Genomic DNA, 72,089 nt, shown 5'->3' with positions numbered 1-72,089 from the left:
ATAGAATGAATTATACCTCCTGAATCTTACTGTCAGGTGATGTACTAAAATCTTTACAGCAAGCTAGAAACATAAGGCGTCTGCTGTTATTACTATTTTTCAGTCAAGATGTTGAGAGTTTGAAAAATCTGTTCAGCTTCATAGTGATCATGGTAGAGTTCAGGGTTAGCTTGTAGTGATAATTTTTGAGGTCCTGAGAGCTGTCTGGGGTCTGAAAAAATCATCTTTGTCTCTTTACAGTCTAGTTTTTCAGTCTGGCTTTTAGGGAGTTGCAATGGGAGCCATCTATCACTCCCAGAAACAAGAGACCCTTCCAAATCAGTGGCAACTTACGTAAAGATGGATAGGGCTCTAGGAGTGGTCCAGAAACTTCCACCTGCCTTGAAGCAGTAGTCACCAAGTGGGCCTTGGTAGAACCTTGCTGACAATCAAGAGGTCTTGCTTCACAGCCTTCTCCTGGATCTTCTCTTGAATAGCTTCTCCCACCTCATTCTCATTCTGTTCCACATAGGCACAGTCAATGTGCAATATCCAGCATCAATGGCCACCTTCACAACTTCCCTGACTTGACCTGGGGGACTCTGAGAAGAGAAAGAACCATCACATGTATTTAAGGCCCCCATAAAGGTTCCATATGGATCAGAGAAACAAATAACTTATTACTAGAATGGGACATGAGATGATGATCATGACAATGACATATGTATTAAGACACCATAGTGAAGCCCATCACTTTTGTATGATAACCTAAAAAATTTAGTAAAACAAACAAACAAACAAACAAACAAAGACATAATTCACCTTTTCTTTTCCTGTGAAGAGTTTTCTAGTGTATGTTTTTCCAGGAAGTGGGAGCAAGACCATGTCTAACTACAAGGGCAACTGTAGCTGTGGGCTTTGGGCTGCAGAAGAGAGGATGGGGATGAAGCTGGTTAGGGAGCTGCAGCCTGGGTCAGCCAGCCTGGACTCAGGGACTCTCAAGGATGGTAAGACTTAGAGAAGCCAAGTATCTCTATCTTCAATATCACAGTCTTGCTAGTGGCTCCAACACTGCTGGCGACCAGGAACTCATCCCCACAGCAGGATGTCATGCTGTGTCAAGAAAGGTCTTCTGTGCTTTTCTTTACGTGCCCCTCTGCATCTCAATTCTGTATGCAGTGAGAGTACAGCACTGTCCTACTCCCCAGGAAATCTCTCCAGACCTCCAAATACTGCGTATCACTTGGTGCACAGATAAACTGTGTCCTCTGTGAACTTGTAGGGAGATTGCCTTTTTACTGTCATATGCCCAAGTCTTGCTTGGCAGGCATACAATGAAAACTGAAAATCAGGTGAGTCATGGGAAAGGAGTCTGCAGTAACCCAAGCCTGTTGATCAAAACAAAAGCCCAATAGTTCGAGCCCTCCTTGACAACCAAACTCCTTTTCCTGTATATGTTACACTTAAAAAATATATCATTAACTAGCCAGGTATGGTAGTGTATACATATGATTTTAGGACTCAGAAGACTGATGCAGGCTGATTTTGAGTTTGAGCCCAACTTGGCTACATAGCAACTTCCAGGATAGTGTCAATTATGTAAATAAACTGTAATCAATGGGTACAGTTGGAATTCATCTAAATAAATCAACTTATTGATTTACTAATGAACTTTATTTTAGCTAATTTATTATATAAATATAAATAGATTATATATATATAAATAAATAGATAATTGACATCAATGAAAAAACAATCCATATAATTGGAAATGAATGTGTCTTTAAGTGAGTGCCGACCAGTGTAGCAGGTTGGTACATGCCTGGTGACCAATGAATAACTGCTTTCTTAAAAGTGCGGGAGACTTCATTCCTCCTTAGAATAGGGAACAAAATACCCATGAAAGGAGTTACAGAGACAAAGTTTGGAGCTAAGACTAAAGGATGGACTATCCAGAGACTACCCCACCCAGGGATCCATCCCATAATCAGCCACCAAACCCAGACACTATTGCATATGCCAGCAAGATTTTGCTGAAGGGACCCTGATATAGCTGTCTCATATGAGGCTATGCCAGTGCCTGGCAAATACAGAAGTAGATGCTCACAGTCATCTATAAGATGGAACACAGAGCCCCCAATGGAGGAGCTAGAGAAAGCATCCAAGGAGCTGAAGTGGTCTGCAACCCTATAGGTGGAACAACAATATGAACTAACCAATACCCCCAGAGCTCGTGTCTCTAGCTGCATATGTAGCAGAAGATGGCCTAGTCGGCCATCACTGGGAAGAGAGACCCCTTAGTATTGCAAACTTTATATGCCCCAGTACAGGGGAATGCCAGGGCCAAGAAGTGGGAGTGGGTGGGTAGGGAAGCAGGGTAGGGGGAGGGTATAGGGAACTTTTGGGATAAACACCCCCCCAAAAATCTAATAAATAAAATAAAATCTCTGAAAAAAAAGTGCAGGAGAGAATTCTGGTAAATTCTGGTTCATGATTGTTTTTGATATTTGTTACAAGTCATAAGAACAATATCCCTCTTGACTCATTTCTGAACTTAGCGATGTATGTAGTTGATGTAGGTAAGCATAGGGTATACATACCAGCCTAGGACACCGCTTATACAAACACCTCTTCTAACCATGCACTTGGAGCAAGACTCTCACCTGCAGGTCCTATGCATACACACTGTCTTAGCTGAGGTTTTATTGCTGTGAAGAGACACCACAGGCTACTCCCCTAAAGGAAAACATTTAATTGAGGCTGGCTTACAGTTCAGAGGTCTAGTCCATTATTGTCATGGAGACAAGCATGATGGCACGAAGGCAGACATGGTGCTAGTGAGGTAGCAGAGAGTTCTACATCCAGATCGGAAGGCAGCAGGAAGAACAAATGGGCCACTGGGCCTGGTTTGAGCTTCTGAGATCTCAAAGCCCATCCCCAGTGACACACTTCCTCCAACAAAGCCACACCTACTCCAACGAGGCCACACCTCCTAATAACGCAGCTCCCTATGGGTCTGTGGGGGCCATTTTCTTTGAAACTACCAAACAGGTCTCTCTCTCTCTCTCTTATCAATGCACTCAGCAGCCTGAACTCCCATCTACACATGCATCCAGTTCCAAACAATGGAGTGAGTGTCTTCTCCCTTAAATGGCCATCATGGACATAGGGATTTCAGCCATACTCTAAGTATATTGTAGTATGGAAGGTAGGGAGCCCACTGCTCTTGAACGAGTTTTGTGTGCATGCATAGTAATACAAATTATATCTTTGGAGTGAACATTTAGGAAGAATCCTCTATTCTATTATGCATCTCTATTGGATGCATTGTCTTCATTAGGGTTTTATTACTGCAAAGAGACACCATGACCAAGGTAACTATTATAAAGAAAACATTTATTTAATTGGGCTGGCTTACAGTTTCAGAGGTTCAGTCCATTATCATCATGGTGGGAGGCATGGCAGCATGCAGGTAGACATGGTGCTGAAGAAGGAGTTGAGCATTCTACATCTTAATCTGCAGGCAGCAAAAGTGGCTGTGAGTCACATTGGGCATAGTTTGAGTATATGAGACCTCAAAGCCTGCCCTCCACAGTGACACACATCCTTCAACGAGGCCACACCCACTCTACCAAGGCCACACCTCCTAATAGTGCCACTTCCTGTGAGCCAAGCATTCAAACACACAAGTTTACAGGGCCCATTCCTGTTCAAACCACCACAACCATCTGATGATTGTGAATAGTTAGTCATGTGTACAAGTAAAATTGGATGCATCGTAGAAGGGACGTGCTCAGTGAGTGAAGCCTGACATAATACAAGCTTGTCAACCAAAACAGAGCACCACAACAGTCTTCCCCTTAGCAACAAACTCCCTTTCTATTGAATCTCATAAAAGGAAGCACAAACCATGAGGCCATCAGCACTTTCACACGCTTGTTACTTTTGACAGCACAATTCCTCATAAGCACTATACTTTCCCAATCACTAAAGTTATCTTACTACTTTTCCAATATGTGAGTACTTCTGTTTCATTCTTGTGTATGACACCAAGAGCATGGAAACAACTAGTTTGGACCACATAGTGTTTGGATAACATAGTAACACAGTGGCTATGAATCTTAGTTCTAAAGGCTGTAAGCACTTTTTTTTTTTGGTTTGTTTTTGTTTTTCGAGGCAGGGTTTCTCTGTGTAGCCCTGGCTATCCTGGAACTCACTTTGTAGACCAGGCTGGCCTCGAACTCAGAAATCCGTCTGCCTCTGCCTCCCGAGTGCTGGGATTAAAGGCGTGCGCCACCATGCCCAGCTGGCTGTAAGCACTTATTAGATGACTGACTGTATGAATCATGTAGGAATGTGAAAGACTGGCACATACTTTATGTTTATAGATTGTTTTGTGAATAGTTAAAAAGCACCATTTTTCCAGATGAGCTTTGAAGTTCATCTCTTTCTGAGATTTAGGAAAACCTCTGGCAATCAGTATTTATAATTTACCTATCAGAGGGGTAAATCAATTCAGAGAATCAGACATTTTTCTCATTTCCCATTGAAGAGGCTCTCAAGGGTGTTAGCAGCTCCTATGCTATTTGAAAAAGAGGGGTTTCAGAAGAGGGCAGGACAGGTGACTCTATTCTTGTCGAGAGGGCAGAATGTCACTTGCTCTGGATGCTCTGATGTTGGTAAAGAGTTTTTAGAGAGCAGGGAACAAGCCAAACTGTTGCTATGAGTAACATCCAAGGAGTTACCAAGCAAAGGACAATCGTGCAATCTTGACATCACTCATGAGGATAGGTTAATACACAGGCTTTTGTAACTTCCTACAGGGCACCCGGCTGTCTAGGACAGAGATACTGTTGACTTGAAGCCCTGAGGATTAGCCACACCACTGAGAGCAAAGGGCTCTTGGATGCTTGCTGGCATCCAAAAAAAAAAAAAAAAAGTGGTTCTTAAGTAGAAGATCCTTCAGGATGGCTGTGCAGAAAATGTATCAAAGCAGAGATAAGACCACTTTCATGGATAGGTGTGATTGATTGGTTACAAACAACCAACTGAGAACACCTGTCTTCTGCCATCCCTTGGGTGTAGCTACTGGTTCATGCTTGTATGGAAACCAAGTTCTTCTTGTCCTTAGCCAATTGATCTATCTCCTCGTAGTGTCGAGCCTTTGAGAGTTTTTGGTTTGGTTGGCTTGGTTTCTGTTTTGGTTGGTGGTCTTTCTGCCTTTTCAAACCTTTGCTGCTTGTGTTTTGGTTTTGTTTCTATGGGGTTTCCCTAGGCAAACCAGGCTAATCTCAAATTCTTGGGTGTCTATGATCCTCCTGCCTCAACTTCTGGAATGTTAGGACTAAAAGTATGCCAGGTTTTCAAGTCCTTGTTTAATTAAACCTTTGTTTAATTATCATTCCTTTAAACTTTAGGCTCTCTTACAAATACTGATTTCTTTACCAAACTAGAGTCCCAGGGACTTGAATAGCTCAGGGTTCTGCTGCCACCTAGTGGTCCTTGGCCAACTCTCTTATCATCCATAGTCTCAGGCTAGGAAGTCATGGGAACCAAGACAGAGTTGGAAGATTTGGATATTAGCACTCAAAATATCTGGAGTTCACCATAAGGAAAAGAAGAAAATTTTTAGGTACAATAAATACAAAATAGTGAGATTTTAGGGGCTAAAAGAAAATTTGAGTTAGAACTCTTGACAACAGAAGAGGTGATATCACATACGAGGTGATATCAAAGTAGCAACTATGATGGCACATAGACGAAAAAGATGGAAGAAAGTTTAAAGGTGAAAGTCTAAGAAGTTATAATGGCCACTCACACTCCTCACTCAGATGTGTTTGTTTTCTATGACCCATGTTTCAATGCTACTTTTTAAATCTACACTGTCCAATTCATTGTCTCTGAAGTGTTGGTCCAATTGACTTGAATGTCTGAAGGGTTTTATTTTTGTTTGTTTTTTAATATCTGGATTTTTGCAATTTCTTGTTTTCTTCCTTGTATCTTTATCCAGTGAATTTCTACTTAACTTTAAGCCATAGCCTAGATACCATTTTCTCTGGTGGTTGGTCATTTACCCATCTGTTTCTTCTTCATGCCAGAAAAAAAAACTCATTTAGAAGGTTCTGAGGTCTCCATGTCTTCTTGGAAGTAGAAGTTTCCATAATATCTTGTACAGATGTTTTGACGTCATGGTTTGGTCTGGCCCTTGTGGTGATGGTGAAATGCTGCCAAGTGTTAGAACTGCTGAGAAAGCTTGCAGATGGGGTTGAAGGTGCCCACATCAGGTCAAATGAACAAGGGAGCAAGTTAACCTTGCATCATAGTCTCAGACAAAATATTTCAAACTGATACACACAGTAGATTTCACACAAGGATTCATATAGAAAAGGGATAGGAAATTTGAAGGTAGAACTGTTAAACTTTTTATTCCTTTTTATTCACGTATTCAATGTCTGTAGGTCAAGTGAGGATTTGAAATTTTTAGGGAAAGTGGTCTTCAAGTTCTAGAATAACAACTGAGTCAAATGCTATACTCCCCATGTCAGAGGCGTCCTCTCCAATAAATCTAATGAGCAGCTACTAACATATTTCATAACTGTGTGAACTCCAAAATTGGTAAATTTTAAGTCAAATGGGAAAATGCTATGCTTTGGTAGATTTTTCTGACATGTGGGCTGATTCTAGGGTCTCACTCAAGGTGTTTTCCACATCTGTCATTGTATAGTCATCTTAAACCTGACTATTCTAAGTGCTGCTTTCTCTTCTCTCTCACTGTAGTCTGCTTAGGATTAGTAAATAGCAGTCTTGTTGGAGTCTGGATGCTATGCTATAATTCTCTGCCATGATCTGTGTAACCCCCTTGAGTGTCTGAAGTTAATGGTGACTGTTAGGATGCATGCAGTCAAGAGAACAACTTGAACTGAGTGGCTTAACTTTTAAACTAGACAGTTTCAAATACTTGGCTTTCTCAAGTCAGGCAGCTATTTTCAAGCTTACAAAGACGGTTCCTGAGCATCTTCACTGAGCAATTTCCTGCACCTGGTACTTCAGTGGCCTGTATATGCTTGTAGGCCAGGAAAACACTTGGATGTTGCTACCTACTTGTTGCTTAAAATTGACACATCGAAGCAATGTCCTTCTCAGCTTCCTAACTGTTTAGAGTCCCTGAGAACTTTTTCCAAGCGAGATTTCCACTTCAAGAATTCTGAATCTGCAGTTCATGCAGTCCACACCACAGAGGATCCCCTGAAATCATTGGGAGAAATTTGCTGTCTTTTTTTCACCCACCTTTAAAAAGCAACATCTTAAAAGGGACATGTCCTATGAATATAGAGCCCTTGTTCTGGGCAAGGGACTTCCTTTGCTTCTAGGCCTGTACCTTCAGGAGTCCTCCCTCCTCTCTGAGCTCTTAAGTCACTGTGAGCTGCTCTTCCTCAGACTTCTCTCAGGAAATTTGGACTCGATAAACATTTGCTTCCTGGCTACTTTGTCCTTGACCTCATAAGTCTTTGGCCAGCTAGGAGGAATTCCCTTCTTTACTTCCCAAAAGCAAGACGATTTCTCGAGACTTCTTTCAATCCTTGGACTATATTTCTGCCAGCCATGGGTGTCAGTGGGCGTGAGAAACTCAGCACCACAGGGTTGCCAGCAGCCCAAGGAGTCTTTCCAGAGCTTTCTATTCAGACAAGGCTACAGAACTTTAAAGTTATTCCTTTGATACTATTCCCACTTAATACTCCTCCATTGTTGAGATTTCTAAGTGAAAATTTCTTTCAGCTCCTCAGATCTGTTTTTCTTGTACCAAATAATTTTCCTCCTTTCCTGTTGACTTTGCTGCAGAAAAGAATTTCAGGGTGAGTCTGTGCAAAACAGAATGGAACTTGCCTGATAAATTGGGGCTGGGCATGTGGTTAGGTTGGCAGGTTGTTTGTCTAGTGCCATGGCCTTACATGGCTCCAGGGACAGACCTAATTGGGGGCATCGAGGGAACAAAGAAAGACAACACAAAATCCGGGTCTCAGGTGGACTAGGCTCTCTGCTGGAGACACAGCAACATCCCAGAAGTTCAGAGTGTGTATTCTATACAGCTGAGCCAGGAGGCAGTTTATATCACATTCGGATTGACAAGCAGGCAGAGGTTATAGTGTACACCTGGATCAAGGAGACAGGTTTAGTTAATCTCAGTAAGAGCAGGCTCTGTCTGGAGCAGAATTCAGGGTGTAACGATCTGGGAGGGGTGGGAGGATAAAGCTGTGGTGGACATTTTCTGAGCACACTGTCAGCATTCACACCTGGACCAGAAAGGACGGCTTTTCTTCTTCCCATGAGCCTCCTGTGGCTGTGCCCAGGTCAACAGCACATATTCACTAAGGACTTCACACACTCGGGGCTCCCTCCACTCCGAACAGCCTAGAAAGCATGCAAGAAGTCCTGGATTTGATCCCCGGGTGCTGCATGAACTGGGTGTGTGGTTCGTGCCTGCATTCCCAGTGCTCAGAGAGTAGAGGTAGTAATATCAGAAGTTCAAGGCCATCTTTAGGTACACTACCTGTGTTTGTGCCAGCCAGCTTCAAAAGGGGGGAAAGAAGGAGTTCTAACATAGATTTAAGCATATGAGAGGCGCTTTGGGAAAGGGTGGTACACACTGTAAATGTGGGTGTGGATATCTCACATATGATGGCTATGTGTCTTTACAGTAAGACATATTATCTATGTATATATATATATACACACATATATATGATTTTGTGGCTTCTGAAATTAAGTTTCAAATGGTTGTTAAGAAACTTGTTCTTTTTCAATAAGTCATCTCCTAGGGTGACGGTCCCAAGGTCAATGGAATCGCTACTATATGAAGCTTTTCCAAAGGGAGCTGCAACATATGATTTTCCTGTTAACAAGGAAACACTCTTGTTTGTGAGAATTTCAGAGAATTGCAGGCTTTCAGCCGGGAAAGCAGTACAGCTTTGTTCACTAAGGCTTTAGTCATGGATCACTGATATTTTAGTATTCTTATATCTCTCTAAAAAAAGAATAGTGTCTTCTTGTAGTGAGCTTTCAGAGCAGTTTAATCTGGTGCCAGAACAGCTAGCATGAGACACCTCTAGCTTTGTACAATCCTGGGGATTGAACCCAGGGCCTTGTGCGTCTAGACAAGCCCTCTAAAAACAAGCTCCATACCCAGACCGACAGTTCTGCTCTTTCAGGCTACATTTCTTTGGGGTTTTGTTTGCTTTGCTTGGTCTGCTTTGGGTTAGCGGCCACAGCTTGCTGTTAACTTGTTTTAATCTTCAAGCCAAAGGAAATTCTGAGTGGGTTTTTTTCCATTTTTTAAAAACAGACCAAGTAAAGGACTTTTCATAATCAGTAAAATCCATCTTGTTGGATTCATTGTCTCCATGATAGACTTTAGCTCATTACTATCCTGCTCCATGATTGCAGTACCCCTATCTTCTTTAAGGAAGTTCTAATTTCCAATTATGGTCTTTATTGAACATACTGCTAAAATGTTTAAATAGAACAGATAGTAACACAGAGGCTTGTGATTTGCCACAAGTAGAGTGAAAGAAATTAGTTTATTATTACTTCTTGGGAATGGTCATTCAGTTGGTACAAAGTTACCTAATCTATAGTCTAGGGCTTATTATTAGATATTTTTATCATAAAAAAGAAAGATCTTTCCAAATGCCTGTTCAAGTCCACATACTAAGTTTATGCTACCTCTACTCCATTTTCCAGGCCAGAAACCCTATCTACTATAGGATGGCTTATTCACAAAGGTGAATACTGTGGTCATCAGCACCTGACATACAGGGCCCCTCCACACATTAGGAGAACAAAGACACATGCTAGAGTTTTCAAGGATTCTCTTCTGAGGTGTTACGGATGATAGCTGGTAATGGGGAGGATGGACTTCTGGAAGACTGAGGACACAGAAGGAGACAACCATCCAAGACTGGGACAAAGGGAACATGAAGAACAATGATCAAGAAGCACCAAGGGCTCATTGGAGCTCAGTGGTTCTAAGTTTAAAGTAAGATCAGTCCTTATGGGTATTTCTTTCTCCATCTCTGACTTAGAATAAAGGTGAATTCAGTTTATCCGACATTGTATATACTTTAGCACATTACTACCTAACAGCTTCCAGCATGTAATTTTTCCCCAGGAAGACATATAGGAATCTGGTAAGAAGCATTTTTCCAAAGATCACAATCTCAAATTTCAAGTCTTAAGAACAGGTGTGCAAGTAAAGTTATTTGGGAATAAGGTCATTGCAGATTGACTAAGTTAACAATTGGGATATTAGATAATCCTAGATTGAGGGTAGGTCCAAACCCCACTAACTGGACTCTTTATAAAAGGAGATTTACAGCCACCAAAAGGCAACTTGAGGATAGAGGTAGAGGTTAGAGTTGTGTTTCTGCAAGGACCAAGTTTGCTAGTCACTTCCAGAGGCTAGGAGGCTGGCACTCCCCAAATCAACAACCCTGTTGACTACTTGATTTCAGATTGTGTCTTATTCAACCGAGAATAAACTTCTGTTGTTGTGAGCCGTAAGTTTGTGGTAATTTACTATGGTAGCCCTGGAAGCTGAGACGGGGGGGGGGGGAGGGGGGGATCTCATACTTCGAGAGTTAAGTGTAAAGAAAGTGGTTGGGCAAATGCACTAGGAAGTTTTCTTAAGGTTAGAAAAAAGAGACTTGCACCATCTGAAGTTCCTGAGACCTTATGACATTTCCCGTAGGATCCCCCTAGAACCCCATGACTCCTCCAGAAGCCACACACAGCGACAGCCTGGGAACCCTGCAGTTATTTTGAGTCCATTGTCCAATTTCCATGAAAGTATTTACAAATATTTTGTTCTCCAGGAAGTCGTATCCCTATGGCTTCCTCAGCCAGTCTGGCTCTGCAGCCCTGACACCTAGCTTACAGTAAGTCGGGGCTAATTCTGTCCTGGAGGAAGGCAACCTCCCACACATCTGAATGTCTCTGGGCTCTTGACTCGTCTCATCTGGAATGAGAAGAGTCAGCAGCCAACACCACACTGTCATGCTTCTAGTCACGGATGCTTTGCTTGATTCTAGTGTCTGCCTTGGTGCCCTCAGCCTCCTGAGGGAGCCCCTGCTTGTCCTTCAAGACATGTCCCAAGATCTGCTGCTTTGTTCATGCAAGCAAGGCATTAATTATAGTGTCTTTTGTTTTTCTTACAGAACTGTGAATTTCTATTAAAGAATTTCCTAAATTCTATCATGGCTTATTTCTACCTGAAACATTGGAGGAGCCACCCCGACTTGTGAATCACTAGCCCTTAGCTTAGAATCCAGCTCCACACCTTTCAAATAAACCAAGGAAAGTTATAGCAAGAATCTACAGCAAGCACCCTTGAATTTTTTTTTAATAAAACATGAAACTGCAGTGATTGAATTTCTTCTATTTGAGATTCCAGGTTATTCATATTTGACAAACAAAATGGCATAGAAATTAGTGCAGCTTACGTCACCTGAGTCGGGAGTTTAATGCTTTGCCATTGTGATACGAAGAGCCTCTTCCCTGCAGAAAGAAATGGCAATGACATCCCTTGGATCACCAGCTCCTTGAACACATGACAGGGGACACGTGGGTACTCCCTATTTGAAATCAGCTTAGCCAAAGCTTCCCAGAATTCATCACCAGAGAATCACACTGAGCCACACTGCCCCTCTCCAGTCAATGCAGGGAGTGAAGCTTCCACAGCAGATGGTGTTCCCTCGGGTGCTCTCGTTCTGCACTTTATCCAAAGGCCCCTTTTCACCGTGTTTCACTGGGGTTATATCACGCGTATTTTGTATTTAGAAATATTCAGCATGAATCCTTAGCGGTATTCAAACAAAATTAGATTTCTGTTCCAAACAGCTAGGCTTCTATGTAAGCATGTTCTGTGGGAGATGTAAAAGATCCAGTAAACAGGAGCTGTGGGCAGAAACATTGAGAGAAGTTTGGGGGAGGTAGACTCGTGTGTTCCCATGGGGCTAAAACCATGGGGACGAGCTGGAGACCCCCTCTTTTGTGATTCAGGCTAAACTCAGACTTATAAAGGAGTAAGAAACCCATGACTCATCCTCTCCCTGGCCATTGTCACCGTCTCTACATCAAAATCTGCCGGAGACTCACAATGCAAACCAGACTGCTGCACAGCTACGGATGTTTGCACTAAAGGATCTTCCCAGCAAGGTGTTCCAAGAGCATCACGTGATTTCACATAACACCCATCACACAAGATTCCCATCTTCCCATTTTGTTGACCAAGAGCTTCTGTCATGTCACATAGGCAGAAGCTTGTGACATGCCCCCCTTTAACTCCTGACATACAAACCTCCTAGAATGGACCCTTCCAGAGAGCAAAGCCTAGAAACAGACCAACAGGCACTAGTAGTGAGTATTGTCACATTGCAGACTAACAGGCCCCATGAAGTAATACTTATAACAGTTTAATATATATTTTAAAAGAAATGTTTTAGTTTAGTTAAGCTATTTGGTTTAGAGGAGCTAACTTTGGACCCAGTTCCAGTGGCAAAAGATTCTCCCTTCCCTGTACCATCATTAGGGACCTTAAATAGCATATTTTATTTTTCCCTGAACCTCAGAGTCTTGCTCTGTTTTAATAAACTCTTTGCCTGGAGGAGGATTTGAACCTGAGCTTCTGCTGAGCATTGTTCCTCCCTAACAGGACTTTCTAAACACCTGAGACCATTCCAAACTCTGAAGTTTTCTCATTTGATCTCACAACCCCAGGGCATTTTCTGTCCTCTTCCTCTGTTTACACTGATTTATGCTGAAATGTAAGGGCTGGTGCCATCTGGTCTTCAGAGTTCGTCGCCGCCGTTTCTCCTTTCCAATCCCGTAACTCTGAGGAACAGAACAGGGAGGAAAACAGTTGCCAGAGCCTGGGTAAGCAGAGCCAGGAAGGAAGCAGCAATAGATAACGCTGCTGTCAGAATCACAGTGAGACGGCGTAGGTTGGAGTGACTATCCAGACAATTCTCTTGTCCTACAAGCCAGAGTAGAAAGAAACTTAAGCAACCCACTCCACAGAGGTCAAGATCCCAAGACAAAGGAGGCAGCAGAGGATCTGTGTGGAATAAGAACATTCAGCACACACGTCTTAACCCTTGCTGGAAAAGGGGGAGAGAAAAAGCAGAGTTGAGTTTAAAAGGAAATTGGCTACAGAGAAATCACTGAAGTCTTTGAACTGAGTTCCTCCCAAATAGATATTCACAAAATCTGTGCCTCAACCAGCTGTTATCCACGTGGGATACATGGGTAACCTCAGAATTGTCTCTGGAAAGACCCTGAGACAGCTGCGTGGCACTAGAAGACATTGATGCAATTTAAGTTAAAAGCACTGGAAGATGTTTATTGCAAGGGAGGCTATTAAACAATATCAAGCCGAGTCTTCTGGATCTTGACCTGGGGGGGGGAGGGGGTGTTAGTGCGAGCAGATTCCGAGCCACACAACCCTGACACTGCTTCAGTTCTGCAATACTCTTCTTGACTTAAACAATTATTATGTGGAAAGCATCACCAAGCTACTCAGCCTAAGTTTATAATCTCAAATCTTCCAGAGTACTTTAGTTGTTAATGTTTGGGGGTGGGGTGAGGTGGGGTGGGAGTAGATGATGGGACTCTAATAACTTATCAGTTCACACCTGTGACCTGGTATCAGCCATTCTTCATCAGCAAAGTTAACCCTTTCACTCCAAATGAGGGAAATCAAAATATCAACATCTTAAAGATTTCTTTTAACACACGAGTCAGTACAGTGGGAAACAACGGTTTTCTTTGAGAAGTCAATTAGCTGACTACCATCTCAATACAATTATATGAGACACGTTTCTTTAGTCTGGGGATTATTTCTTAAAACAGGCCTCTACCTGAAGAAAATGCTCTACAAATAATATCTCAGGAGCAGGGAAGGGTGGTTCATGCCCTGTGATCGCAACACTCTGGAGGCTGAGGTAGGAGGGCTGTTGTATGCTAGACATCAACCTGAGCCACAGAGTTTCAGGCCAAGCATCATTGTGTGAAGCATGTCACCAAACGAACAAAACGAAACAAAACACTCCAAGGACAATTCCATGCACACTAAGTGGATTGTAGATCTTTAGAAGTATTCAATGTCGGGTGGGACATCCAAACATAAGAATATTTCCGTATGTCCACCCACATTATTTTAGTAGTGATTCTGCTTGATACAGAATTAGCCCTGGTGTATTTCTTCAGAGCAGCCCCAAGACTTAGATTGAAAGCCGGTAGTTTATTTAGATGTGTGATTCCAGAGTTTGAAGGGGGGTGGGGTGGGGGTGGGACAATGAATCTGAGAAGAGCAGGAAGCCAGCAGAGAATACAATAATGAGGAGGCTACTGCTGTAGGGAGAGCTCATTGCTACTGGGTGACTTTGGAAGGGAAGAGTATAGCAAGCCTTGAGTTGTTCTAGCCAAAGGATGAGAAAGCTAGAGAAGCATCATCTGCCATTAATTGGAGAACAATTTCCTCGGAGTCTCACATCTGGATACTTCCTGCTTGTCTGGTACTCAGGAGCATCTCGTGGTCAAAGAGAAGACTGATTAATGCTAAAAGATAGAGGCATTTACTTTAGTGTATGAGCTCATAGAGGAATGTCGAGTATGGAGGAGACATGTAACAGAGTAACGTTACCTTCAGAGATAGATGGGACTGATTATAAGCCCATCATTAACACCAAAAGGTTGGCAACCGGAGGTGTCAGATGTGAAAGTATAAGTTACATCCTTTCTTTCCATACTGGGTCCTTGCAAACTCTTCCTCAACCTCCAGCTTCTAACTCAAAATCAGGCTATATGGATGGCCTGAGAAAACAAGCTTCTGTCGGAAGACGATAGGGAGAAGCCAGAGAAACTCTATAGAGCATACTCAGCAAGAGACTGCAGTGCTGTCTCTGCAGGTGGAGAGCCACAAGATTGTCCTTTCAAAAGGAAATGCTGAAGCCAATGTACTGTGCTTCCAGTCCTCCAGGAACTAGGTCTGCACGGTACTTCTTTTTAGATTCTGCTGGTGCACTAGCCTCCACTCAAGTGCCAGTCACTTTAAATTATGATATGTTATTATATGCTTACTATAATTATTATTATTAAAGGACAGGACTAGCAAATAACCTTCTGATCTTGGTTCTCTTTCCACTGTGGGTTCCGAGGATGAAACTCAGGTCACCAGACCTGTGCAGGAAGTGTCTTTACACATCTCTCCATCCCCCAAATGCCACTCTTATTGGCATTAACACTTTGCTTCAAATTAGGTACAGGGATAAAGAGATGGCTCCGCAGCTAAGAGTACCTGCTACTCTTGCACAGGACTTGTTTGGCTCCCCACACCCATGTTGGGCATCTCAAACTACCTGTAAATTCAGTTCCAGAATTGACATGTTCTAGTCTTTACAGGTACCCATACATACAAGGTCATACACAAATACATAAATAAAAAATATCTTGTGTGGCTGCTATCATTGATTATTAATGGATGTAATCACTTAGTTAAATTATGAAAATGTAATAGAGCTGTTGGTGGAGGAGTAACAATGGTTGAAAGCTTCTGTAACCCTGATTAGATAGCATCCTTGAAGATATTGATGTCTCCTCAAGTGGACAAGAGATGTGCATTCACACATTCCTGAGGAATGTGCAGCTATGAACATCTCATGCGTATCTTCTCATTTATTGCAAATCTGAGAAACAAATACAAAAAGTGATTAAAGTCTTAATTAGTGCAGTGCCAGTTGGTTAACTCTCTGGATCTACATTTTTGTACTAACTTACAAGAAGGATCGGTAATATCCCAAAAGGAAAGGGCTTTAAAAGCAATGTGGTTTATTTCTCAGCTTGACCTGGTTAATTCTATCTTGATGTCCTATGCTGCACTGAGCATCTTGCACTCAGCTTCTGTCAATTTGGGAAATAGCTTGCACTGATTCTGGAGTTGCGCTTTACAAAACCCCTCAAACACACATTTCCTTTAAGTCTTAAGTTTTCTTTTATTGTTTTGTGTATGGAAAAATTGAGTCTAAAGGGAGGATAAGTTGTGTCTGAAATGCCAATTTCCCTTCTATATTACTCCATGCCCATTTGAACAGCTAAAATTTAAGAGTGGTAATCTCAAATGTTGATAGGATGTGGAACAAGTAGAGCTCCATTATGTCGCTGACAGGAATATAAAATGATATAAACACCTTGACAAGACTGGTGGCTTCTTGACAGTTAAAGGCATAGCTACCTTCAGATTGGCAAGTACAGTCTTAGGTCTTTATTCAAGATAACTTATGCTCACAAAAGGATCTATTCAAGAAATTCACTGCAGCTTTCTTTGCAAGGGTACAAAATAGAGAAGCACCTAAGTGCATCAAGAGGAGAAGGGATAAACATGTATGGTACAGTATCACTTAGCAATACAAAGAATGAATGCCTCTACCAATACACAGAATAATGTGAGTGAATGCCGAAGACAGAAGCCAAATATTAAAGAATATCCACTTCAAATGTCTCTGTATTAAGTTATATAATAGGTAAAAAATACTGTAAGATGAAAACAAGCAGTGGCTTGCCTTTGGAGGTCCAGGAGTAAGTCCTCTTTCTCTCGAGATAGAAATGTGATAAGCATATAAATACACACTTATATCCATTTGCCAAAATAATTAAGACTTGTATTTAAGACTTGTATATTTCAATGTATGTAAACTTTAGCCTACAAATCATAAAGTTAATAGTTGGAGTACTTGAGGGCTGAGTGACACAGCTGAAACAAGAATGGCAGGACACCCGCCACAACTGAAGCTGAATAATCAGTGACTAAGGTTCATTGTATCATCTTATTTATGACTGAAAATTTTCGCACACACACACATACACACACACACACAGACACACAGACACTCATATACAGACACACACAGAGATACACACACAGATATACACACGCACATACACAGACACACACAGAGACACAGACACACACACAAACACAAAGACACACACAGACAAGCAAGAATGATCAAAAGGCTTTCAGAGATCTGAAAATAGGTCCACATGGCTGGAGCAGAGTCTCTTGCACTCTTTGATCTCATAGGAATTTTCCAAGATTACAGTGAGCTGAAAACACCAAATCTCTTAGTCACATCTCATTCTGGAGCATGGATGGTTACAATGACTAACTAACAGAAATAAATAATTGTGGTTGGAAAAACAGATTTCTTTCAAATGTTCAAATGTGAACATAAACCAAGCATTGTTTCTTGAGTTACCTGGCTGCAGCATGGGCCATGTAGCTACCATGGAATATGGACACATCTCAGGGTACAGGTTCAAACCAGTATAATCCCCTTTTCTTCCCTTGGGAAAGCTCTTGAAGTTGCAGTAACTAAACTACACTATTCCCAATCAACAATTAATGAAAAAATGATAAGTGACTTATAGTTATTTTTCTGGAAAATTGTAAGAAGCATGCTTGATGAATCACCTTATTCATCACTAATGTCAATACTGTAGATCATTAGATGAGACTATAATAAATTCCCTTCATCTTAACACAATGAATGAAGGAGAGAGAGAGAGAGAGAGAGAGAGAGAGAGAGAGAGAACAATTGAAACTCCCTGTAGACTGAAAAAGAACTAAAGATTTTTTTCCAGGAAAGAACTTAAAAATCTCTGTAGTTTTTCAAATGAGAAGACTAACTCCAAGAGAAATGAAATGTTTTCTTCAGGGTAACAGTGGGTTAGACCACGGGTCATATTTTCTGATTTCTTCAGCCTGAAGTAGACTAGACTACAATGTGTATGAATCTGAAATGCATCTATCTTGAGTAACTCCATGAAACTTTTTTTTTTAAGGAAACTTTAACTTGGGTAATTTACAGTAACTGTACAAATATGCCACTATCCAGAGGGTTTCCGCACACTACTAGAAATACTCTTTTGGGTCCATAGATCTTACAATTTAGGAGCTAAATAACATTTTCAAAATATTTTTAAAAATAGGAAATAGAGCACACACGCCATTTGCTTATGTAGGATTACATTTTGAGCTAAATCCCTTTGTTTTTCTTCCAGTTTCTCTGTTTGCTCTCCTATTTGTGTACTAAGACATGCTTTACATCTCGGCTCTTCAAGCTGTCAGTTATACTCTCTCCGTGAATCTGAAGTCAGTTTCATAACAGCTACAATCAGCACATTGAAGAATGAAGCTTTACATTAGAGAATACTAGGGATGCTGAGAAAGGAGGGAACAGAAAGTAACATATCACTTGGTTTCAAGGGCTCTCCTTCCACCACCTGGGTTCTTGGGATCAAGGTCTTCAGGAAACGACAAGCTTATTAAGAGTAAAGGACTTCATTGGGTGAGGTCCCACTTGCCAAACGATGGCATTGATTCCCAGGTAAATGAAGTCCTAAGTCCTGTTCAGAAAGTCCTTTCCTACACCTCTATCTCGTAGGGAACAGCCTGTTATCTTCTGATGGCTTTAGCATTTCAGGCGTCAAATTGAGGTCTTTGTTTCACTTGCAGTTAGCTTTTGTGCAGGATGGCAAATTTGGGTCTACTTTCACCCTTCTGTAGGGAAACATCCTGCTATGTAGTACCATTGATAGAAGATTCTGTCTTTCCAGCCCTTTGTGCATTTGGCTCATTTGTTAAATATCTGGATGTTATGCTAATGTTTTGTACATGTGTTTGGTCTTCTATTTTGTTCCACTGATCTACATTTCTGGCTTTGCACCAATAATATACTGTTCTATAATTAAAGCTCTATAATATACCTGGAAATCTGGAATGAAAGTTTCTCCAATAGTGTTCTTTTTTTTTTTTTTTTTTTTTGCTCAGGATTGCTTTGGCTACCCCGAGTCTTTACTGGTTCCATATGACTAGTTTTGTTGTTTTTTGTTTTCTATTTTTTTGGTGAAGACTGTTGTGAGTGTTTTGGTTGGGGTTACATTGTCTCTGTAAACTTGCTTTTGGTAAGACGGAAATCTTCACAATATTAATTTTACCAATTCATGAACAGTGGGAGATCTTTCCATCACTGTCATTTCTAGGAGACAATCTCACAGCAGACTTCCTGGTTCTCTGGCTCTTACGCTAACTTAGCCCACTCTCCTCTGAAGTTCCTTGAGTCCTAGGTGCAGAAGTTATGCTATAGATGTATCTGCTGGAGCTGTGATCCCTGTGGCCAGGTGATCTCTGCATTTTGATTGGTTGTGGTTTACTGTAATGATCTCTGATTGCTACAAGTTTCCTTGATGTGGGGTGAGAACCACACTTACCTGTGGGCATAAGGATAAGTTTTACAATGTGGTTAGGAATTATTCTGTTCTAGTAAAGTGACAGTAGTAACTTCTTCTCTATGATCCATGATCTCACTAGACCCAGGGAGTTGCTAGTAGTAGATATGACGTCCCTCTTGTTGCAAAATATTGTTAAGGGTCATGCAATTTGACAACTTTTAGAAAAAAAAATTAAAACAACGCACCTCCAAACCTTGGACTGCAGTTTTAAATTTACTATTCTGATGTCACACAGTGAAAATAATAGAATGTTGGGTATTCCAAAGTCTCCTGTCTCCAGGTCACATTGTGTTTACTCCATATAGATCACTGAGTTAAGCCAATAAAAATTGTTCAAGTATGTGACACTGCATGCCAAACAAAGGAAGATGCTCTATGAATTTTCTTCTTTTCCTTCCACAAAACTGATGACAACATAGTTGTGATGGTTTGTATATGCTTGGCCCAGGGATGACACTATTAGGAGGTGTGGCCTTGTTGGAGTAGGTGTGTCACTGTAGGCATGGTCTTAAGTCACCCTAGGGTCTTACCTCACCCTAGCTGCCTGGAAGCCAGTATCTGCTAGCAGCCTTCAGATAAAGATGTAGAATTCTCAGCTCTTCCTGCACCATGCCTGCCTGGATGCTGCCATGCTCTTTGATGATAATGGACTGAACCTCTGAACCTGTAAGTCAGCCCCAACTCAATGTTGTCTTTATAAGAGTTGCCTTGGTCATGGTGTCTGTTCACAGCAGTAAAACCCTAACTAAGACAATAACCTTGTTTGTTGAAAGTAGCATATATCATAATCATTTTGTGTGTGTCTATATTATGGCTCAACCTAACCTCGGTTCCCAAGAAAACATATTATCCAAAAGTAAACAAGAAACACAGTTTAAGCTCGAGATCTAGAAAGCTGATTTATATATCACAATCAGGGCATCGAAGGCAGCGATATAAGTATTGAAGATGTGACACAAAAGGAATACTTTCCCCCATGACCACTTGAGAGCAGACCAGCCTTGTCCTTCCAAGGCAAGGAAAGCCCTTGGATTCTCCAACCTGAGACTTTAGAATACCCTAGCTAAGTCATTCTTCTCCCACAGTGTGTTGAAATGCACCTCCCTGAGCGGGCTCAGCAGAGTAGCGTCTGCTTTGCTTGTTCACAGAGGAAAAAGTGAGCTAGTCATAAACTTGAAAGCATACACAGAGACTGAAATACATGGAGTCCAGCATTAGGAAGCAAATTAAGAACTTGGGGTATTAATTTTATTTTCTTTATACATTTTAAAACATGAGCTAGGGATATAGCACAGAGCTTGCCTAGTGTGAATGATCCCCAGTACCACATAAAGCCAGGCATGGTGCTTCCTGTAACCCTGACCCTCAGGAGGTAAAAGTTAGAAGGATCAGAAGTTCAAGGTCATCTTCAGTTGCCTAACTTTGAGGCCAGCTAGTCAAAAGCAAAACTAATTATTCCCCTTTTAAAGATGTGTGTGTGTGTGTGTGTGTGTGTGTGTGTGTGTGTGTGTGTGTGTTTGCAGACCCCAGAAGAGAGTGTCTGAACCTCTAGAACTGAAGTCACAGGCAGTTGTGAGCTGCCTAACATGGGGACTGGGAACTGGAGTCAGGTCCTCTAGAAGAGCAGCCAGCATGCTAACTGCTGAGCCATCTCACTCCCCCCAACTGTGACTAAGGTTCTAGCACATAGTTATAAATATCTCCCTTATTCTCAGGGTAGCAGCATGAGTGGACAGTACGGAGTACATCACTTCTGTCTCGTTGCTGTGATGCCAAGATGCCGAGACAATCAGTAAGTAACTCAGTGAGAACTACGCAGGTACTTGTATTGCAGGTACTTGTATCAGGATCTAAATCACCACCCAGATCTCAAGACATCATGTACAGGAAAGACCTTTTGTCTTGGGTTCTTTCTTTCCTCTGTCCTTTGTTTCCTTTCCTTCCCTTCCCCCTTAGCTCCCCTCTTTCATCTGCTCCTTCCCAATGATGCAATATTTTGCCCATATTTGCAAGTAAAATGATCTGGCATTAACTCAGCATTCAGCTAAGAAACACGATACTGTCAATACCTCTAAAGCCCAGAGACTGTATTTTATGGCCAACCTGTAACCACTCTCCTTGGACTTAATAGTCACCGGTCTTTCTTTCTTGTCACCGACACATCTGTATGAATAGATAGTGCTTTAGAGCTGGAGTTCATGTTAGTGGAACCTCTGCATTCTTTTTTTTAATTAAAAATTATTTATCTGGCAATTATCCACGTGGATGCGCAGATAGGTAGCCCGTCCCCTGAATCAGAGCACTCCGTCTCAGGACCTGCCATGCTTTCTTCACGTTTCTTACTGATGAGTATCTGCATTGTCTTCAGTTTTTGTGCTGCTAAAGCTGTATATGACTCCACCTGCACATAAGCAAAGAGTTTCTCCAAGATGTTCACATCACATGGCGTGAAATGGCTAACTCACAGAATGTATATACCTACAGCTTTACTAACACAAATTCGAGTCCAGATCTCCTTTCATATCTTGGTTTCTAAGCAGTCTGATTAGCAAAGGAATAAGCATTCTTTGAAGAAACATTTGATTATAGGGCCAGAAAAAAGAACACATATTGTGATGCCAAAAAAAAAAAAAGATCCAAGAAGGAAAAAACAAACAAAAGCACATGCCAATTTGGAGGAGCATGGCAAATGAAAAATGAGAATGTCAAAACATTCGGTCATAAACCATAAAATATAATAAATACCCAAACCTAGAAAAACCAGCAATGAAATATTGAATTATAATCAATAAAATAGAGTAATTTTCTATGGGTTATCTGATAAAAAAAAATTGATTAAAAAAAGTAATGGGCGTGGCCCGGGATGAAGCCAGTGAAGTGTTTGCTGTGATGCTGGATGACAAGGGAGGAGGAGAAACAAAGCTCACATTGTGTTAATGTAATTGTGACTATGTTTGCCAATTATGAAGAGAAAAACACTGCTTTCAAAGGAAAGAAACTGGGCAAAACCACTGCATCCTACTGACTAGAGAGGAGTACAATGACATCAGCATCACAAGCTGTGCTGTGACAGAGCGACAGAGCATGGACAAAATACCACTCCATAGCACTCGCAGCGAACATGCCTAGCTCCACTGACAAAAACATCAGACTTAAACCTGAGAGACAGCTGTCTGACAAATAGTGTACACAGTTCATGTATATCAAGATTGTGTGTGTGTGTGTGTGTGTGTGTGTGTGTGGGGTGACAAGAGGAACCAGTACAGACTGTAGGGGACCAAGAACAACAAACCAACGAAATGCCAATGAGATGCCTGATAAGGTCATGGAACACAAAGGAGCCTCAGTGGGAAGTCAGCAGGAAAACTTAGGTAAGGTCTCAGTGGGTGCTGAGTTCCTGGCTCTGGTATGGTTCTGTAAGATGTTAAGTTAGGAGAAGTTAGATGAGGAACACATGTAAGTTCTCTCATATTATGGCTATTTTCTGAGCAAATAAATTAAGTTCAAACCCCCCCATTGTTGTTGTTTTGTTTTTTTTTTCCTACTCCAAAGCTATAAAATGACTTCAAAGTCATGAGGGTAGTGATCAGAACACCAGCTTTACTCCTGATAGGACTGTCGGATTACGTAGCTCAAGGATGAGCACCGATAAGCAGCAGCTGCTTCTGCTTCTCCTCCTCCTCCTCCTCTTCTTCCTCCTCCTCCTCCTCCTCCTTCCCTTCCTCCTCTTCTCTGTCTTCTCCATATTATTTTTCTTATCCTTCTTTCTCCTTCTCCTTTTTCTTCTTTTCTTTCCTTTGTGGGATTGTTTGTTTGTTTGTTTGCGTTTGTTTTTTGAGACAAGATTTCTCTATATAGCCTTGGCTATCCTGGAACTAGCTCTGTAAACCAGGCTGGCCTTGAACTCACAGAGATCTGTCTGCCTCTGCCTCCTGACCAGCTTCCAAATACCACCCGGATCTTAGTGCACACAGCAGAGGAGGTGCACACCTGCAGGGGAGGAGCAGTACTGATAACACCCTTCATGAACACTCATTTCCAAAGGAGAGGCTAGACCGGATACACTTCGGCTTGCTCTTACTTTCCTAGGCATAGAGACAGAATGTGTTTAATTAAGTTACACTAATAGACTTCTTTCTATACAAAAGGAACCAGCAAGCACTGACCCTTACTTATAAAATCATTTGAGCCGGAGGAGTTTTCTCTCTTTATATTATTATGTTTTTAGGGACGATTTTATGCTATGGACTTGATTCCTTTATTGACGATAGAACTATTTATATCTCCTTCTTGAGTCAGTTTCAGTAAATCACTGTCAATTTGGCTCTCATTTAAGAAGAAAAAAAGGAAGAGAAAGAAGAAAAAGATGAACAGCAGGAACTGGTGAATGTTTGAGGCTCCAAGAGAAAGGGCACAGAAGGAGATACAGAAAGGAAGCCCAGATGGCGGCGACTTTTAATTCTAAAATAAATGCTGGCGAGGAGATACAAAGATTGATGCAAAGAAAAGGAGGTGGGGGAGAATTGCAGGTCAAGAAATACAACAAAAAGAAGTCTTGCCAGGAAAGAGAGTAGCCATCATTCTAAAAGCCTTTAACCAGTATCTGAAGGATCCTTGAGGGGTTCAATGAAGCCTGAGACCCCTGAGATTTAACACAGAACTGCAGACATGTCTGTTGTCTGGCAAAAATATGGCTGCCGCTAAATAATAAAATTCTGGAAAAGGCATCCTACAAGGAAGCAAACAATGCATAAGAAAGGACGCGTATCATTTAAATCGTTACATTGTACAGTGACTGCTGTAGCTGGGTGGAGAGTACATGGCTCTGAGGAGACTAGAAGACAGGCAGGGATGAAACAAAGAGAGTATAATCCCAGCACATAGGAGTCTGAGGCAGGAAGATTGCCATGAGGTCCAGGCAGCCTGGCCTACACTGAGACCTCGTAATCAAAGGAAAGGGAAAAGTAGGCAGACAAAAGAGAAAGAATAAAATGATAAAGGGGAGGATGACAAAGACTTCTGATTGTCCTGTACATGTTTGTGTTGCAGGTGTGGTGTATGTATGTGTTTGTTCATTTGTGAGCATGCTGATGGAGGCCAGAAATCTGGTGTTTCACTTGGTTTCTCTCTCTCATCATCCTCATCACCACCATCACCATCACCACCATCACCACCACCATCATCACCACCACCATCACCAGGTCTCTCACCATACCTGGAGCTCATTGGCTCAGCAAGGCTCTCTACTGTTGGATTCCAGAGATCTGTCTCACATAGTTCCCTAGCCCCGAGCTTACAGACACACATCACCACCCTTGGCCTTTGCATGGGTGTTGGAAATCCAAATTCTGGTTCTCAGCATGTACAGGAAGCACTTTACTGAGCTAGCCACCTTCCAAGGCCTTATATTTTATTTTAATGACAAAATCCCCAACCAATGCACACTGATGATATAAAAGGGACTTACTGTGTACCTAGATCCTCTGTTTGGCTTTGCCCATCATTTTAGGAGAAAATACTGATGGGTGTATCTTAAGCACCAGAAGGACTGACCAGGGTAGCTTTACATTTCAAAAATTGAAACCATGAATGAATACCCACTGCACTGGGGGGTAGGAATGTTATTTCTATTAATGGTAGAAAAGGTGTCCCTAAAATCAAGCTCTTCAATCTCAGGTCATGAGACAATGACATCACTTCTACCCAATGCCTACAACATGTCTTGCCAATGAAAATGGCCAGTTACTGTGTTTGTTATGAATGCAAGGAAGACCGAATCTAGTCTCCACCATACCTTACTGTCAAAAAAAGGTAACCTAACTCACAGACTTTCTAATTGAAAAGTTATGAAGCATAACAGAATATTAGGATGTGATAAATTTGAGTTTTGCATAATATTCTCTAGTCTTAGAAATATTACATAACTTTAAGATAATCAAAATGATAATTACGGATTACTCCAGCAAGTGGGTGAAGATACACATTTCAGTGGTTGGGGAGACAGCCCCATAGGTAAAGCAGCCGCCACAGCATAAGCTTGGGGATCTGAATTCAGTTCCCAGCAACCACACAGAGCTGGGTGTGGTGACAGACATCTGTAACCCTAGTACTCAGGCCTGGAACCAGGCGGCACCTGAGAGCAGGCCAATTCACCAGGGTAGCAGAAATAGTGAGCTCCGGGTTCTGTGAGAGACCCTGGCTGAAAAGATAAATTAAAAGATGGAGAAGTAATCGAGGAAGACATCTAGATGTCAACCTCTGCCTTATGCATGCATGCCTACACAGCAAGTGCAATCCCCACTATCACACACACACACACACACACACGCGCGCACACACACATGCACACATGCCCAAGTGTGTGACATCTTCCCAATAGAGGAAAAAAAAAACGGTATGTGCAAAGTACAGAGATATGATTATGTATCTAGGTAAGAAAAAGGGTGCTTGGCAGGGAAGGGAAGATAGCGGGATAACAGTTGCATTCTAAGGCAAGGACACCAGAAGTGACAGCTGCATTTGCTGCATTTTATGACACAGCAAATAGAACTCTGGTGGGCAGTGGATACAATTACTCTTCGGGCATCCCCAGGAGAGAGAGGGAATTAGCAAACATTTGATACCTATTATGTAGCAAATTCTGTAGATTTTTCTATTTTAACTTACCAACACACCAACGCTAGATATTATTCCTGCTTCACAAAAGAATCCTGAAGATTAGAGAGGTTAACCTAACTTGTTCTCAATCAGGCAAAGGCAAATATTTGTCCACATCTGCCTGTTCCTCCAAAGCCAGAGGTCACTAAAAGTTTTTGAAGATGTAAATTAGCCGTTTTCAGTACACAGTGGTAAAGTTTAACACAACATGAAGCCATCACAATAAGCCAACTTAGGAAGACTTCTGTTACCTATACTGTTCCTTAATGCCTGCGTGTGTGTTTTATCTCTGCATCTCTGCCTTTTGCTAGTTTTATATAAATGGAATGATAACATATATTGCCTCAAAGGCTCTTTATGGCACACAAGTAGTTTGAGGCCAGCCTGGTCTACAAAGTGAGTTCCAGGACAGCCGCCGGGGCTATACAGAGAAACCCTGTCTCGAAAAAACCAACACCCCCCTCAGTCCCCCCCCAAAGGAAATGCAAGCAGCAGTAAACATGATGTCCTATTTGTTTTTAAGAGGACTCAGAAACTCCGTATCTTATTTTATAAGCAACCAAAGGAACGAGTGTCTCTACTCATTTAATGTGCACATCTTAAACAGAAAACATGGTTCTCAAGAGCACGACAAGAGCATTTCTAGTCCCGCCAGGTCTGTTAAACCTTTAAAAACAGAAAGATGACAGATAACAAATTAAATGAAAGATTTCCCTTTGGTTAACTGATTGTAAGTTATAAGGAGGATTCGTAGAATGTCGGGGGCACTTCCTTGTGCATTAGCTGAGAGTGATTTACGTAGAGACGAGTAGGTAGTGACTTAATTTCTTCAAAACTTCAGAGACACTTGGTGCAGTTGACTAGTGATTTGCTGTGCTGACTGAATTCAGTAGGGTCCTCTACATTTCTGAAGGAGAAAGGTGAATTTAGAACGCATGCACATGGGAAGCATTTGCTGCAGTAGTTTGTTAGAATGCTCTATTCTTGCTGTGCTTAATACAATGAGTTTGGGGTAGAAAGCACAGGGCCTTTCCTACAAGCCCTGAACAGATTTCTCCATAGGAAAAAAATCCTCCAGATATTGCTACACTGGCCTTTGTATACTTGCTCAGTGTTCCAACACTCTTTTTAAGCAAACAAGTTAGGCCAGTGGCACCGTGGTTCCTTGCTTCAGCTGTCAGAGTGAACGTGGATCCCAACAGCCTGAGGTTTAGAACACTACCACCTTTCCTAGGGCCTTCTGGCTTTGGAGAGCTTTCCTTTGTTCCCACTTCAGAAGCAGCACGGGTCTCAAAGTAACTTTCTCCTTGCATTTACATGCTGTGGTTGCCAACACGTGTATCTTGTATCTGACACTTTACAGAGTGGGAGAATGGTAGGCATGCTCACCCAGAATAAAGAGATCAAACCTGGGATGTCAGTTTTGCTTGAGGTGACAAGCCTGGTGTTATGTACTCTTACTTTCTCTCCCTTAGCAACTTACTAACAAAACCTACTTCCCAGATTGATTTTGTAAGGACCTGGTGAGGGTGCAGCTGGAAGCTTGTGTTTTGACTGCCTCATGCTGGAATCACTGATCTGTAGGTAAAACAGGTTCTCCTCAGAATACAGTGACAGCACCTGGGGGTGGGGGTGGGGGTGGGGGTGGGGGTGGGGGTGGGGGTGGGGGTGGGGGTGGGGGTGGGGGTGGGGTGGGGGTGGGGGTGGGGGTGGGGGTGGGGGTGGGGGCGTAAAACAGAAATAGCTCTCTGATCCAGTAGAGAAACTGTTTTAGAATAGTGCGACCTGGTACTGCAAATAACCTCCCAAATGCTTACACCCAAAGAAACAATATTTTATGTTAAAGTTATTTTTTTAATTAAAAAATTTTAAAACTTATTTCATGCATCTAAGTGTTCTGCCTGCATGCATGTCTGTGTCTGGTGCCCATGGAGGCCAAAAAAGCACATCAGATCCCCTGGAGTTAGAATTATGAAAAGCCTCTGTTTGGCTTTGCCCATCATTTCAGGAGAAAATACTGATGGGTGTATCTTAAGCACCAGAGGGACTGACCACAGTAGCTTTACATTTCAAAAACTGAAACCATGAAAAGCCGTGAGTTCCTATGTGGGGGCCGGGAATTGATCCCGGGTCCCTTTTGAGAACATGTGTTCTTAAATGCTCAGCCATCTCTCCAGCCCCTAAAAGAACTCGTTTAAGTTCAAGATGACTTTATCATAGACATTTGTTGCCCCTTGTGATTTTTTTTAAATGATATTCTACATGTGTCTTTAAAATGTTTATCTCACTGGGAAAATTTCAAGCCTCCAAGGCTTACATTTTCTTACCTGACTGACATCTACTGGCACGGCCCTTATTTTGACTCCATAATCACGTGCCTTCCTCTCCGAACATAGCCCCAAAACCTTATCTTCCAGGACCAGGCATTTACTGTCCTGGAAGGCCTCCAAGTGACACACTGCACTTATTTTTCTTAGAAGAAGGTGAGAAAATCAACCTTGTTGATTTGGCAATATATGTAAGAAATTGTACTGGGTCATTTACACTGGGACACTTTTAAAAAAACATTGATTTCTATTTTATGAATGTTTGCCTGCATGTTTGTGTACTGGGTAGCTGGTGCCTTCAGAGGTTCAAAGGGTGTCAGATTCCCCCTGGAACTGGAACTACAGCTGGTTGTGAGCTGCCTCGTGGTGCAGGGAACTCTACCAGAGTCTTCTTCGAGAGCCTTAACCACCGAGCCATCTCTCCAGTCCCCACATTGAGAATTTTTAAAGCTAGAATTTATTGAGTTTTTGCCATGCAGAGAAGATATTCTTTAAATAACATAATTTTGTGAGGTGGTTACAATTAATATGCCTCATTATATAATGAAATGAGAGATGTTAGACAGGCTGTCTCAGACAATAGAATAACAGTCCTAACGGGAAACCAGGCAGACTGGTTCTAGTGGAGTGCACACCAGGCAGAGTACACACACTACACGGCTGTACACCTTTGAATCTGCCGTCACTGCTCTTCTCTAGTGATCACTACCCGTTCCGGGTAACATACCTGCATTTGCCACTCATCCGGAGACAGGACTCTCTTATTCTAGGCTCTAAGCTTTTCTACGCAAATGGTCCCTTCGCTCACACATGCTTCTCTTTTTCTCAGCTGCAAAAGGAGGGAGCTGAAGGGGCAGAACTGGAGGTCAGGATGTATACAAAGCAAACCACCACCTCGATGAGAAACACACACACACACACACATGTTTCCATTCATACATGTGAGCTAAAGAAGTGACTGTCCTAGAAGTACGAGAGAAACTGGTCACCAAAGGCTTGTGAGGAGACGTAGGGGGTGGAAGGATTAAGAAACTGCTACCAAAATAGTTAAGACAGGATTAGTTCTCGTGTTTTACAGCATGGTAAGGTGACTGTACATGTTATACATTTAATAATGGAGCAGACTGAAGGAGTCCAAAAGACCCTAGTACAAAGAAATGACGTTTAGAAGGGCAGAAACGTTAATTACCGTTCTATCATGATACACTATATATATATATATATATATATATGTGTGTGTGTGTGTGTATATATATATATACATACATACATATACACATATATACATATATATCAAATTATTACCTGCTCATTATACATATACAATTAAGTAAATGGGAAAAGGTAAATATTAAAAAATAAATACAAAAGCTGGGTGTAATGCTTGCCAGTAATCCTGTAACTTTGGAGGCTAAGACAGAAGGATTTTGAGTTCAAGATCAGTTTGGGTTATATAGCAAATATTGACTCAAATAAAAAAAAACAAATAGAAATAAACAGAATTATTTCCTTTTTTCAGTTTTCTTTGCAGGTAACATTATGAGCACACATATACCACTTAGATGCAAATACATGGGCAATGGGTAACCACAGGAGAAAGGAAGGTCTATATGTGGAACAATGGGAAGTCACTCCTCTAAGCTGGTGGAAGGCAAGGAGGATAACTTGTGCCATATTCACAAAGGTTTCCTACTAGTACCAGCCTGGTTCCCTGGAAGAGTTAAAGGAAGTTCAGGGGGACTTCCCAGGAGGCTGCTGAGAAACTGGAGGCAGCATGTGATGGCAGACTAGGCTTGGGTACCGACTGTATATAGGAATGTACACACTCTTTAGTTTCAGGAAAGAGGAATCCTCACTCAGGTCAGTGGTGAAGGACAGACGTGGGCTTATTGCACTAGGTTAACTTGACTTTGAAAATGAAAGGAACTGGGGGAGACTACCAGCAGCAAACAGCCAGCTCATGATGCTGTGCCCTGATACTAAGATAAACAGACAGTCCTGTACATGGGATATGGACTAACTCTGTAATTTACTGGAGAAAGACAATGGTTCTGCTAAACTAGGTAAAGGTAGAACCATCTAAGTCAGTGGTAATGTTTTTATGCTTTGTGGACCAACTCAGCCCTGTTTGGAAAAGGCCATGGCCTCTGTACACATCGATGTGAAATTATTTTCACCAGTTAAGTATGCTACCATTAGATGTATTTTATTCAGGTTATTAATGGAACAATTCTCAAGGAACAACATGGGCAGATACTGACTTTTCAATATATGCAGACAATAAAGACAAAGACAATAAGGTTAAAATAATTTATTGTTTCATTTATTTGACTGAAAATGGGACTACATCAAAATTTGAAGTAATGAACCCAAAGAAACTTGTTTTCATAATACCTATATTATACCAGAATGGAATTCCTCATTTAAAAAATTTTAAATATTCATTCTTGTTATCTTTCCCTTTTTCTTTTCTTTTTGAGACAGGTGTCACTATATAGTCCTAGCATTCCTGGAAATCCTTATGAAGACCAGGCTGGCCTTGAACTCACAGAAATCTGCCTGCCTCTGCCTCCTGAGTGCTGGGATTAAAGGCATGGATCACCGTGTCTGGGTTTCTTATTGTTTTTTTAGTTATGTGTACAGATGTGTACATACAAGTGCAGGTGGCATGGAGTCCAGGAGAGGGCGCTTGACCTCCTGGAGCTGGAGCTATAGACATTGTGAGACATCAAATGTGGGTGCTAGGAACTGAACTCAGATCCTCTGCTAGGGGTACCATAGTATCATAACTGCTGGGTCATCTCTTCAGCCTTAGAATTAAATTCCTCATAGCTGGAATACATTGCTTGTGGGAGGTGGAGGCAGTTGGAAGAAGAGACGCTTTCCCCAGAACTATAAATTAGCAGCCTTGGGTTTTTGTCTCAACCCCCTATTGTTTGTGCAAGGAACCAGGTAGGGTTCTTTCTAAGGCCCAGTGAAGTAAGGCAGCAGCCTAATGTTTTTGAAGGTCATCTTTGCCTCAAATGGGTTTATGATAATCTTTGTGAGCACAAGTTCACTCTTTCAACCTTCTCAAGGCAAACAGCTCACAGACAGATCGGAACATGGGGTCCAGGATATGATATTGCTATCTAGATAAACATAAGAACAATCTTGCCATGCAACAGTGACTCCTGCCTTTGCTAACTTCGGTGAATACCTGTGTCGTAAAGACCAGGCTTGCTCCCAACACTCGCTTTCAAGTCCTACCTAAGAGCATCGCAGGTAAAGATGGTTTTGTTTGTTTGTTTGTTTGTTTGTTTTTCCGAGACAGGGTTTCTCTGTATAGTCCTGGCTGTCCTGGAACTCACTTTGTAGACCAGGCTGGCCTCGAACTCAGAAATCTGCCTGCCTCTGCCTCCCGAGTGCTGGGATTAAAGGCGTGCGCCACCACGCCCGGCTGATGTTTTTTTTTTAAATAACAATATACACACTAATGATCCTGGTGAATAATTCTAAAAGACAAGTATTGTTAAAGTTGTATATGCCAAGCTAGTTTTATTGAGTATTCCTAACAAGGTCAAACAAAGTAAATCAAGTGAGCAGGCACCCTCAGGTTCAGAGTACCCCCAAATGTCAAATGCTGTATGACTGTTAGGACTGGTTTTGAATGGCTGCCGTTACCCTTCCTGAGGAGAAAGCTTTGATACTACAGGGCAGCAGAAATGTTTTCTGGTCCATCTGCCCTCATGAAGAAAAGGAAGAACAGGTTGGCAGGTGTGTAAGATTAGGCAGATTCCTTCTCCAGCTGTTCTGACCTGAACTCTAGTGAAACCTTGTGCAACTTACTACGATCACTAGAGGTGGCCAATCACCTACTGGGAGTTGCCAGGCTTGGTATGTGTTCTCCTAAAAATGAATGTCTGTCGACATCACACTTTTTGGCCACGGTGGTGGTGGTGGTGGTGTGTGATGTGGTGTGTGGTGTGTGGTGGTGGTGGTGTGTGGTGTGGTGGTGGTGTGTGGTGGTGGTGTGTGGTGTGTGGTGTGTGGTGTGTGGTGTGTGGTGTGTGGTGGTGGTGTGTGATGTGTGGTGTGTGGTGGGGGTGTTTCCCTGAACCTGTAATATGGTTCTGGAGATTCCCAACTATGCAACCTCTTTGCTTCCATGACATTCCCTCCCTTCCCCTTAGTAACTTACACTTTTAGGATCAAGGTCTGCCTTCACCCTACACCTGCTTCCTTTCAGGGACTCCACTGGCTAAGACAAGTAGCCACACCTGAGCCATCCAGGAGGTAGAGTTCAACTCTGCTAAGCCACCATCACTACAGCCGACAGAACTCACTGTCCCTGAGAGATGCTCTCTGAGAAAGGGGCAGCTGCAACTATCATGAGCTAAAATGGATAAATGGGACATACAGCTTGCTACAAGCAGGCCATCGTGACACCAGTTCATGGTGCGTCAAGATTTTCATCGTAAATAACTGATCTGAGCACCCATTAGCTGGTTACAAACTTACTGGACTTGTTTATAGGATTAACTAGGTGAGTTCAGAAGACACTAAGTGGAACAGCTTTCAGAAATCAAGAAGGGGGATTTTCCCGTCTGCTCAGGCACACATAACATTTCTTATCTTTCTCATTCACGTTTTGACACACGTTTCAGACCTTGTGTGGTAGTTCAAGCCTGCTTAGTAGCTTCCAGCTCTGGTACCAGACCCGAGTGACAAGCTGGCATTTTCATAGGTTTAATTTCAGAAACTGGTTTCCCAAGTGGACCATTTTCTCCTTTTCTAACCTCATTCGCCAGATCTTGTACTTTTAGGATATCCTATTATTCGTTTCTCTTCTCTTCATAATGTTAGGAGAAAGTAAGAATGAGCGACTATCTGTAAATAGGACACTTTAAAGGTTTTCATTTTAATCTCTGTTTTCGACGCACAGGCGTGCCAAACAAGCTTCCGTGAGGATCTACGGGGTTCAGCCTAGGTAGGACCTGAAAATTTTCGTTAACTAGAAGAAATATCCCTTCGTCTGCCGGCCCGCTTTTCACAGCAGGTGTGTTTCAATTTCGAGAACTTCAAACAGTTCTCTGGACTGCAAAACTAGCAGCCCCCAAATATTGCCCTGGCGACGCTCAGGGGTTTGGGTCTCTACGGCTAAAGCCCGCCTGCCTATGTCCGAAACTACCATCTTATTGGTCTTTCCGTGCGTCTGTTTCCTCATTAAACCAATCATAGCTTCCCTTCTTACCCCAGGGAGTTGAGAAACCGGAAAGAACCTCCGGCTGGTCGCTGGCCAGAGGGCGGGGCCGTGAATGAGTGACAACTCTGTCTTCCAATACCCAGCGCCATCGGTTCTGACCATTTTGGCTTCTAGGCTACAAAAGAGCGTTGATGCCGGCTGTAGCAATGAATCCTCACTGGCGTTTGCAGCACGGTGTTACTGAGGACTGGCTGCTACTGGTGGTTTCCTTGCAGGTGAGTGGCTTCGTTGTAATTGTTACAGTTGTGAGGATTTCTTTTCTTTCATGAGTGGCTTGCTGTTCTATTGTGAGAAGGCCGGTTGCTATCCTGCCCGGCTTTAGTATCTGGTGGGAACCTGATAACCTGATGCCCGTTTTAAGCTAGATCCTCGCGGGTACCCTAGGTCTCAGCTGCCCCTTGCTCAGAGAGCATCTCTCAGGGACAGTGAGTTCTGTCGGCTGGAGTGATGGTGTGTGAACCCAGAGCTGTAGTGATGGTGGCTTAGCAAAGTTGAACTCTACCGCCTGGATGGCTCAGGTGTGGCTACTTGTCTTAGCCAGTGGATTCCCTGGAAGGAAGCAGGTGTAGGGCGAAGGCAGACCTTGATCCTAAAAGTGTAAGTTAAGGGGGAAAATATCATGGAAGGCAAAGAGGTTGTTGCATATTCAGGAATCTCAGGAACCATATTCCGGGTTCAGGGGAACACTACCCCCTCCCCAGCACAGACGCGTGCACGCGCACGCGCGACCACCACTATCATGGCCAAAAAGTGTCATTTCTTTTTGTGCTAAGGGGTAGGAGCAAGTATTTCACTACAGTAAGTCAAAAGAAATGCAAAATTGTAATGAAGTTTATTAGACTTTGCAGGATGGAACCCTCTCCCCCCCCCCCCCCCCAAATTAGGAAGGGTTTAAAGCCTGTGAATGGGGGAAATGGTTCTAGAATATTAACTAACAGAATTCCGACGCCTTCGGGAGGAAATAAAAAGTAAATGGTTACATTTCAGCAGCAGGTACAAAAGTTTCTATAATAAAAGAAGTCGTGTTAGTTCGTCTGTAAAACTTAATTTTCACATTATTTAAAAAGAGTTGTTTATTTTATGTATATAAGTACATTGTAGCTGTATTCAGGCACACCAGAAGAGGGCATCTGATCACTTTACAGATGGTTGTGAGCCACAGTGTGGTTGCTGGGGATTGAACTCAGGACCGTCAGTGTTTCTAACCTCTGAGCCATCTCTCCAGCCCAATTTTCACATTTTTTTCAAGACTGTTTTATGTGTATGAATTTTTTGCCTGAATGTATGTATGTGTACTCTGTGTACGCCTAGTGTCCATGCCCCCCCCCCCCGGAACTGGAGCAGATGTCTATGAGCCCCCCTGCAGGTGCTAGGAAGGGAGCCCAGTTCCTCTGTAAGAGTAGCCAGCGCTCCTAACCACTGAGCCATCTCTCCAGCCCAGTTTCCACATCGTTTAAAAAGGCAGAAGTTACATTTCCAAGGTCCATACCTTTATTAAAGGCTACGTAAAATTAAAGATAATTAGACAATTTTTCACTATCATGTCTACAAGGAAAATCTCACTGTATTGACCTCTGTATGAAGTCTATAGCAAAAGTGTCTGGCTTCAAGGACATATTCTTTTGTGCCCATATTTAAACTGAACCAAACTAACCAGATCGTTGTAAAAAAATATTTTTTTAAAGGAGAGTATAGAAATCTAATATAGCCCCCCAAAATTGTCATCTTTAATCTCATTACTCAGAGGCAACTGTTAGTGTTTGGCTATTTTGTGTTCTCTTCCTCTTCACCTTTTATGGTTTGTGAGATTAATAGGGTTGTTTCACTTTATGAAGTGGTTGGTACATCTAACTTCATAATCCATGCATCTAACTCTGCATGCCTAGAGAACAGAGGACAACATGCTTGCACTGGTGGCTTCTCGGTTGTTCTTGGAATTGAAGCCAAGCGTGAGGCGATGTTTGGAGAAAGAGAGCGAAGGGATTGACATCTGGGCGTGGTGCCATGCTCCTGTAATCCCAGGATTTAGGAGATTGAGGCTAGAGGATTGCTGCAAGACCGTGGCCAGCCTGGGCCACATGGCAAGAGCCTGGATCCAAAGATATCAATAGCAAAACCCTTCCATTTAGAAAGACATGGCAATAAACTACTTTATAGAATGTGAATGTAACATCGACCTCTTTACTAATGCGTTTGGACTGCACACTCTAATAGTACTTGGTGTACTTCTAGGACTGCATAATTCATTCCGCCTTCCCCTTCTCGCACATTTGATTGCTGTTTGCTCTCTTCTGCTTAAGTCTCCTGTTTAACCTTTCCCTTCATGTTACTTTATTCCTCGATTTCATGTCTAGCCATACCATCAGCTCAGTAGAATTACTTTGACAGGCCTGTGGTCTGTACCAGTCTGCATGAGTGAACTAAAGCCCAGTCCTTCTGCCTCTCTGTTTGCTAGAGTACCTCACCACAATTCATTTTATATTTCCTAAGGGAGTAATGCTTTTGTTATAACTTAGTGTTCAAAGAGTTGAATGTATTCATTATCCAACCGTGAGTCAGCTGCTAAACAGTGCTCCAGCGCAGGCTTTTGTGAGCTTTTGGGATTTGATGGGCACAGTTTGTATTGACAAGCCTACCACCCTAGGGCAGTAACTGGGGAGAGGAAAGGAAGACTCTTGAGTGGGCGTTGCCGACACTGCTGATTGTAAGCAGGCTGTAGCAAGTACCTCGGCTCAGGCAAAGTCAAATCTCACCACTACACACGTGTAACTCTTTCATGTAAAGAGGGCTCTACCTGCTGTAATTTGCTGCCTTTGTAACCCTGTGTGTGTGTGTGTGTGTGTGTGTGTGTGTGTGTGTGTGTGAGAGAGAGAGAGAGAGAGAGAGAGAGAGAGAGAGAGAGAGAGAGAGAGAGATATGTAAGGGTAAAGGATGATGGTTTTAGTGAGAGATGCCTGTGAGTGGCAGAGTCTGCTGCAGAGGTGTTCTTAGCACTTCACACACAAGTGGGAAAGTTACCACATCCACTTTTAGGGAAGTAATAGTGGGATCTCAAGTGCTGCCAGGACTCAGTTTATGTTTAAACAGCCTGAGTCTGGGGAAGGTGTGTCTTGTTAAGATACTTGAAACCCTAAGGAATTAAATGCTGGGTTTCATTTGCCTCTTCCCTTTGTAATTGATGAGAGGCATCAGTAGTCTTTCTCCTTGTCCTCAAATACAGCCAGCTCATCTCATCTTCCGTAAGGCTAGCTGCCTCGTGCAGTGGGAAGTAATGGTTACTGAGAACTGTACAGTGAGGGTCTGTACCAAGGAAAATCTCAGAGTACTCTGAGGTGGGTTTTAAATGTTTAATCCTGAAGAGTAAGTTCTGGATTGGAGAGATTCTGGCCCCAAGTCCCTTATTTGATATTACTTGAAATATTATGGTTATTTTGAAAATGGGAGGAAGTAGAAGTTTGGGCTTCTCTTTACCCTGTGACTTCTCTGTCTCTTCCCGAGTCGTGATACTGTCTCTTCCCGATACGAGAGTCTTTACTTAACTTTCCAAACGCTGAGGGAGGGAGGGAGGGAGGAAGCAAAGTCCCATCGCTGTTAATTTGTAAACAGATGGAGGAAATAACATGCAAATGTGGGCCATGCTGCGGACCCATGGGCACTCGGTTGGTTTTATGTGCCTGTCACTCAACCTGTCAGCTCTTTCTGTTTCTGCTTTGTCAAAAGAATCGAAGTTTGAAGCACAGCTTCATGGTGGCATTTATAGGGAAAAAAAAAATCTTTGGTGTCATAATCTAGATGGAATTTCAACATATAGAATATATGGAATATAGAGATGAAATTTCAAGATATAATGAAAGGTCTTCGTTGTAACAGGCGAAAGGGCTTTGAATCACCTGATTTTTTTTTTTTTTTTTCCTGTACTGCTAAGACAACTGGTTAGGTCCTGCTCCTGAGCAAATCTACATTCATGTTTAGTGTACTGCAACTGATTTACAAAGAGGGTATGTCAAACGAGAGCGCACGTTTGTGGGAGGCTAACAAGTGAATCATTTCCCCATAGTTCTCCCCCACCCTCCCCAACCCCCACTCAAACCTGTTCCTAAATACTGAATTAAGCACAGACTGGGTACTCTGACTTCAGTGTGCTCAATGCTGACTTATGTGAGGAATAAAACAACTGTGAGTGGGATTCCATTCCCCAGGGCACTTTGCTGTTCTGGCCAAGGGTACAAACTGGTGGTTTTGCTTGTTTGTTTTGTTTTGTTTTGTTTTGTTTCATTTCCTTGAGACAAGGTCTCACTTCTAAGCTGGCTATTTTATAATGTTGGGAGCACATCCATGTATGGGGTCTAGCTAGGCAGGGATTTGCACACCAGAGCCTTCTGGATATATATATATATATTCCACAAGATATAAATGGATGTTTTTTTTTATTTTAAATTGTTGAAATTAGCCTACTGATAACAATATATCATGTGAAAATGATATGAGATTCTAATTTTGATGCCACCATCAAATTATATCACATTTACTCATGTGTTGCGTACAGATACTTGCAGCTACAGAGACAAAATTAGACGACTGTACATATTATGACAGAGATCATATAGTCTGCAAAGCTAAAAAAAATTGACTGCTTGGATTTTTACAGGGAATATTGCCAGCATCTTAAACTACAGTTTCTTTCTCACTTATTTTTTTTCCTTTCCAGCAGCTGTCTTCTTGGCCCAGGTTGTCATTGTATGTCACTAGGGTTTCCTGCAAACCCCCCCACAGCTAATATTTAGACTTCTCTGTGAGCATGAATGCTTCCTGGCCCTCAAATGTGTGCCATTAAACCTCTAATGATGTCTCAGTGTTTACACAAGAGTCGGCATTCTTTGGCACAAGGTCCTCCTTGAGCCTCTATTCAGTTTTATCTTTCTAGCCTTGTCTCCACCTACTTCCTGATTATACCCTATGACAGAGTGACCATGTAATTTTCCAAATGGGACACTTAGGTGTGAAAGGGGCCTTAGTCATAATTATGTTGGGGAAGGAAAAAAGCATAAAGCAATAGTGTTTTAGGCAAATCAGAGGGAATAGGCAGCTACTTCTAGTTCTCGCCATTTTGAATGGGCCTCCTGTTCTCTCTGCACCTGTCCCTGATTGTTACCTTAGGCCAGAAGTCCATTTCTCTTCTAATCAACCTAAATTTAAATATCTTTCCAAATCCACCCTCTGTAATGCTGTGTCCATGAAGGGAGAGATGCTTTCTCTTTCCTCTTCCTCTTTTTTTTTTTTAAGAATAAAGAACCTCTGCCAGTGTGACTTACTTTCCCTTGTTACTGACACAGTAGCAAGTGCACACAGCCAGCCTTCCTCACTGCCGCTCTGAAGGCACAGTCCACGCTGGAGCCTGTTTTCCTCACAGGCTGACCATTGTGCCCTGCCCAAGTGGCATTGCTGCACGTTTGGAAAAGTGAATCAATCGACTGTGCTGGGAAGGCTGGTGAGGGTTTGGCTTGCAGAATGTGAATCATTCCCTTTAATGTGTTGAAAGGAGTGAGAAAAAACAAATGAGGTTTCGAGGGAGGTTTGAGGCCAGAGCCTGGGGTTCCAGTGTGGCAGTGCAGCAGAGTGGTTCAGGGCATGGGTGTTCAGTTGGGGACAACTGAGACTGAATTGTACTTCTGCCACTTACAACCTGTGCTAATTTAAGCAAGTTGCTCCTTTCAGTTCTGCATCTGTAAAGTGGGCACAATGGGAGGTACCCCATGCACTCTGAATAAACTGCTGTGGTTAAGACCACCACCACCACCACCACCACAGATAGCTGGGGTGGGATCCAAGACCAGAGTGTAAAAGAAGGAAAGCTGGAGGAAATGCAGGACTGAACTCCTAGTGGATCCTCCCCTGAGGAAATGGTTGGCTTGAGAAGAGTCTGAGCAGCAGACTGGGGTGCCCTGAGAGAAGATGGTCTCCACATAGGCGTGAGTAATCATGGTCTATTGAGAAATCACTTCAGTAGAGTAGGCAAGGCACACGTTTGTAGATACCTTCATAGTCAGAGGATGAAGAAAACAATGTTTAGGACTAGGGGATGGCACAGTCCTGTGCAAATGTGAAAACCTGAGCTTGGATTCCCAGCATATCCATCCATCCATCTGTCTGTCCATCCATCCATCCAAGCTAGGCTTGGTGGTGCATGCCTATTATCCTAGCACTGGAGAGGCTGAGGCAGGGGGATCCCTGAGGCTTCCTGGACAGCTAGTCTTGTTCAATCTGTAAGATCCAGGTTTAATATGGAGTCACGTCTCATGATGAGGATGATGATGTAAAAAGCAATAGAGGAAAACACTTGGAAAACACCTCTGACCTGTGTACACACACACATATGTACACACATAAAGCATGCACACATGTGTTGTAGGATATTTGATTACACTGTGAACTTTGAGATTGTGTTATTTACTAGAAAGAAAGAAACAAACAAACCCAAAACCCAACTGTTTCTAGTTGTGGTGTGGCTCAGGCCTTAGCACACACCTTTAATCCCTCTGGGTGGAATACAGACAAGCCCTTAGTACACACGTTTAATCCCAAACCATAAAGGTAAGGTGTGCTTGTAGAAGGAAACACTCTAGTTTGGAAGTGAGTTCTAACTGAGTGGCAGACAAAGTGATGGATTAGAGGAAGATTTGACAGAATGAGTCAGAGCTAGGATCTGCCCAACTTCCACAAGAGAGAGGAAGTGGAAGCTGCTTAAGAGAGCAGTGCAGAGAGAGAGGGAGAGGGGAAGGAGGCAGGTTGAAGAGAGAACAAGCTAGACACATTAAGACAGAACGAGCCAGAGAATGAGAAGGAGCCAGAAGATCAGAACAGATGGCTAGAATTAGTTTGAGGCCAAGCAGAGGCTGAGAGAGAAAAGCCATATTGAATCAATCAGCTTGGAGCAGAGCTTAAGCCAGAACAGCTGAGTTGAATCAGCCTGCCAGAGTTCAGAAGTAGAAAGGGCAAGCTTATTCAGCAAGACTCAGAGGCTGAAAACATTCTAGGCCTAGATAAGACTGTACGAAGTCTAGAAGCTTCCAGGACAAGGACTCAGTTAGCAGACTGAGGCAGTAAGCCTCAAAGAGAACAATTGCTGCAGGAAAATAAAAATTACATCACACCTATGTCATACACACAGCTACCCATAGATTACAATAAGGAAATGTCTGGAAAGAAGGGAAAACAGTGGAGAGAAAGGAAAGGCGAGACGAGACGAGCTAGAGTCGGGGAGAACTATGTTGATTTAGAAAACTTTTCTTCAGGCAGACCATACTCTTAAAAGAAGCTGCAGCTGGAGAGATGGCTAAGCAATTAAGAGCTCTGGCTGCTCTTCCAGAGGACCTGGGATCAGTTCCCAGCATCCACATGGCAGCCCACAGCTGTGTCTAACTCCAGACCTGGGGATCTGACGCCCTCTTCTGGTCTCTGTGGGCACCAAGGCATACTGCATGTGGTGCAGAGGCAGACATTCAGGCAGAACACGTTAAATAAACTCATTAAATAAACAATGAAAGGAAGAAACTCTAGGAAATAATAATCCAATTAACCTATGCAGACTTTTTTGATCGTAAACTACTGATTGAAAAATCAGTGCCTAACTTTGGTGTCAGTAACTTGCTGAGAGATTAAAAACAGCAGCCACAAGAACCAGCTGCAGGCTGGTGGCTTTTCCCAAACAAAATGAAGTGAAAATGAAGCCTGAGGTTTTAAGGGAATGGATTCGAATTTGGGAGGGAAGGAACATGGTCTTAGTTACAAAAGTAGCTTTTCCATAGGCTGCAATGCCTGCTTGGCCTGACGAGGCTCATCTGCAGCAGTGACAAGCTAAGCTTCCCTCCGTATTCCTGCGTTTCAGTACACTTTCTGAAATGGCTGTGTAGACACATATACACACACACCGCCTTGTGCTGAGGAAGAAAGGACACAGGTTATAGAAAAGCTCCATCTCTTCCTAAGAGTTGCCTCCAATACTCACACAGCCCTCAGAAGTCAGCACTCTTGCCCTGCCTGTCGTCCAGTGGTCTCTCCTACACACATCAGTTTGAGTTTGCAGCCCCAGCTTTGAACTTGTCAAACTGACCAGCGTCTCATATCTGTTGCTAAACATTTGACAGGCCAGCTTCAACAGATGCTAAGAGGGGTCTTAAAGCTAACAAACTCAACAGTGCCTTTGCACATGTTCGCCAGCTGGTTAGATAGGAAATGAATTGTACCAAATAAGAGAATAGGAAGTTTCTTTTATCTGAGATGGATGCTCTAGTTTAGTACTGTGTCCTGTGTTCACCTCCTGTATGTCTGAAGGAAAAAGTGTATTTGCATAGGTTTGGGGCTGTAGTACTGTTCAGTGTATTTTCAGTAAAAAGAAAATCAGAATTTTTTTTTTTCAAAAACATGGAAGCAAGTTGTAGCAGATTAAGACACTGGGAAGCTTGGTGGTAGGTGTCTGAGTATTGGATCTTGGTGGTAGGTGTCTGAGTACTAGATCTTGGTGGTAGGTATCTGAGTACTGGATCTTGGTGGTAGGTGTCTGAGTACTGAGGCTTGGTGGTAGGTGTCTGAGTACTGGATCTTGGTGGTAGGTGTCTGAGTACTGGATCTTGGTGGTAGGTGTCTGAGTACTGAGGCTTGGTGGTAGGTGTCTGAGTACTGAGGCTTGGTGGTAGATGGCTGAGTACTGCTAATGCCATCGATACTTGTTTGGTTCCCTTGATTTATAACCAAGACTGAGAAGTGTTTTTGCTTATAGAATTTGTCCCCATGCCTATCTTCGTTTCCTCTTCAATGATGTGATAAAATGCTTAGATAAAAGCAAATTGAAGGAGAAAGGGTTTATTTAGCTCAGGATTCCAAATTACAGTTCATCACTTGAAGCAAATCAAGGCAGCAGGAATGTGAAGCAGCAGCCACTTCACATCCACAGTCAAGGGCAGAGAGCAGCGAGGCAATGCATCTGACCGGTGTGTGTTCTCCGTTTTCATATAGTCCTGGGTCTCAGGCAGGGAGTGCCCCCGCTGCACCACCACCCCCAATACACACACAGCTGCTGAGTCTTCCTAACCTCAGTTACACAGTCAAGGTCATCCCACAGGCATGCTCATCTCCTAAGTGACTCTGAATGTCAAGTTAACAGCTAATGCTAAGAAGATGCTGGTCTTCATTTGAAGGAAAATTTCTTCTCTGTTTAGCCTGGAGGCTTCTTACTTGGCATGCCAAATTAAAGGCTGAAGTAGAGGAACAGTTGATAGCATGCTTCTCATTTCTTACCCACAAAACAAAACACATGATTTGCAAGATTGCATATGGTTTTCAGTGGGCTTACAGCATCTCTTACTTGGCTGATAGAGACTTTTGAAAACAAGAACATAAAAATACCTTTCTTGGGGCTGGAGAGATGGTTCAGCAATTACGAGCCCCGGCTGCTCTTCCAGAGGACCTGGTTTCTATTCTTAGCACCAACATAGTGACTACCAACTGTCTGTAGCTCTAGGGATCTGTCACTTTCTTCTGGGCTTTAGTGGTACCAGCCAGAGCCATACACGCTGGGAAACATCCATACACAGCAAAAGGTCTAACTCTGTTCCATCCACATCCACATGAACTCATTGGCTGGTCTTTCCCAAGTGAAGCTGGGCCTTTATCAATGTGATTATTTCCTGGACATAGTCACGGGCAAAGCACTGCCCAGGTGACTTCCATCCCTTTCTCTCTTTGCCACCTCAGTGGCCCTAAGGCCAAGAGGACAGGTGTTGTGCTGTCACTCTGCAGTAGCCCAGCCATGGGAGGTGCTTCCTCCCAAGCCTTTGTTCTTCTCCACACTCGGTGCATCTCTGCTCCATATGCACCAAACGCCAAACCTGATGTTCAGCAAGAAAGAGAATGAATTCTAATCCTGGTAGCCTTCCAGCTGCTTACAAACCACCTCAGTCACCACTAGTTACTCCTGAAGCCTTATCTTATTGGAGTGTTTCCCCTTCAGACTCTCCAGGAATTGCTTAAAAAGAGTAGAATCCAGGTAGAGTCCACTGAACTCTGTCGCTGGTTGTTATATAACTGTGGGTGAATCACAGCTTAAGCAGGACAGAACATCTCCAGTTACTGGAAGTTGCCAAGAATGCAGAAGCCAGGCAGGCCCCAGTGTTCATATAATCTTTGCTCCCCAGTGTGGAAAAAAACCCTGGGGTGGAGATGGAGAGAGCCAGCCGAGCATCGCGTGTCAGTGGAGAAGCACTCTTCCAGAGGTGGACGGATGCAGCCGGCTTTCCCGGTTCTCCGGGGACAGACTAGGCAGGAGCTACAGCATAAGGGAGCTCGGACTTGTCTTAGAGTTGCTTGTCCAACTTTAGTAGATTCTCCTCACAGTAATGTGGCTGATGTTAGTAGAGTTTCTGCAGGACAGGGGAGGAGGTGGAGGAGGCAAGGCCCCTTATCAGTGTGGTTCCCTGCACTCGCAAGGACCTGTTTCTGTTAATCTGGTCCTGCAGGCAGCATTTCTCAGCTGTTTACAGTTGATAGCTTGTTTTGTACCCGGATTTATTCCTGCCAACAACAGGTGAAAATTTGCTTTCAGTGACTACTTCATTTCTTCTTGTTAAGGACACTTTATAGCATTTATAACTTTATTTGAATGCCGAACTATACCTTTTATATAGGGTATGAGTGTCTTCCCATACCCATGATCTGTGAGCCTGTAGCATCAGAGAGCTGGTTGCTGCCTGTCAGAAAGATGTTTGACATAGATGCAGTACTTCATTGAGTTAACATGTTTTATAATGTCCACAATGAGGTAAGGCTGGAAAGACACTGAAAACCCCAAGAGAGAAGGATGCTTTCATTGTAAAGTCAGCTGCTGGAAGCTGGGTGTTCCCAGCTACTCGTTTTGAGATCTAGAACGCACCCCATGTTGTCCTCTCCTTAATAAGCATAAACTGCTTACTTTGGGTAGAAACACACCATTAGAACGGAGTGTTGTCATTTTATGTCACGCAATTAACATGCTATCTAGCCATCAGAAAATTTAAGTCAATGAGGTTGTCTGTAATTATCTGAAGAGTGTTTCTGTGTGTGCCAAAGTGTATGATCACCAGTTCTGTTTGATGTCAAAACTGTTCAAAGGAATTCCAGTTTATCTTAGAAACTGGCTGTTGTATAATTGTTCTCCGTGACTAGGTAGTCATTTGAGGGAGGAATATAATATGTATTTTTTGTCTTCTCTTTCTAGATATACTGCTGTTCTTGAACATCATCCCATTGAGAACCCCAGGGTAGTTCAGCCACCAGCATGTCCAAGCACAGACTTATTATACTAAGACATGGAGAGGGCCAATGGAATAAGGAGAACCGATTCTGTAGTTGGGTGGACCAGAAGCTTAACAGCGACGGACTGGAGGAGGCTCGGAACTGTGGGAGGCAGCTCAAAGCTCTCAACTTCGAGTTTGATCTTGTCTTCACATCCATCCTTAACAGGTCCATTCACACAGCCTGGCTGATCCTGGAAGAGCTGGGGCAGGAGTGGGTGCCTGTGGAGAGCTCCTGGCGTCTGAATGAGCGTCACTATGGAGCCTTGATTGGCCTCAACAGGGAGAAAATGGCTTTGAATCATGGTGAAGAGCAGGTAAGGCTCTGGAGGAGGAGCTACAACGTGACCCCACCTCCTATAGAGGAGTCTCATCCCTACTTCCACGAGATCTACAGTGACCGGAGGTACAAAGTGTGCGATGTGCCCTTGGATCAACTGCCACGTTCAGAAAGCTTGAAGGATGTTCTGGAAAGACTTCTTCCCTACTGGAAGGAAAGGATTGCTCCGGAAATCTTAAAGGGCAAAAGCATTCTGATATCTGCTCACGGGAATAGCAGTCGAGCTCTCCTGAAACATCTGGAAGGTACCTGCTTTCTGTCCTGCTTCAGAGCTTGCTAAGAGTTGTGGTTGGGTCTTATTCTAGAAACTGAGCCACAGTGTGCTGCCCTGTAGCACCTCCTACCTCACGCCCCTTGTCACTTCATATTTAAGAAGCCATTGTTCTAGAAACCAGAACTCCTGTAGTTCTTGGTGCTCATTGTGGCTGAAGCTGAGGCTTTCAGACACATGCAGGGAGTTCAGTGTGACAGAGTGGTGGGGTTTTGGAGTTTCAGAATTGGGGAGGTACAGCTAAGACCTTGCATTTCTGAGCATTTACGGTGGTAACTGCTGCTCTGGGGGCTCTGCACTTTAAAGAGCTCTGATCTGAGGGGTCACCTGCCCTCTGCTGTAATGAGAAGAGGCTAAGAAAGGAAGCAATTTTACAAGTTTATTTTAGCCTTTTAAGGTAAATTATCTAGAATCCAGTTTCGTCTATTTTCTTCCCATGTCAAACAATTGTGGCTCTGTTTTCAGACGTGGATTTCCTGAGCAGTTCTTTAGTTGCAGATTTTCCAGACCAGGCTTAGTCACTGCTTATGAGAATGCTAGAGGGGAGGAAAATCAAACATGTGGCTTCTTTCAGAATCTCTGCTAAAGGAGAAGCCTAGGGGCTTCTGTTTGTTTCAGTCACTTGATGTTGAGTTCTAACACAAGGACTCTGGGCTCTCCGTTCTGGGGTGCTAGTGACTGAGGGTGACGTTCCTCACTCCTGCTCCCCCTTCTCTCACCCCCACGTCTGTCCTTTTGACTCTTGTACAACCATGTCTTCCTACAGAATAGGAAGGGCTGAAGCTCTGTGAGAAAAGCAGGGGTAGGTGGCTGACCACAGAGCGATGGGTCTCTGGGAGATGATGGCACTGTGAACATTTTACTGTATGGCTAGCTTGCTCTAATTGTTAGGGCATTATCTAGACTCGATTGATCACTTAGATACCTGACATCCACTAGTCATGCAGAGGTCTTGAAATCTACAAGCTTTATCAGCTATTACTGAGTTTATCGGATAACCATGGTGGTTATCCTTTTGTGTCTGTATATAACTTACTTATTCAAGAATATATAAGGTTCTATTCTTAATTATTCAGGAAAATCAAAATATGATTAAATTATATGTAACTGTATCATTAACAGACTATAATTATTTATTGTTCAAAGGAGTTGAGGGTCCTATTAGAAAAACAAATTGAAATCTAAATTTCAATGATTCTGGCAGAATTTATATTCTACGCAACCTCTTTTACAGAGATGGTACTTATATCATGTTTTAGCCAGGCTCCCTTCCCCAAAGAAAATACCACTCCTTCAGGGGGTTCCTTTTAGCTAGGTGAGTGAGCCCTAAAAAAAAAAAAAAAAAAAGAAGAGGAAGAAGTTTCCCTGCTGTTTAGTACTATCTACTCCTCACCCGTCTACACGGATGCGGCTCTTGAAGATGGTTCTGTATCCCTAGATGCCCACCCTGCCTCCCACCCCTAGCAGCACATGATGGTTTACTGTTTGTGAATGATCTTTGTAAGGGAGCTAGGAAAAGGGCCTCACCATTGGTGATGAAGGAGTCAATCACCGTGGTAGAGGTGAAGGGAAAATATCTGCTGGAGGTGAGGTTAGACATTGAAAAAAAAGTCGACATGCCAGGTGATGGTGGTGCATGCCTTTGATCCCAGCACTTGGGAGGCAGAGGCAAGCCAGCCTGGTCTACAGACAAGCTCCAGGACAGCCAGGGGCTATACAGAGAAACTTGTCTCAAAAACAAACAAAAAACAAAACAAAACCAAAAATCTTGTCTACAATTAAGGGAAAATTTTAATGTATTAATAATTAATTTTTAAAAAAAACTATCCAGTCAAGCAGTGTAATGTGCTCTGGACAAGAATGTGCAGCTTCCTAAAGGGGTCCAGTGCACTCCTCTCAAGACCAACTACCCCACCCCCACCCCACACTCACACTTGTGTTAGTGCCCTACTGTAGCTGTGAAGGGCCCAGAGCAGGACCCCTAAAACAACAGAAATTCACTTTATGAGGCTAGAAGTCGTAAGTTTGAAGGGATAGGCAGGGCTATCCTTATGTCCAGCTTCACAACTCTAGGTGCTGGCGATTGCTGGCAGTCTTTGGTATTTATTCCCTGGTATTTGGACATCATTCCTGTCCTCTTCCCATGTAACCTGTGGGGTTAGGGGTCCTTGTCCAAATTTCTTTGTGTTGTAGGAACATTCATATATACTACTGAGGTGGGGTCTGCCCACTGACATCATTTTAACTTGATTATTTCTTTTAAAGATTTGATTTTCAACTAAGGCCACATTCTGAGGTCCTAGAGGTTGAAGCTTCAATCTCTCTCCCTGTCTTTGTCCCCGCCCCTGCCCCTCTCCCTCTCCCCCCTCTCCAGGAACAGAGTTCAATCAACACCCAAGAGAAATGAAAATTTCCACATTAAAACTTGTTTACAAACTTTAATAACAGCAGATTCATAATAGCCAAAGAGTAGAACAACTTAAATGTCCAACTAACGAATGGGCAAATTCAGTGTTTTCTAGCCACAGAGGAGTAGGTTTTCTCAGCAGTGAAGAGGAATGAAGTACTATATGCACTGTACTGGATGAATGGTGAGGTCAATCCATTGTGGGAAAGCTAGGCACAAAGGATTCTTTATAAGATGTCCAGAGTAGAGGCTGGAGGGGTGACTTGGCAGTTAAGAGTACTTCCTGCTCTTCCAGAGGACCCGAGTTCATCTCCCAGCGCCTATGCAGCCTGTCATTCCAATTCTAAGGGATTGGATATGTCTCTTGGCATCTGAGGGCCCCCACACACATTCTTGCAGCCACACATGCATACACATAAATGAAGATGGATCTTAATGTCCAGAATAGGTGTAAATCTCAAGACAGAACTTAGAACACGTGCATACCGACAGGACTAGGGACGCCTGGAGTCTGCGAGGGCAGCGAGTGACTTGATTCTGAGTTGCTTCCGGGGTGACGAAACTGTTCTAAAATTGATTATAATGATGGTTGCACAACTCTGCACATGTCTGAAAAGCTATTGAAATGTACACCTTAAATGGATAGCTTATATGTGAATTATATTTTATTAATAATATAAAATTCAGTGAAATTAAAAATAAAAAGGGCATGTTGTTATAATGAAGAATGGCTCAGGGCAAGTATAGTGAAGTGATACTAACACAGATGTACATAGATAATGAATATATAATCAGAAAGGCAAAAGCTTAGCTTTGACTGCTGAGACAGAAAAGGACTTCCAGGGCTTTCTCAGAAAGGAGCAAACTTAGGCCACAGACTGCTTCCAGCACTCTGGAATGCCTTCCTAAATGTCGGCCACATAGGATTCAGTGAGTTTTCAGAGGCTAACAAAATTGAAATAATCTTATGACTTCAGTCATTATCACTGTAGATAACCTTAGGAAATGGTCTTATTTTGTGATTCTGAGCTAAGGCAGTGGAGTTGAAATGAGAAGAAAAGACTTCCTTAGGAAGTCTTGGGGTCAGGAGAAAGGCAAAGGGTAGAAGATGTCTGCAGGGAACGAGAGGCAGGTATAAAGGAGCTAGAGCGTAGAAATGGTGGGTGTGGTGCAAGGGAGAGGGAGATTTCCCATTAGGGGATGAATGCGCAGAAGCCAGAAGATGCAGGTAGACAGACATCAGTCTGTAACCAGGCAGCAGCATAGGAAAGTGTAAAGGGAGCTTTTGGCTTTGGCTCTTGCACATGCTCCCCCCACCCCCGCTTTTTTTCTTTTCTTTCTTTTTTTTTTTTTTTTTTTGCCTGGAGTTGCCCCTGTTGGAACCACTGTTAGATTCATGGAGTTCTTTGATGTTACCTTGCCTTGGTTGTGGGCTGCCTACCTAACATGAGGAAGTTATGTATGTGAAATAGGTTGGTTTATTTCATAAAGTACTTACATATTGTTTTGGGAATGCTCAACACACTTGTCTCCACTCGTCTGAAGCCCAGGTGTTGGCACAGCTTCTTAAGTGTGGGTCAGAAACCCATACGCCATTGAATCCTGACATAGGGCCCTGTAACAAGGTGAGGCTGTGGGAAGTCTGGGAACACGGAAAGGTTTCTGAGGGTACAACAATAACAAAATTAATTCCGATCCAAATGCATAACGGCTCTGGGGTGTAGCATTACCCAGCTTCATTGCAGCCTTGGTTTTGAACACACGAGGAAGAATTAATGGGTATCTTCCCAGAATCTGAAGAAATGGTGTCCTGAAGGATAGACAGTGTTTCTTCTATATCATCTCTATTAATTTGATGAGATTTCAGCATTTTAAAATTTGTTATAGACATACTCACTCACCAGCATAGGAGTACCACCCTTGGGCCTGTGGTCTTGTATGTGGAATCTTAAGAAGGTTAAGTTTATAGGGTTTTCTGTGCTATTTAATAAAATATTCCATTGACTTTAGAAGCTACCTTTTCTCCAAAAAAAAAAAAAAAAAAAAAAATTGAATGACTCTCTTCTACTTTGGTAGGGGGTGGGAGGGACACCTCAACACTCTCAGAGGAATCAGAGCTTACAATATGTATGTTTATTATGAAAATTTACCACATTGCTAGTGTACATTCTGTAGTTGTCTGCCTCACAAGACCCATTTCTGATGGATACAAATTATCTTGATGTAATTACTACCACCTTTTACTTCTAGAGTTACCACAGATCAGCCAGTAAATGACAAAGTCACTTTACTGTATGGATGTCTTTAGACTTAATGACTAACCAGAATTCATTAAAATTAACAGTCTTTGCAATGCATACTTCCTGTATTCACAAAAGTTGCCAAACTTACATTGATTTAAAAAAAAAAAAAAAAGGTAAAAAATGCTTGTTGTAGATGCATCTGATTCCAACTCATGCTTTCTACAGGAATACATATTTATATAAAAGTGTCCCCCATAAAATAGAGGCTTTTAAGGACCTGGGGAACTTTCCCTTGTATTCTCCTTAAACCACACATTACCAATTATAAAACTACTTTAACTGTTTAAGAACTAACTCAGAGGTGGGGATAGTGGTGACGCCAGTTAAGGAATTATAATATTGTTCTTTAATATGCTCACAGCATTCACCTGCCCTCTGCTGCCCACAGGGGCAGCATCTGTGTACGTCAGCTGTGCAAGTGTTGACTTTAGGATGCTTTTTAAACTTCTCGTGTATTTGGTGCTGCGGCCTTACTGCAGTCAGATCCTGGCTGTGCTTAGAAGACAGGACCCAGGGTGGTGTAAAAAAATCCAAGAAGGCCTCCGATGGCTTGGCCACCATGACCACAGCCTTCAGTCAGAATTGTCAACTCTGCCCCAAGTCCAATTGACTCAGCTTCTAAGCAGGATTGCAAGCAGGATTTTTTTCATTTTAAGTTTTCCCCTGAAGAATGGCTCTTTTCCTGCTTATTCTTTATTCAGAACATTACAGTGTAAGCAGCGGAGTCAAGAGCATCCCTAGCAGGTCGACCATTTTTTAAAAAGGTAATTTAATACAAGGAAATGAGTCTTTAATTATTACCACCACTGTAACACTGTGGCCCGTGAATGGCACTCCCTGGGGGAAATGAGTCTTTGGTTATTGCCGCCATTGTAACACTGCGGCCTGTGAGTGGCACTCCCTGGCACAGCTGTACAAAGAGGCTGTTTTTGGAGCTCATGCTTCCTGCCAAGCATAGTCCTAGACATTTTACACAGATATCTTGTTTCACGTAGAAACCTGAATGTGGCTTTTAGCTCTCTGGAAAGCAGTAGCTCAATATTGGGTTTTACTCTGTTGTTTACTGTCTCCAAATCCTATTTCTTTATTTCATGGGATCAGTCACTGATCAGGAGGCTTGACGAGCTGCTTTAATTAAAACAAGCAAGCTTTTTCACACCCCAGTACCGTGGATGAATCCGTCACAACATGCTAGGTGAAGAAACCTCAGCAGAGAATGCTGCATACCGCTTCGGCCCACGCATGTGGCACGTGGGAGGGAACCGAGCTACAAGGACCAAGCAGAGCCGAGTGGCAGAGGCAGGCTGCATGTCTGCAAGGCGACTCGGGGTCAGGGGAGGCCAGGTTCTTGGGTATCGTCACTGCAGGTGCCTACACCTTTATAGGCAAAACTTAACGGAGCTGGCTGGCAGGCGCTTTAGTGTTAATGTGGTGAAAATGGTGCCTCAGAAGAGACCTGCTTCATTCAGTGTAGTCAGTAAGTGAAGTGCCCTTAATCAGGACCTTAGTTTGTGTTCCACAGAGTGTTCGTCTGAGTGGGATTCAATCCCAGGACCCCTATTTGCCACCATATTCTATAGCCATGCGCTTCCATCTGCTCCCTCCACATACACACAGTGGAATTAGATGAACACACCTCCCTGTGTCTTGAAAACTCGAGTGGGCATTGTTACGGCTTTTTCAGTCTTCTGGAGCTGTGTGGTGCCGACTCTCTTCAGTGTCTAAGCCATCAGCAGCCCAGGGCCACCCTCCAAAGTCCTTCTTCATGAGATGTTACACAGAAGATGCTGGAGGAGTTTGTGTGTATTTTTAGTTTTATGGTGCTGGGGATTGACCCAAGAAGCTCACACCTTCCAGACCAGTGCCCTGTCACCAAGCTGCACCCTAGCCCAACCATGTATTTTGTTAGCCTTGCCAGTGTTACTTATACAGGTTGTGAAGCCTTCTAATGGCTTTTCAATCCTAGACTGATGACCTCTTATTTGTCACTATATTCTATAGCCTTATGCTTTCATCTGCTCTTTCCACTTGTACACACACACACACACACACACCCATACACACACCCATACCCATCTCTGTGCTTCTAACATCATCTAGTAAGTCTAGAAGTAGGTTATGAACCTCTTGGAGTCAACGTGTGTGAGCAATACAGTTGAAGACAATGTTACTGGTTAGAAGTTAGCTAACATTCTTACCCGAGGATCACCACTTTAGAAGCCTTGTGACAGCATCTCTGACAGGCTCCCTGTCTGCTGAGCCTGGTCTGTAACCTGCCTAGTAACTTATTTATATTATGTTTGCAATCTTGAGATCGATTTACATTTAATCTGAGAATGCTTAATACTTTCAGAAGACAAACAAGGCATGGGATACTATACAGTAAGAAAATCCCCCCAGGGACTCCTTCACTGGTTTTTAGAACCATAAATAATTGCCTACAATTTTGTCAGTAAGTCCAGGTTAAAGCAGATCTCGCCCCTGACAGGCTCATTGTGCTTCTCATAACGCTGCAAGAGAACTTTGAATGCCCGAGGGAGAGCTAAAAGCAACCTGTTGTGCACAGTTCCAGACAGGCGTGTGTTTCTGTTTCTTGTGGTTGGCATAGTCGCTTCCTGTTTGTTTCCTGCCGGTCCACACGGAAGGAAAAGCGGAGTACCTAACTGAGTGTTGGATGTGGTCTGCACCTTGCCAGAGGAAGTAGGTTGTTTAGTCTGGGTTTAGCACAGGATCAGGCAGATGCAAGACAGGGATAAAGAGTGGCGGCAAGAAATTTGTGTAAGACTTGGACTCTGTCCCTGGAGAAGTGTACACAGCTGCACTCACAGCAAGTCAGACACAAGGTGACGTGAAATGAGAGAAATGAGAGGAAAGGTCAGCTAGAGCTGGCTGCCAGTGGCGGCTGAGGTGTTTGTCACCTTTGGCATTTAGTAGGATATTTTCAGAATCATGGAGTTCAAGCCCTCTTTCCTGAGAGACAAATAATCGCTTAGTGGTGGAGCTGAGCAAGCCTACAAAATCTATAGTAGCCTTTATTCTTAAATAGCGTAAGATTTTAACTGTAATTTAACTAAATAAATTAAATTATAATTATTTGAATACATTATTTAAATTATAAATGATTCAAGTGAATAAATTTGGTAAATTATAGTGAATGAAAGGTTAACTAAAACTGAATGGTAAATACATACCTCTCTCGCTTAATTTTAAAGCAGCAGCTATTACCCTGCCATCAGGTTTCAGTATTTAATACCCTGCTTTCTTTGGTTTCCCCAGGCTATCTTTTATTTATTTATTTTTTTAATTTTTAATATTTTTATTACATATTTTCCTCAATTACATTTCCAATGCTATCCCAAAAGTCCCCCATAGCGCCCCCCACTTCCCTACCCACCCATTCCCATTCTTTTGGCCCTGGCATTCCCCTATATTGGGGCATATAAAGTTTGCAAGTCCAATGGACCTCTCTTTCCAGTGATGGCCAACTAGGCCATCTTTCGATACATATGCAGCTAGAGACAAGAGCTCCGGGGTTCTGGTTAGTACATCATGTTGTTCCAATAATAGGGTTGCAGATCCCTTTAGCTCCTTGGGTACTTTCTCTAGCTTCTCCATTGGGAGCCCTGTGATACATCCAATAGCTGACTGTGAACATCCACTCCTGTGTTTGCTAGGCCCCGGCATCGTCTCACAAGAGACAGCTATATTTGGGTCCTTTCAGCAAAATCTTGCTAGTGTATGCAATGGTGTCAGCGTTTAGAAGCTGATTATGGGATGGATCCCTGGATACGGCACTGCCGTATCCAGGCTATCTTTTAATTGTATGTATGTGAAACTAAAAATTTAAAAACCTAAAATTAAATTTACTTGTATGGTCACCTGTAATGGACAGTCTCTTCTTTCAGCCCTTACTGATAATAGAAGAATACACAGAGTTCTTGTCCCATAGGTCCAGTGGGGACAAAGAGGGGTGGGTGGGGGTCTCACAGTTGGCTGCTACCAGGTTCACTGAAGCTGGGTGGTGTTTTTGCTTTTTTGTTTTTAATCCCAAAATATGGGCTTTCCTTTCGTCCTGTAGCAACTCCTCCTGTGTCCCTGAGTGCTTCTTTTCCCCATTTCCTGCTGCTAAAAGATTTGTAGGCAGTGTAGAGAAAAGCCAAAGAACACACAGAACACATTTGTGCTGTTTGCTTGATTAGCACTAGGTATAAACAACTCTTTTGTTCCAGGCTAAGAACTGTTTAAATGCACCTCCCACACCTCTTTTCTTGCTCAGTTCATAATGAGAAAAGTCTTTAATCAAGGCTTCAACAATCAAGACTAGACGTGAAAGCCAAGAAAGTTAGAATTCACTCAGTTCAACTGTATGCCCTGGGCCCGGTGATTCAAGTCCTGCTTTTGGCCCAGGGGCTAGAGTACACATGAATGAGTGAGACACACAAGGTCCTGCCTACGATGGATCTTATGTGTCCCTTCTGATCTTTCAGAAATGTCACCCAAAATGCACATCTGACATGACCTTCCTTGGAGTGCTCTCATGCAAAAGCCTGTTGCTGTGGAATCGTTAGCCTTTATTCCTTATAACCTGCAGTCACTTGTAAAGAGTGCATTCTTGGTAGATCCGGTGGTGACATGCCTAATGTATTTGACGGACCATATATCTCCATATTTTGTGCCTCCTAGCAGGCAACCTTCGAAAGCGCTGCTCACAGATGCACAGATACTGATTATATTCTTGTAAGGATGGTGAGGCACAGCCTGGAGAGCTGGAGTCACAGAGCAGAGTTCTCATTCTGGCAGAAGCCAGGATTTGTTCAAGTGCTTCTCCCAGAGGTGTTGGGTGGGGCATTGTGGTTGAAGTACAGTGTCCTGTGTTCTAGTTTGTTACCATGACTTAGAAGGAGTGCAGCAGGTACAAATTGACTTTCTTTCTTTCTTTCTTTCTTTCTTTCTTTCTTTCTTTCTTTCTTTCTTTCTTTCTTTCTTTCTTTCTTTCTTTCTTTTTGGTTTTTCGAGGCAGGGTTTCTCTGTGTAGCCCTGGCTGTCCTGGAACTCACTTTGTAGACCAGGCTGGCCTCAAACTCAGAAATCCACCTGCCTCTGCCTCCTGAGTGCTGGGATTAAAGGCATGTGCCACCACGCCCGGCCTGCAAATTGACTTTCTGAAGCTACTCCTGCATGTAGAAAATAAGTTATTTAAGTTTCCCATTTGGTGTATGAATTTACTCGCATGGTTTTCTCCTAAACTTTCATTCTTTCTTATTTGAAGTGCTTCCATCATTTCCAGTGGTTGCAGTGGATTTTGAGAAGCTCCTGCATAGAGACTGGAGAATTAAAGATGCTCTAGGTATTACGGTGCTTGCCTGTGGTAGGCTCGGCCCTCCAGAGGCTGGGGTAGAAAATTTCCAGTTCAAGGCAAGCCGTGCCACATAGTTAAACGCTGAAGACACCAGGTGTAAAGTGAAGAGACGGCTTCAGAGGGACTGTGATGGAAAGAAGAACCTGGTGCCAAAAAGGCGCTCTTGGACTCGGTTAAACGTGAACTGGAGACTGGGGTGGTGGTCTGCTAGAATGTGTGAAGCCCTGCCTTTTGATCAACAGCACCGCATAAAACTGGGTGTGGTGGTGCAGGCGTCCGGGGGTGGAAAGAGGAGAATCGGAGATTCTGTGTCATCCTCAGCTACGAAGTGAGGCTAAGGTTAACCTGGGCTACATGAGACCTAGTGATTTAAATAAATAAACAAATCAATAAATCAATAAATCAAAAGCTGAGCTGGTTCCCAGGCAGGAGGTGTGATACCTGACTACACATTTTTGCTTCTGTTTGGTGGCCCAGTGGATGGATTTTTAAGAGTATAATGCATAGCATCTTTTGCTGGTTTGGTTTGGGGCAGTGCAGCAGGGAAGTTCTGTTTACTTAGCTTTCCTAGGATGAAGCATTTAGTATATGCCAACTTTTAGTAACAAGCAATGGCTTCCCTGTGGTTTTCTTAATTTGCTATTTTAAAATGTCAGCTGCTTAGGTCTCATTGACTGATTAGTAACCAGTCTAAGCATTTTAAGAATTTGTAAGTAATTAGTTTACTCTGTGAATAGCTTGAGGCATTATTAAAATAGAATGTTAGCTTCATTGGAAACTTTTTTTTTTTTTAAGTTCTCTTTCTGTTAGTGGCATGCTATAGTCTGGAGGCCTTTGTTTAGTGGACTCACACAGGGATGAGTCATTAAATAAAAGCAAGCCTTGGGCAAGGACTTGGCCTGCTGGCTCCTGTTGCATCGACTCAGCCAAACCACTGAGTCCCCTGCGATGCACCCCAGCTTCCCGATGCAAACCTAGAACCTGTTTCTGAGATCACACAGATGACCTCTAGACCCTGCCGTCTGCTTCCTGGGCTTAGCTGTCTTAAGCTCAGGCAGACTTGCTCCTCCCTGTTTCCTGTGAGAACATTGGGCCTGATGTCCAGTTAGCACCCAGCCATTCTCTTTCACCTTCAGTGTTTAGAAACAGCAGTAGACGATGCAGAAGACCAGGGTTTAAGTACTGAGTGTAAGGACAGTTCAGTTTTTATAGACTTAAAAGCCTTGAGACTTGAACAGGCCTTTTGGATCTGCTTAGTATTTTTGTTAAGAGCTGTAGTGAGCTAAAATCCACATGTAACTACTGCCCCTGAGAGTGGTTTTTAGTGTGTAGTTAGTTGTCCTTAAGTAACTGTAGAAGATGGTTCCAGACATCCCTGCAGTTAACAAAAATCTGTAGGTCGATGTTCAAGTCCCGGTGTGAAGCAGATGGTGTCTGTACATAGCTGATGCACGTTGCCTCCTACTCCTCTGATTGTCTGTGGCCTCGAACTGTGGGAATCGGTGCTCTACTCTGATGCAGGGAGGATGGCAGCAGCTCAGTTATGTTCAAGATTGCTCAGAAAACTAGAAGAAAGGATTAAGAATGTCTTTATTGTAAGAAATAATGATAAAATATGTAAGGTATACTTAGCTTGATTCAAATGTAGATAGATTCTTCTAATTTTTTCCCAAAGGAAACTGCTCCTCCAGTGGCAGTGTTTGGTTCTCCCAGCCCTGGGCAGCTGCTAATCCACTTGAGTCACTATGGGCTTCTCTGCTCTGAACATTTTCTGTTGATGGATTCATACAATAAGCAGTCTTTCGTGACTGGCCTTTTAAAAGCCACTTACTTATTGTTGGGAACAGAACCCAAGGCCTTGTGGGCTTTATGCAAGCACTACTGAAAGCTATATTCCAGCACTTAAAAACAAAACTTACTACAGTGTTTTCCATATTAATAACATATACCAGTGTTTCATCCCTGTTCAAATAATATCCCATCGTCCTGCCCAATCACATTCATCTGCTCACTAGTTGGCAGGCATCTCAGTGCTTCTGTATTTTGGCTATTATCTGTAATGCTGCTGTGGAGATTTATATATTACTTTTGATATGGACATATGTTCTATTTCTCTTAGACATATGCCTGAGGTATTTTCAGACTGTTTCCCCAAGAAGCTATAGCCTTCTGACCTCCTGATTTCATCCTGTATTATACTTATAATTTCCCTACATCCTTGATAATGCTTGTTGATAACCTGCCTTTTTGCTGTGTTCACCTCACTGACACGAACGGGCATCATCTTGTGGGCTGGAACTGCATCTCCGGAAAGGCCAGGGCTGCTGGTCGTCCTTGCCAGTGCTTTCTGGTTTATCCTTGGAGAAATGTCTGCTCGGATCTTTTGCCTGTTATTTCACTGCCACTCATCTTTTCGTGTCTCCTTTTATCTTTCTCATGAAGATCTTATTTCTAAAAGCTACATTCTTGGTAGTGTTGGGGATGGAATCCCGGGTCCTGTGCATCCGAGGCGAGCACTGTCCCTGGGCTTCAGTCCCAGTCCACGTGTGTACTGAGGGAATTCTGAGGTGTTGGATCCCCTCAGGCTGGAGTTTCAGGTGGTCATGAACTGCCAAGTGAGTATTGGGAACTGAACTTGGAAGAGCAGTAAGTGCTCATAGCCACTGAGCCAGCTCCCCGACACTGTCTTAATTTTGAGGCATAGCAGTTCTTTGTGTAGTCTTAATACACGTCCCTATGATTTTATAAAAATAAACAAAATTATCCTACTCTCTGCAGTGTCTTTTCATCTTCTCAACGGTGCCCTTTGAACCTGAAAATTGTATACACAGATTTCATTTTTCTTCTCTTCTGTTGCTGTGCTTTCGTGTTGTCTAAGAAGCCATTGCCCTAATTCAAGGACTTTGCTCCTCCCTATGTGCCTGTGTGTGCATGTGTGTGCGTGTCCTGTTGAGAAGGTTACCCCTCTTGCTCTTACTTGCCTCAATACACGTGTTGGAAATTAGTTGATTGAAACTGTGAAGGCTGATTTTGCTCTCACTTCTCACCTGCTGATCTGTTGTCAGTCCTTACTGTGAGAGCCGTGTAGCATCTGCGAGGACGGCACTCTCCGCAGTCTAGAGCTCCATAGGAAATTTTGAGAGCTGACACGGTGCATTCTTGTCTATTAAGGATTAAATAGAGTGATTTTGGTACTAAAGGACACTATCCTCTCTCTTCACTTTCCTGAGTGCTTCGGATCTCTGTGAGGTTTGAGGTTGTATCAACTTTTATAAAAAGAGCTGAAGTTTTGTTAGGGATTATGTTGGGCCTATACATTAACCTAGAAAAAATTGACATCTTGTGTGTGTGTGTGTGTGTGTGTGTGTGTGTGTGTGTAAAAGCCAGAGGTCAACTCGTGGTGTCTTCCTCTTTTGCTCCCTACCTTATTTTTCGATGCAGTGTCTCTCACTGCACTTGGAACTGGACAGTTTGAGGCAGCCAGTCAGTGACCTTGGGGATCAGCTCGTCCGCATCCCTCCAGCACCGAGGTCACAGACACATCCTGCCATCTGCAGCATTTTCACTGGGTGTCGGGGATTCAAACTCAGGTGGTCTTGCTTACATGGGAAGCACTTTACAGACTGAGCCACAATCTTAATATTAAGTCTTCTAGTCATACATGTCGGATTTCTTTGAATCGAGATAGTTCAAATCCTATGCCCTTACATTGTTTCCTTTCTTGGCTAAAATTCATTCTGATTCTGAGACTACTGTGACTAGGATTGTGTGAGTCATTTCACTCTCCTGTTGGTGTTTGTACTGATGGTGGGGCCTGAGAGTGACCTCACTTGCTTACACTAGAGTTGTCCCTGCTCCGTGTTCCTGTGTGGAGGGTGGTGCTGGTCTTGTCATCTGCAGATAGTTCTATTTCTTGTCTACTCTAGGTGGCTGTTAGTTCACTTTCTTACTTATTGCCCTAGCTAAGTTTTCCAGTGCAAGGCTGGTTAGACATGCAATGCTTAGTCTTCCTAGAGGTCCTGTGTTCTAGAACTTAAGGAGGGTCACTAGCTGCAGACCTTGTCTGCAGCAGCCTGTGAGGTGCTGATAGATATCCACACAGTCCTATGTCTCCTGTCAGACTTTAGTCATGCATAGACCTTTTCACTAGCTGTCAACTTATGAATGGGTTTATGTAGAGGAGATATATATGGATCAGATAAATCTGTAAATCGTTCCTTTCAGTTCAGTGTGCAGTGTGCTTGCTGATTAGAAACATAAAGAATGGGCCTTGCCTTGCAGCTGAGTAGAAACATCCCTCAGTGTCCCCATGTTGCCCATGCCTCTAAGGCAGGGGCTGTCAACCTTCCTAATGCTGTGACCCCCTTAAGACAGTTCCTCATGCTGTGGTGACCCCCAACCATAAAATTATTTTTACTGCTGCTTCATAACTGTAATTTTGTTACAGTTACGAATTGTAAATATCGGATATGCAGGATATCTGATACATGATCTCCAAAGGGGTCATGGCCCCCCAGGTTGAGAACTACTCTTCGCTTTTCTTGTCTATTAAGAATTAAATAGAGTGATTTTGGTGCTGAAAGGGACTGTCCTCGCTCCTTTTATAATAAAGTTGTTCTCTATGGGTAAAAGCCTGCCAAGAGAATACTGTTTGCGTGAAAGGCCTTTGGTTACCGAGGATTTGAGTGAGTTGGGATCCAGGGCCTCCAGAGCTTTCCCTGGACTTGGGAGTGAGTCAGGCCAGTGGATTCCAAGCCCTCAGTGGTCCTCTGGCTCTGCTCCACATGCTGTGGGGCCAGCTATCCTGCCCTCCTCCAGGGGAGGCATGTGGTAGCTGCCGCAAAGCCAGCTAGCTAGCTTTCTCACTGATGGAATCAGAAGGCTCTTAGAATCTAAGGCTGTCATGTCTGCTGAACATCCAGTGCCTGGGCCGAGTGCCTTTATCCTTGCCAGCTTCGGACTGTGGTGGCAATCTTGGGTGACATTACTGTGTGAGGCAGGGGCTCCATGCGGCTCAGCAGTGGGTTGGCTATGTTCTGTTTGGAAACTGTCTAGAAGAGGATTCACAGGTGGGAAAGGAACAACGCGCTGCATTGTTTCTTGTATCACTCTCACCTAAGCCATGTCTTCTCCCCACAGCCCTTTCATAGTGCAAGGTCAGAGAGAGATTATGAATGAGTGGATATGAATATCCGATTATGAATGCTTAGCTGAGATACGGGAATGTTGGAGGCTCAGGAAGGCCCCTTCCCTAAAATCCATTGCATAGCATGTTGAGGCTCTGGGGCAGTATGCTTAGAAGAAACCCAGTTTTCTAAATTTAGGAACCCCTCTGTTCCATAGCTGTGCATATGTGGGTAGTTTGTACATAGACATCAATAGTAGCTCTTTTGGCCTAAGACATGAAATTAGAATAAAGAGCTATTTCATCAATAAGGACCCAGGGCAATGATTCCAAGATTCTCAGCTGGTGCACACAGTTTTGACTAGTGACTAATTAGAACAGCAAGGCATATTTATAACTAACCGGTAATTGTTTATTCTGCCACCGCCAAGTGAAGGTAAACGCTTACCCCCTGCTCAGAACTGCACCTAGCTCCTTGCCATTAGTGCAGAGGAGAGCCCAATGGTTAGAGTCTACAAGTCTGGAAAAGTGTGGCATGTCTTCTTACAGTAGACGATGCGAACACTTTCAGTTGCCTTTCAATGTGCTGGTCTCTGGCTCTCTTTCTCCGTGTGTTTTGAACTCAGATTTTCGTAGGCATAGGTATCCAGACTTGAATCCAGGCCCTGTCATACTCTGTGAAATCTTAAGTTCTTTGTGTCATACCTCATTACTTGGGGAAGGTGATAGCTTATCTCCCCATAGGGTGGTAGTAGCGAATACATGCGTTATTTACACAGAACGTATTAAGTGCCTAGAGGAGTACTATCCTGTAGAGTGTTGCCAGGATTTTAGCTGTTTAAGTTAAAAGCAGTTGTAAAAATAAAATTTTACAACCACAGCCACTACTGCCATCCCTACTCCTGTAGTCAAAGATGGATTATCTGTAATTATCTTATATTAAAAAGTTTTACATGTGATCTTCTTTCCCTCCCCCCCCCCCCACACCTTCCTCTGGTGATGTTAAGGGCAGTAGGAGAAAGAGGCCTTGTTTATAGGCATCCTATAAAGTTTTTTCCTGAGACCCCTGAGCTGTGCTTCCTCCAAACCCAATAAGTATTGAAAAATTAACCACATTCTAATCAAGTGAATTAGTTAGATTCAGTGCTTAATGAAAAGCCCTCATTTTAAGACTAGCATTCAGAAGACAGTTGTCTGTTTTCTTTTCTTCGGTTTGGATAAGAAACAGCCAGGAACAGGTCGCCTCCGAAGGAACGTTCAATTCCAAGACCTAGCACTCTGTCTAATCTCTCTCTTCTGTTATGTGTCTGTGTTCTGGAACTATAGGTGTGGCCCCCCCTGGTTTTGGATTCACGGTTGATATGGGATACGTTCAATGTGTGGTCCGACAGTTACACAGACCATCCTGCCAAGTTTGTCTAACACCTCGTTTCTTCTCTCCTGCGAGACAGGTATCTCAGATGAGGATATTATCAACATCACCCTGCCCACTGGAGTTCCGATTCTGCTGGAGTTGGATGAGAACCTGCGTGCTGTTGGGCCTCACCAGTTCCTGGGCAACCAGGAGGCCATCCAGGCAGCCATTAAGAAAGTGGATGACCAAGGGAAAGTGAAACAAGGCAAAGAATAAAGTGTGGCCAGGAACGAGTTTGGGGTGGCATGCAGAGTATTCCGAGCGGGCTTCTCCCCCTCCTCCGACGGGCCCCCTCTCCCCAAGTCTAGGCTGTGTGGTAGAGTTTGTGTAGATAACTAGGTAATTTATCATGGCCCAGACGTGGCCTTCAAATGCTGAAGAGCTTTGTCTGAAGCCTGAATTAACTTTTCTGCTCCTCCCGTTTGAATTAACTTTGCAAAGTAGTAGCCAGCGGGGGATTTGACCAAGGTGGTTTTGTGTTTTGGAGACAGGAGAGTAACAAGTGGAGATGAAATTGTTTATCACTTAACAAGTCATTGCATTGCAGAGTCACCAGTGACAGGTGCTATTCCAGTGAGCAGGGTCACCATATTATTCAATAATACTTCCCGAGAAGACTACTAGGTAGCCCTTGGGCAGTTTAGATCAGAGGCGCATCGAATGGCTGAGTCACAGGCGGGTCCGAGGAAGGCATCTGAGCGCCACAGTAGCACAAGGCCCTTTGATTTCTAGCCCAGTGCCATCCTGTCTGCCGTCAGTAGAAGAAACCAACTTCAGCCAGTTAGAAGGACAAGGATATGCACAGTGATAGCAGTTTATATTCTTCTGTTTCACTTTTAACTTTTGAACTTTAATCTTTGGGGAATTCACAGTTTAAAATAAAGCTTTGTGACTGCAGACAACACGCGCAAGGTGCCTCGGGTTTGTGATGAATTTCTGACGGGCCTCTGAGCTTGTCTTGGCCGCCGTCTCCTGTAGCACTCCAAGGGTTACATTAGTTGAGCACAACCCACCCCTGAAGTGAAGGCTGGCTCGGGGGAAGTTGACCGTGGTGCGTGTGATTTTATTCACCTGAGCAGGATGACAGCCTGTGAGAGCTTCTGCTGTATATCTGCTGTTCCTCCGCTAGGTACAAAAGATTACGGTCCGTATCCTAGTTTAGGTGGGCTGTGAGCAGAAGTGAAGTGTGTTCAGGTGCTGTGTGACAGCCACCGTTTCTTTAGGCTGTTGCCTTCCTGAAAGCAAGTCCTGGATATTCCAGTGACAGTCATGCACACATTTTGCAGACATAGTACTTACGATAGATGTTACCATCTTTTCATGCTTTTTTTCCAGGAGTGGATTAACTTACTTGTATCCATTTTATAATAAAATGGGCCTTTGGTGGAAACCAGTTCTAAGTCATTGCTGCGGCTTGGTATCCAGCCTGGTTTTTTGTTTTTTAAATCTGGTTTTTGAGACAGGGTTTCTCTGTGTAGCCCTGGCTGTCCTGGAACTCACTTTGTAGATCAGGCTGGCCTTGAACTCAGAAATCCACCTTCCTCTGCCTCTCGAGTGCTGGGATTAAAGGCGTGCGCCACCATGCCCGCCTGGTTTTGGTTTTTGATTCAGCATTTTTAGGGACTGGCAGAAAAGATGGCTACGGAGATAAAGAAAGCATTTGGAATCTGAGAGACGTCTCTAGGCGATTTTGCCAGTGCTTTCTGATATTTACTGGGTTTTGCCATTTGACCGACATATTTGTGAGCAGAAGGAATATTTATGGAGGGAAATTTACATAAACCAACTGTTAACAGCTGCAGCGCTCCAGCCTCCCGACCAGCCAGTGAAGCAGTTCTCTTTGCCTTGGTAACACGGATCTGGGATTTCTGGAAGTGGGTCTGACCTGCATCCTAATCTCGGCCTCTCTCTGAAACTGGGACAGACATGAGCAGTTTTTTTCTTCTAAAGCAAAGGACGACAGCCTCGCTATAAATGTCCCTGGAGTAAGTCACTGTGGGTTCCCTGGGGCCAGCTTGACAGGTCTCCTTTGCTCTGTTCAGTGTGCTAAGATGAGGCAGAAGCCAAGGCAACATTACCTTCAGTGTGTCAGCTGAGTGGAGCATCCCATGACACTGCAGACATGTCTTTTCAAGAGAGTTCTGTTCCAGAAATTGAATGTTTTAGCACTGAGAGTAATGTTGCCATTGAGATGACGACGCCCCCTCCAATAGGATGCTTTCTGGTGTGCAAGAAAACCAGCGTGATCTATTCCCAAGGCGCGAGTCTTGCCTCCCGTCAGCCAGCTGTTTCTCATCTTAGGCGCTTGCCCACTCTTGTTGAAATGCAGGGTCTTCCTTCCTGTTGGCCCGTTGTTTATTCTAGCAGAGGTTTCCGATCAAGCAGCCACCTTCCCCATGGGCACTTGGTGGTACTGTGCAGTTATAGGTCTGTATTTTCTTAGCCCCTTCCTGACGTTGATGAAATGAACTCGAGGAAAGCAGCCTTCCAAAGACAAAAGACTTCTCATCCACACTGTCAGTTTTAGCCATTTTTATTCAGTGGCAACACATAAGAATCTTCATAAAGTTCAGCTCCCCATAGGAAAAAGGGTTCCCTTCTCTCAGAACCACCCCGCCATTTCTTCAACACGGCTGGTCCTGGTCATATTTTCTGATTTTATCTTTTGTATGATTGGCTTGATACGAATTTTGGGCTCACTTATTTAGTGCATTGTTGCAATAAACTGCCTTGTCTCCCAGGAGATCTAGTTGTGGCCACTGAATCCAAGGCAAATATGGAACATAAAAAAAATAAGATGAGTTTAATTATCCAATTTTTAATGGCAAATTATTTGACAGAATTAAAGGTTGAACTGAAGTGATTCTATTACTGATAATTGTATTTATCCAGGAGTGTTGTGGTTGAATGAAACTTAACCCCCAATTTCCCATGTTGATGCTTTTGGAGGTGGGGCCATTAGGTAATTAGGATTAAATGAAGTCATGGGGCTGGAGCCTGATGGTGGCATTAATGCTTTATCTTAAGAGAAGCCTGAAGTAGTGTTGTGGCTCCAGTTTGGCATGACTGCTCTGCCGTCACCAGCTAGGCCCACACCAGCTCCTAGCTTTTGGCCCATCTAGCCTCCAGGACCATGAACTAAATTAGCCTCTCTTTGTAGGCAGTAAACATAGTAACAGAAATGAAGAAGGCAAGGTGGGGTAGCTCTTTAGTTTTTAAGACCTTAGAACCATTAAGTTGAACCCAATGTGTTATGTTACTTTGACAAGTTTCTGTGTGTCTGTGTGTCCGTCTTCAGGAAGGATCTCTCGCTGGTTTGGAGCTTAAGAAGTTCTCGAGGTTGGCTGCCCAGTCCCTCACCTCCCCAGGACTGGGATAACAAATGTGTGCCTCCATACCCAGCTGCTGCTCCTCCCTCCTCCCTCCTCCTTCCTTCCTTCTTCATGGGTTCTGTGGGTCAGACTCACCGCTTGTGGTATCTCCCAAGTTCCTACCTTGACAAAGTTTTAAAAGCAGACGAGAGAGCAGCAGCACTGCTGTGTACACACAGTAAAACCACAACCTAATCTCTTATCTGAGTTAGGGCTGTTTATTGTAAATTGCCAGTACACTGAAAATCCAAACAAACGGCAAGGATGATACACTTGAAAAAGACAAAGAGCTTGGCCTTCTCAGGTAAAGTGAAAGTTGCTGGTGTCCGTTCCTTCCTGGTGCTCCATAGAACCCAAAAGCAACTCTGCCAAGGGATTGCAACTCAGGCTTGGACCTGTGTATGGTCTGTATTATTTCTGGCTGCTGTCGAGAGGCCTTTCGGCCTGTTAGGTGTGGTTTCTAGAGGACCACGTGAGTCCCTCCAACATGAAATGTGTTCAGAGATAATGTGGCAGTGACGCCTCGTAGCTTGCTGTGTGTGATTTGTGTGGAACTTTGTGATTACCCCCCAGATGGCATTGTAGAGATTACCATCCCTGCAATGACTTTTTAGTACTGAAGGTGAATAAATTTACCAATATTATAAATCTCACGACATCATGGAAGAAGAGAGACATGAGACAGAAGGCGGCAAAGATGGCCCCTTTGCTACTGTTTTGAACTGGAGGCATTTGTTTGGACATGGGTATGTATTTTAATGTGTATATTCCCTGTTGCTACCAGCCCTGCCAACTTGGATCCTCTGAAAGGGCCAGGCAGCCATAACCCACTAATCCTTAGCATACCCGAGGCCCTTTGATCTTCGTTCCTAAGTCCCTTTTACACACAACTGGGAGTGTTTAGGGTAATGGTTCCAGATCTGAAACAGACGGGGGACAAGGGAAGCCCGAAGCATCTCCACCAGCAGAAAAGAGAGGTTCCCTGAGACTGGTGGGACAGGAAAGTTGGCCTGAAGGTACAAATTTGGAACAGTTTAAGAAAATTAATTTTAAAAACAATGCTGATAGTGGGTTATAGGACATTTTAAGAATAACCAGTGACACCCTAGATTTTAAAGAGAGGAACAGAATGCTACAAGTTTCTAAAATGTAAAAATAATTGCGAGGAGGAAACACTTGATACATACAGCTTTGTGTTGAGTTCAGTCCTGAAATTTGCTTTATTGTATGAAGTGGGCAGATGAAGGCAGCTGGGTTCTTTCTCTTTTGTCTCGAACCCAGTCCTCGGTAGATAACGGAGATAGAAAACCTCTTAACCTTTATATTAATTATACACTCAGGCTGGTGAGATAGCTCTGACAGGGAAGGTGCTTACTGCTAAGTCTGGAGGCATGGTGGGCAGAGAGAACCAACTCCCCAAACACACATGCTAAAAAATATAACAATAGCTGCATTGTCTTGTCACGTTTTTTTGCCTTTGAAACTACGGCTATGTAGTAGACCAAACTAGCTTATCTGCTGATGTAACTCATCAGAAATATGATAATGACTAACATCTTTTAGTTGACTAATAATGAAATTTCTTTTCTGATGCAAATATTTTTATTTGTATTTTGTCTTCATAGTATCTTGAAGTGACAGGACTTCTTAATGCTACTTTGTGGCACCTAAATTCTATTTAATCTGAGCTCCCTACATCAGGCACCTCTCAGATGTTCCTTCTGTCACTCAGCTCAGTGTCCTAGTCAGCTTGAATCTAGGTGACTAGAAAACAGCCATCATTCCTGCTGCCAAGACCTCTGAGCATCAGTGGCCTGAAGTGGAGGCACTTCATTGCCTGCGACAGAAGCCAAGTGTGTTCTGCCAGATGCTGTGTGTTCATGTGTGCCAAGGCCTTCTCATAGCCAGAAAACACTTTTTTTTTTTTTTGTAGTCAATAATTGCCTCTGCTCTTACAGTCTTTCTATCTCCTCTTTTGTGATTTCTAACCCTTGAGAGGAAGGGAAGACCTCACATGCCTAACTGTAGTACACAGAGCAGTCAAGCTATTTCAGATCTGGAAGTTTCATTCCCACTGGCTTAGCTTTCATAGTGATAGAAGGCCCTATGCTCACTATGGGGGTGAGAAAAAAAAATAACAGTTTTACCCAGCTGTGAACCCTGAAAGCTACAGCAACATTTTGCCTGGCAAAATATGCCCACTGGAGCAACCCTGGTACAAGTGTTATAAAGGTAACCAACCACTTTCTGACTGGATGCCAGGCCCACTCTAGAATATGTAACTCATGCCTGGCACCATTGACTGAGCCAAGAACCCATGGCTGGGTAGATCATGGGTTCTGAGGAGAACATACCCACAAATAGTATGTCAAGTATTCATAGTTTTAACTCACCCCCAATGTTTAGTACTTAACTCTGTGCGCATAGGTTGATGATCAGCCCTCATCAAATAAGCTTCATTTTGCAACAGATGCCCACAGTTAGTCAATGTACAGAATGAGAGACTGAGAAGTACTCAACATTTTTATTACATTTATACAGGGATACATGCGTGCCACGGTGCATGTAACATTGGGGACTGGGCTCTCTCCTTTTATCGTGTGAGTCCCAAGAATCAAGCTGGGGTTATCAGGCTTCAAACAGGCCACTGGGCTTGGTGGCAGATACCTTCACCTGCTGAGATATCATGAAGACCTCAATGCATTCATCTATTTAGATCAGAATCCTCACAATTCATTTACTTCCCCAAAGCCCCATCTTTTTAAAAAAAACCTTGATTTCCTTTTTATTTCTTATCTTTTAATTAATTTAAATAATTTAGGATATACAGATATAATTTGTTGAGTTTGTTTACTGTGGCCTGCATGTACCTGATTTCAGGCTGACCACTTGGTGTATAACCAATTAGAGGACCTATTTTCCCTTGGCAGTGATCAGTTACCTGGGGTTCTTAGTCTTGGGTTGGGGCCCCATCAGATTTCCCACATTGTTAGCATAATCATTGGTATTGTCATTATTCACCAAAGCCCTATCATAGCAAAGGTAAGTTGGGGCAGGGGGCATTTCACATCCAAACTGTAACATCTAAGCACTCTCACTTTGAAAACTGGAGTTTATGAAAATGAATTCATTTTCTTGAGATAGGACGTCGGTGTACATCCAAAGTACCAAAGAACCAGCCCCCGAAAGAAGGAGCCATTCACGAGCAACCCTGCTGATGCTTAGCCAGGATTCTAAATGGCTACACTCCTCAAGAAGAAGCCACCACAGCCGAAGAAGCTGCTGCCCAATTAAGTTTCTATGAATGGAGTAGTAGAGTCCGCCACTCAATTGAGAAGGGAACATCTGCCCAGGTGCCTCACTTGGCACCTCCTTGAAGGGAATCTCCACTGGAGGCCTTATTGAACTAGGTGGGCTGTCAGATGAAGCTAGAATTTTTATCAGTCAATCTACTATTTCACACTGATAAGATTAAGAAGCAGCTGAGATTGGACCTTGGCAAATATCAGCAGTGCACTAGAGGGGGGAAGCTAACACAAGTTCTGTACTCACAATCGAGGCCATTGATCTGTCCTGACAGACTGTGCCCAGAGCTCCCCCGGCAGCCTCTAGCTATAGGCTCACTACTTGCTGTCTGTCTCTGAAGAATCCTGGATCCTGACTCTGATAGCAGAGCCTATGTACAGCATGAAGAGGGTTGGTTCATTTTTATTTCTGCACACGGACACTGGGGGTCAGTATTTATTCACAAATGCATCTATATTTGCCTCTAACCCTACCTTGAGCAATCTGCTATAACTGGTCATGTGCTACAGGGAGGCCTGGAATTCCTCTGTGTGATTTCTTCCTGTGGTCATGTAGCTGGAGAGCTCTGCCTACATAACCATCTACATAAATAGAAGCACTGGATCCCCAAGGGACTTTACCCTGGGAAAGAGGCGATTTTAAATCTAATATATAAACTAATATCAAGTCCTTCCTGGTTTCTGGAGACTTGTCTGCCATCATTGGCCATATCAGGGTGTTCAGCCAGCCTCTTGGTCACCACCCCTGTCTTCTCTTGATTAATTGTGGTGTCATCTCTACTCACAATTTTATTCCTTCTCCATATCTATTGCTGCTCTGAGATAAAGCCCTCATCTCCCCCAGAGGTCCTTCAGCTTCTCTCGCCTCAACTTCTTTTACTCTGCTCCAGACAGGTGTCAGGGTGACATTTCCCAAGTCTTGCTCCACAGAGGCTCATGCAGACTCCCAGAAGGGTTAGTATCCTTCCAGGCTCTCCTCTCCATCACTCACCTCTCCCTGTCTCATTTGCTGCCTCCTGTCTGCTCATCCTTCAGGACTGATTAGGCAAAAACCCAAACAATTTCCCATTTGTAATGAGGATAAACAGACCAAATGATGTGGGTGAGAAACTTTTGTAAATGCAAAATATTGATGCATAGTAATTATTTTAAATTTTGCTAGGAATCTTGCGTTATACAAGAAAGCATTATCCCTTTAAAACTCTAAAAAGTTAGGCAGCCCTGTGGTTCACTCTCAGAGGCTCACTCGTTTGCTTGCTTGTCTCTTTGGCTGGCTGGCAAGGGAAGCGAATGAATTCATGTCTGGATACAAAAGTTGCTCGCGTGTGTACACAGAGAGAGAGAGGGAGAGGGAGAGGGAGAGGGAGAGAGAGCCCTTAGAATGAATTCCCAGGGTTAAAAAAAAAAAAAAAAAAGTCAGGCATGGTGGCACATGCCTTTAATCCCAGCACTTGGGAGGCAGAGGCAGGCGGATTTCTGAGTTCGAGGTCTACAAAGTGAGTTCCAGGACAGCCAAGGCTACACAGAGAAACCCTGTCTCGAAAAACAAAAACAAACCCAAAAAACAAAAACAAAACAAAACAAAAAGAATTCGCAGGGTTCATTCCTCTTCAATGTGGGTTGAGTTTTAAGGTTTTTCTTACAACCAGCCCTTGATCTTTAACCTGTCTAGACTTTAGTTACTTATCATCTATGCAGAAATGACCCCCTTGCTGCTGGTACATAAGAGAGCAAAGGAGGCCTCATGTGTAATCAGCTCAGAGGATTTCCCCTCAGGCAGCTGCTATAATGCCACAAAACCAGAGACCTGCCATGTTGTCATTCAAATTACAGAGTGTATAACAATAGAAGTATCTTGTGAGCAGAAGAATTCTCTAGTTTTGCCCTAGTAAGCACCATTTCATTTATTTCTATATACATGTTTCACATGGATACATTCTTAACTCATATTCCATACTGTGTTCTTTTATTTATCCAAAGTATTTCTCCATGCTTCAGAGTTTTAGCCAAGTGAACTCTACATCTGAATGCTGTTCTATGTCCCGGAGGCTGTACTTGAAGTTTTTTCTATAGTAAATAATAACAGCATTTGGGAGGCAGAGATAGGTGGATCTCTGGGAGTTTTGAGGCCAGCCTGGTCTACAGAGAGATTCCAGGACAGCCAGAGAAATCCTGTCTCAAAATACCACAAAACTAAACTAAAAGATACTAAAGCCAACAAGTAGTGAAATTCTTTGAAGAGAGTTCAGACCTACTAAACCTTATGTGATCTTGATGTGTGCTTGTGTGTACACTTGGCTGAAGAAATAGCGTCTAGGCAGTAACTCCAAGACAAAAAGTGCTTAAGAACAAGATAAGTCTGGGCATTCAATCCCTAACATTACAAAATCAAAACAAAACCACATAATAGAATCCAGAGAGATGGTCCTGGGGGTAAAAGCCCCTGGCTTGCAAGCCCTATGGCCTGAGTTCAATGCTTGGACTCTACACAAAGAAGGGAGGAGAAAATCTGTTTCACAAAGGTCTTCTCTGATCTCCACAGTGTGCATCCACACATCCACACAGACACAGTCATGAACACACATAAAATAATAAAGTTTATTTTAATTTTTAAAAGGAGATAATTGTTAAGATCAAGATTGTTTGGCCAGGTGTGGTGGCACACACCTTTAATCTCAGCACGCAGTATAGGGAGAGGCAGGTAGATATCTCTGAGTTAGAGGTCAGCTTGGTCTACTTCATGAGTTCTAGGACAGCCAGAACTATGGAGAGACCTTGCTTTAAAAAAATCAGGGTAGTTTGGGCACGGTAATGAGTCTGACTGGCATGAGATGGGATGGATTGGAGAAATCCAAAGCAAACTGAGCAAGGAAGACAAGCCAGGTTTTCTCAGTAGAAGCGAGGCCAGGTAGCCCAAACCCTTTCGCTAATAGGGAGAGTCATCATCTAAGAATACAGAACTCCCCTCAGCGTACTATTGCATCCCTCTCTCATGATACAATTTCTATGAGAACTGGAAGTCCACCGTATTTAAAAGGAGATTAAGAGAGAACCTTTGACCCTCCCCTGCTTCTAGCTGCTGCACTGCTCCTGACTAGCATCTCAGTGCGAGGAAATGGCAGTAACCGTTGGCGTGACTGTTGAAATCCGAGCAAAGTATTATACTTAAGATCTTGATTTTAGGAGCTGGTTAGATAGCCTGGTGGCTAAGAACACTTAGAGATTCTTTTTAAAATAATTAATTGGTTGAGAGTGTTTATGTGTGTGTGTATCAGCCCATCTGTCCATCCATCTGTCTCTCTCTCTCTCTCTCTCTCTCTG

The 72,089-nt window shown here is 43.1% G+C and overlaps 1 protein-coding gene across 1 annotated transcript; it reads left to right on the top strand.

Annotated features, from left to right (window-relative positions):
• The first annotated feature begins 33,586 nt into the window (after window positions 1-33,586).
• Window positions 33,587-62,999, top strand: Bpgm (bisphosphoglycerate mutase). The gene is made up of 3 exons (XM_021164846.3): window positions 33,587-33,764; window positions 44,798-45,458; window positions 62,130-62,999. The coding sequence occupies exons 2-3, from the start codon at window positions 44,858-44,860 to the stop codon at window positions 62,306-62,308; spliced, it is 780 nt and encodes a 259-aa protein (XP_021020505.1). The 5' UTR covers window positions 33,587-33,764; window positions 44,798-44,857; the 3' UTR covers window positions 62,309-62,999.
• Window positions 63,000-72,089: the final 9,090 nt, after the last annotated feature.

Source organism: Mus caroli, unplaced genomic scaffold (assembly GCF_978045245.1).
Source record: "Mus caroli unplaced genomic scaffold, Mus_caroli_1 scaffold_7, whole genome shotgun sequence".
NCBI classification, from domain to species: domain Eukaryota; kingdom Metazoa; phylum Chordata; class Mammalia; order Rodentia; family Muridae; genus Mus; species Mus caroli.
This window is presented reverse-complemented; position numbering and strand designations above follow the sequence as displayed.

Bases quoted from the DNA above. Each gene is read 5' to 3' on its own strand.
- Bpgm (XM_021164846.3), top strand. From the start codon at position 44,858: ATGTCCAAGCACAGACTTATTATACTAAGACATGGAGAGGGCCAATGG. The intron at 45,459-62,129 runs GTACCTGCTTTC...CCTGCGAGACAG, and splicing joins TCTCCTGAAACATCTGGAAG to GTATCTCAGATGAGGATATT.